The following is a 72,089-nucleotide window of genomic DNA, read 5'->3' as shown; positions in this document are numbered from 1 at the left end:
GATTACTATTGAGTAGTAAGATCATAGTGCTTAAGTCAACAGGCGGAAGTAAAGTGGATTTTCAAGAATAATTAATTGTAGCCATACGCACACCACCAACATCTGACACTAAATTTGTTTATTGTAACCATACGCATAACACCAACGTCTGGCACTAAATTTGTTTACTGAAGCCATAAGTACACCACCAACGTCTGACGCTAAATTTGTTTCTTTGTTTAAAGTGATTTAAAATATATTCTTAAAAATAGTAGAGAAACCTGAACTTTCAGTTTGGACGGAAAGTATGAGCGTAAACACGTTTGAAAGACAGACATCTTATGAACGCACCACCATTTCATTTCTAAATGCCCCATACGTGCATAACGTGCCACGAGCTTGAGGTCGATAAATCACTGTAGGCTGTTAGTTTTGACAGTTATCTTGCAGCACACACTGTTTGTTTCTATTTGGGTATTTTGGTTTGAAGATCAAAATTGTAAACATGAAATTTTCAAGAGCGATTATTGTACAAACAGCTATGGTCATAAGGTTACATGGAGGTTAACGTCGTACTTTTATAAAAATATTTCGCTCATATGACCACGTGCTTGCGTGTGTATGTGTGGTAGCCTGTTTTAGTTCAGGCGTAAGCTTGTTTTATAGTGCTTGCACATCGTGACACCATGCGTCGGTTAAACATAAATACCCTACTCAGACACACTATACTCCGCGCCCACCCGTCATTGTTGTATCCATTAATGACGAGCGCCAGACAAGGGCAAAAGGTACCATATTCTTAACGTCTTTTGGCCAAATGATGAGGTCTGGGATTGAATGTGCGACTTTCCGCTCTCTGAGCGGCCGCTGTAACCACTACACCACGGACACAGTCAGACACATTATACTCCGAACCCACCCGTTGCTGTATCCATTAATACCGAGCGCCAGACAAGGGCAAAAGGTACCATATTCTTAACGTCTTTTGGCTAAGCGATGAGGTTTGAGATTGAATGTGCGATTTTCCGCCCTATCCTCTACAGTCACTTTGGCAAGAAGAAGTACCGTTGGTGATGCACTCTCAAAATATTCAACTTTAATGACTTCGATCTCCACAGTTTTTCAATCGTACATTAGCAACGATGTTCCCTACTTTTTAAAGAGTATAGTAATGCTTGTTAAGTGTGGTGTCAATTATGAATATAATCATTGGATTGTGCTGAACACCGCTGTGTAAAGTGGCGCTATGTGCACTACATGCCTACCATGAATGTGAGAAGGATCTGAGCCTCACGCCTCGATGACAAATAAAATTGTTCTTGCGGTCCCCAAACAGACGGGGAAACAGGAATGAAGCATATCGCCGATAAAGGTGCAATTATGATCAAAACCAATGAACCAGTGAACATTGCCAAATTCTTTCACAACCTCTGTGTCCCACATTTTGTTGTTACCGTCACAATCGTTGCAATTGAGGAAATCTGAAACCATTTTTAAGGAAATATGTATGGAATGTATATATATATATATATATATATATCCATAAACAGAAAATATTACATTACTTAGGCTTGTAAAACAAAATAAAAAACAAAACAAAAAAATTGCCTTTCTTCTTTCTAATGTATTCCGTCACAAGTTAACTGGAAATTTATTTTTCAAGATCTTTATTTTTGTTGAATACAAAAGTTTGTTTTAATTTTGCAAAATAACTGGATGCAACTCGCCCGTAGTCCATAGCGCTGCCACTGTGTATTTTCATTTCAGCTGCATCTGGAGTTAAAGGAAGCTTCGTATCCATGGCCTGCAGTCAGTGTAGTCATCAAAATTAATGTGTTCCAAAACTTCAATGGATAATTGAAAGGAATTCATCTGCAAGCAATTAACTGTTCTCGTACTTCTTTGCATTTCGGTTTTCAGTCTTCTTTTTCGAGGTCCCGGGTTCAGTTTTTGTCTCTCGTTCCGCAGGAGGACAATGAAATCAGATCATCTCTCAGGGTGTTTGATTTGCTTCTTTGTTCACGAACTGGACACTTTGATAACGAGTCGGGAAAGGAACTGTTGCTGAATATTTTTCTCGAGTTCGAGTCTGAACCGCAAACAGAACTGATCGTTTTGTTTCAGTGTTTGTTTACTGTAACAATTTTAACGTTCCTCTTTCACAATGTATTTCTCCTGCAAGAGACAAAAATAGTGGAAGCCACTACAAGGTCTGTACATCGCTGACTTCCGTCGGCAGATTTTGGACACCTGGCAATACTTTCAGAATTGGAGCATCAGAATAGACTTTGAAGTAATAAGGTTTTATGGACCTATGTGAAATATAATGGTATCGCTGAGATTAAACAAATATCATCTTGCGGTTTCATTTTTACTGTGGTAATTGCTAATTCTTGTAGTTAGCAGCAATTTCTTTCTCCCTAATGTCTGGGCGACATTATAAAGGTCACTGAGAACGTCTTCGCTGGCGCAGAATGTCCTCCGCACGAAGGTTAGTCTCTGTAAAGATTAACAAACTGGCGTGAAGTCAGCACATGGCAGACTGCGACTGTTCTTCCAAGCAAGTACGACTAATACGAAATTTGTCTGGAAGCACTTCAAACCCGCCGATCAGTTTCAATGTCTTATAGAGACAGAGAGCAGCCCAACTGCATTCTTTCTAAGATAATGGAGCATGTACCGAAATAGCGAACGTATTCTGCTGTTTTTAGATTTTGACTTTGTTAGAATTTCTATAAATTGTTAACTTTATGAGGCATTCAAATATACATTTACCGCAGGTGAAGATAGAATATAATTATATATAATGTGATAGTCTGATTGCCCTTTGCGGGAATGAATCGTGACTTTAAAAATAGAGATGTTTTGGCAAGAACGAGGGAGCTTTGAGATTATCTGTCTGGAGTAATTGGTGTTCTGATAAATCGCTGTATCGAGAAGACTTTAGAACACGTTACAAACCATCTTCCGCCTTCGGGTAATAGAAAGTATTTACATGATAACTTATTGGTCGACTTCGCAATGTGCCTGCAATTGCCGGTGATGAATTGTCGTGGCTGCTTGTAAATCTTATGCTGATAATCTTTTGAATATCTGGTGCTTGCTCATGCAATGGATGTTTTGTTTCACGAATCAGTGACCATGTTGCTTAGGTTACAGGATGGTATTCACGAGATGTACAAAGATAAGAACACTGATTTAGGGTATTGTTTCTAACATTTAAGATATGTGTGAATATACATTATCGTGTTTCTGTTACAGATGTCTATAACGTTTTATTACAAGGCTGAAACTATACGTTAATTGGAAACCAATCCAGTTAAATCTTCTCAAAGTTTACAATTTAATTCTAATCACTACAGATGCTTCTGTGATATTACGACATGGAGTGGCAGTAAAATAGTGGCGATTGACTCGGTATAAACCTGGCGGTAATGTTGTCTGGGCTGATAAACAGTCTCATTTAGGAACCCGTCTCCCCCTTTCCCAAGACAACGATTAAGTCCATCTGGGCCTCCAAATGGTTGAACTTCCTGGATCAGAATAGATTTTGGTGCTAATCGTCTACCTTGATGTCTGTACACACGCTTCGGACCATCATCTCAGGCAGAACATGTTTGTGAGCTTCAATATGCTGACATCAGCTGTTTACACCGGTGTTTGTGCGTTTCGTTCTACGAATGGTGATGTTTTTGCAACATCATCATTTTTTCATTCAGTTTATATTTCCCGAAACACAACCTGTTTCATTAAAGCAAGTTGATTACAATTCTCTGGGATACATATTCCAGTATGCATTATCATTTGTATGAGTTTTTTTCAGCAACCCACGCTTGTCATAAAAGTCTACTATGCTTGTCGTAAGAGGCGACTAATGGGATCGGGTGGTCAGACCTGACTTGGCTGGTACATATCATCGGTTCCCAGTTGCGCAGATCGATGCTCATGCTGTTGATTACTGGATTGTTTGGTCCAGGCTCCATTATTTACAGACCGCCGCCATATAGCTGGAATATTCGTACGTGCAGCGTAAAACTAAACTCACTCACTCACACGCGTAGCTTTATGAAATACTTCAGAGATCTCCAGAAAACCAACCGGGCATCCATGGCTTGATCTTGATCAGTTCCACGTAAATGTCTGACCAACATTCCTTTAACCACCATCAGAGGTACTCCAGTTTCACAACACCCCTTTTTGAAACTCGTCATGTTTTTTTATGAGCCTACTTTAATCAGTGATCTTGGCTGTATCCTTCGTGTGTATTCTCTTGCTTTATGAACATGGAACATGAGACATTTCAATGCTGGTTATTAGGCCTCAGGAATAAACCTTCTTGCAGAGACGTCCTTCACAAGACACACATTATTATCCTCTCATTTCCTGTTTGAGGCATTAATTTCAGAAGCTGTCAAATAAAAAAAAATGTTTCAGGTACAGTATTTTTCCCGTATTGACTTTTAAATGTATGCACGATGTGACATCATTTTAACGATTGGCATGTGTGTGTAGAGATTCAGAAGCAGGCAATTTCTTTGAAATGTTTCAGTTTGGATATATATGTGTGTCTTCTTTTATCCGTATGGAGAAGATTACTTGACATACAGACCACAACATGGCAAAGCAACATTTGCAAACCTTGCACTTATTTTGCAAACCTAAATACTTCTAAGAGTCCAAATCTTAGAAACGTGACCACGATGAATCTCGGGTGTTTATAGAAACGGGGAACCGGCAAGTGTCATTTAAGTTTTCTGCATGGACTACTAACAGTGACCCGGTGATGAAATTTGGCAAAAGATTAAACATTGATGCATCACCTGCACCATACATGGGGTCGTGAATCAGGGAGGATCCTCAGAAAGGATCCCGTCAGTCAAGAACCTCTCCATGCTACACGAGCACACACAACGACGTCGTTTACTGGGGTCGACATCAGTCGCACATCCTTGCAGAATTGGCTTTCTTGAGATTGTCCGTGGCAGCCACCCAAGCATAGTAAATATGTAAGCTATGGTGCAAAGTGAATTACAACAGAAGTTACAATCTTCCGGCTACATGACGGCGGTCAGTAAGTCTGACCACCAGATCCACCAGAACAGTCACCACGGTTCTGATATCCATTTAAGATATTTTCAGGTCAGGAGCTGGAGAATGGACGGGTGGGTAAGGGGTGCTGGACATAATGGGGGAAATGATGATCTGGGAATCAACCCCCAACCCCCTTCACACACACTCTCTCACTCACTCACTCACACACGCACGCACGCATACACACAGATGACGTGTCCCCACCCCTCCCCGCCCCCCTTTCTCAAAAAGGTGTAACCGCCCCCGGTCATTACGTTACTCGCCTCTCAAGACGTGCATAGGTCGTTAAATACCCATTCTAACCCGAGTCGTGAAGGGTCGATAAAGGTGGGAGTGCGCGAGTCTGTCGCCTTACCTTCACTCACATCTCTGAATACACATTCACATTGCCTGTGATGGACCACTCATTTACAAGCTGTTCACCTGATGATGTGTGACTGCTCGAAGCAGCTATCAGCACAGGTGCACCACACTATATGCCTACAACTGTCCTCGATAATATTACCTGCTTATTAATTTCATGAATTACAGCAATATACATCTAATATTTAATGTGATTTAATATTACGTAGTCTAAACAGGATGAGACTTTTATCTGTATCATATTGTGGAAACATTAAGACGAAGGGCTGTTGCAAATAAATGAGGAATCCGACGTATGGACCCCTTTGAGTGAGTGAGTGAGTGAGTGAGTTTAGTTTTACGCGGCACTCAGCAATATTCCAGCTGTATGGCAGCGGTCGGTAAATAATCGAGTCTGGACCAGACAATCCAGTGATCAACAACATGAGCATCGATCTGCGCAATTGGGAACCAATGACATGTGTCAACCAAGTCAGCGAGCCTGACCACCCGATCCCGTCAGTCGCCTCTTACGACAAGCTGAGTCGTCTTTTATAGCAAGGACCCCTTTGAATCCGTACGCTTGTCGACAAAGCCTCTCCACCTGCTGGTATTAGTCGGTTAGTGTCGAACCACTGAACATACATATAAATCAATATTCGGTCACAAAATTGACGCATTTAACCTTCTGCTTTCAAGACAGAGTGTAGATTAGCAAACACAGCCACCTTTAGTTGTGTCAAAGCGCACCCGATGTCTTGACCAGCGCGTCCCATCCACATAAAGGGCCATCCTAACTCATGTACGTTTATGTTATGTGAGCACACCCACCCATATACTCATGGCATTTAATATTTGCAACTTATTTAGAATATTTAGAATTGTTTCTTTTGGTGTATCCAGGTGAGTGAGTGAGTAAGTTTAGTTTTATGCCGCACTCAACAATATTCAAGCTATATGGCGGCGGTCTGTAAATATTCGAGTCTGGACCAAACAATCCAGTAATCAACAGCATGAGCATCGATCTGCGTAAATGCGCAACAATCCAGTGATCAATAACATGAGGGGGGTAATCGGGCGATTATAAAGGTTTGACAGTACCTTATGAGACTACAACAAGACGTTTGTTGCCAGCTCTGCCAAACCTCCTCGATAATCTGCACGAACAGACCGAATGAACCCGGATGTGACCCTGCAAAGAGAAAGAGAGCGGGCAAAGAAACTATCTCACTCGCCCTAACAAGCTCTTCTATCCTGGAATGAAGATCAGGTGATGGAACACATACGTGAATTTTACTTCATGTTTTGGAACTTATACATCATTGGCAGGAGGTATTTAAGCAAATCGTGGCCAAATCTGTACACACCTACAATTTCAGTGAGAGGCCCCTAATCACTATTGCATTGCAGTCAGCGATCTCACCCACTCAGCCACCCCGGCTTCCACAAGTGTTAAGTGGAGCAACGCCCAATCCAGGATATCACTCAATTAAAGCTTTGTAAGAATATGTAGTTTACTGAGTGTCAAACCACATTTTACACACTATGCATTCACCACTTTCTAAATGGCAGTGTGTATTCATGATAGCTATCGCCCGTATGAGACCTGCCATTTGTCAGAGGGTACAGAGACTACATCATGGAGACCGGAAGTTGTTACCCTTCCATCTCTGTGGAAGTAAATGGCTGTTGGGTCGCTGACTTTGTATGCCGGTAGTGATGTGTTGTCCTTTGATAGTGCGAGAGTCGGTAAGAAATCTCAAATATTCCCAAATGTGTTGTCATGTCATCCGACTAGAAACATAGCCATATACGTTTCTGTCCATCTGCTAGATTAAAGGAGCGGTGGGGCAGCATTGTGGTTAAATCGTTCGCGCGTCACAAAGGAAATCCGGGTTCGATTCCCATATTGGTACAATATGTGAAGCCATTTTCTGGTGAACCCGCCGTGATATTATTGGAATATTGCTAAAAGCATTACTGATAGATATGGGGATAAAACAAAGAACGAGTTACAGCAAATACTCATAGTCAGGGAAACATGAGTCTATCACAACTTCGACAAGGACCCTTTGTTAATGATATGACCGAATAAGTGTTATGGGGTCAACTCTCAGAAGTCGGTTTCGGATATGATCGCCATTAGCAGCCCCACAATCCAGAGGGGATGTCACCTAGGAGGACGTTGCGACTGATAACTCAGCCACGGTGCTGTACACCGGCCAAATGGTCATCGATTGTCCTGTGATTTCTCCTCAAGCCAATATGCTCCTGCCCACGAAGGCAGCACTTTGACAAGCAAGCTCGTAAGCGTAACGGTCAGTCCGACTTCTGCGAACACGCAAACATTCACCTCTGTTGTCAAGATGAAAACTACACTGAGTGTGTAGAGCCTCCTCTGGTACTATCACCTGAACCTCTGATGTTTGGAACATGTCGAACTGCACATTCCATGGCATCGCTGGAATGTTTTACGTACAGGTGAACGACCTAAGCGGATGACTTTGTTATGTTCTCTCATGTCTTCTATAATCCCATTGCCAACCTTGTAATAGTGGGATATGCCAGGGTTCTGCGAACTGCCATCTGGAAACGATTTGGCATGTGAAGCATACGAACATGATTATTCACGTTACGTAAGTCCTAGACGTGGTGTGGTTAGTCTCTTTGTCCCCAGTCTATTGATGCCGATCCTAGAGTGGGTCAGAGGTTCTGACATGATGTCCCAAGTCCCACCATCAATGTTTGTTCAAATATAGTTTCCAGGATTCTCTTCGTACGCAACAGCTCATTTCCAGATATACATGGTATAACGTTTACGAGGTTTTTGTCGTTAACACGGTTGGGCCCTGGAGTTAAACGATTAAGCTTTTTACTGATTTTGTTCCTTGGTTAGTGTGAATGTGTGAAGAATGGTTAATTTGTGAGTTCTTCGGATCTCCGGATCGATGAACACGTGCAAGGATTATCTTAGGAAGTCATGACAAAGTATTTCCGCATTGGATTATCAGGACTGATTCTGAAATATCCGTGGCAATTATATTCTAGGGTGATATTTTATGGTGCATGTGATCCTTTCCTCAGGATAAATGCAATCATGGCCATTACAAATAGAATTAGCATTGTTTATTTTGAAGAAGTTATCGTTCTCTCTTCGTGGCATAATACTCTTAACAGATTTTAGGCTTACCAATCAGCGCTCACATTGCCTCTAAGTCTATTACTAACCTCATTACAGACGGCAGCCCAGTCTGTCGTCACAATCACTTGTGGCAGTGACGAAATTAATGAACTGTCCGTGAATGCATTGTGTAGAAACCGAATACTGGTGCTCTTTTAATGAGTGGTATTGACTGGGTGCATCTTTTTCATATGTTACATATGGATTAATGATGCGACCTGTGAAGACCCGAGTTAAAACAGAACTTCGGCAAACCATGCTTCTTGTTAGAGTCGACTAATGGGACTGGACCGTCAAGTAAATTGATTACATTGACACATTGCATAGATCGATGCTCATGCTGTTGATCACTGGATTTGTAGGTCCAGACTTTGGTTATTCATAGACTGGCACCACATAACTGAAATGGTACCAAGTGCATCGTCAAACTATTAATAATCCTGTATTTCAGCGAGTTACGGATCAAAGTAAACATCTACTATGAAATTAAACTCTGGAATGGAAAAGTACGCTTGATTAGCAAACCTTCTTTGTGTGTTAGGCCTCTTACTATTTAGTATTGAGGTGTTGTGTCAGCACAGTGGCAAGAAAGTCTTTTTTATCACTGATGACACAGATGGGTATATACGCACAAAACACTGCCAGGGTTCATCAGATGTACTCCGTGTACACTTTCAAGAACATTTCCGGTACTCTGTCTTTTGTATTGTAGCTGTTAGTTCAGTTGCCAGAACCATTGAACAAGAGTACATAAACAAAGGAGGCAAGGGCATGGGTAGGTTGCGTAGACTAAACACTGGGTCTCGATTATCTATGTCTCCCTAATGTCGAATTAGGGAATACCATATTTAAATCAGTAGGATACACGGAAATGATTACCCTGCATCCACCAGCATCTGTTGTTCCTAGTTAAAAGGCATTATCTTACCTGACACGTAAATGTCGTTTTCTGATTGGCTAAGCGCTCTCTTATTATTTTCAATGTACCAGTCTTACAAGCAAGTTACATTTAGTTGTATCCCACTGCCAGTGGCAACTCATTCGGTACTTCGTGGCAGCATTTCTTTGTCTCGAATAACATTGAATCGCACATGATGCACGGAAATTACCGATGTTTTTCGAATGCAAATCGATCGAAAGGAGATAACTCCAAATCTGTTTTTCTTGCGTCGTCTGCTAATTCTAGCGATGTCTACGAAAAGATTTGCCTCACATTCCAATAAATAATTTTTGACAAAACTTTCAAATGTAGTTCCTGTGAATATTAAGGAGGGGTAGTACATCGCGGCGACTTTACTAAGACAATACCTGCGAGAAAAATGCAAGCTGCAAGATTCTAATCCTTTTGATTCACACATGTTGGCTGAAATGTTCGATCCGATACCCATGCTTCAAACAGTTCAAAATTTAATTTGAGGTGTTCGGTAATATAAACACGTTGCTCACTGGTCCCTCGGGACCTATGGGTTGATGCACCCGCGATGTTTGTTTATGCTCCATAAACAGATAAACATAAACAGACACGGAGGGTACATCAACTCATGCTTCCCTCATGACCAGTGAACAACGTCTATAAATTGTCATGCGTCTGCGTTTTAGAAAGGAGTCAGTTGAAGCAATGTATTTGACATTTTCTAGGCACACTGTGCGCATTCTAGTACATTGAGTCCCAATGAGAATTGGAACCTTCACGGCCCAAATGAAGCACCTAATCGCCAGCTCACAAAGTCAACGATCTAATAAACCAAGGTTTCCACAATCATTAAAGTCAGATAGCGAGAAATGTACTTAATATATCCATCCATACCAGACTACTGCCAAAGGCATGCTAACATAGTTATTAGACAAAGTACACAAAGTACGGAATCTGAACTACCAGTTGTGCTACTTCTATTTTTACATAAAACTTGAGATGGCTGACTTTGTGGGTTGGCGACCAGGTGCCCCACGGCAAACAACTTCTTTTGTAGTAAAAATATTCATCCTACGCTACACAGAACATGTACACTGATGTTTTTAATACTACGGACGTGATCATTCATACCATATATGAAAATGAAACTAATAATGGGTGTTGTTCTGTTTCAACGTGGCAGGCACATCGTAGTGAAATAATCAATTCACTTTCTTTTAGGAGATACTTTTTGAACGGTTTAAATGTAAACTAAACGTTTTCCAGGCTATATATACACCATGCCATGTTTTCTACACACTTGAGCTTTGAACAGTATTACAGTAGAGTCTCTGCGTCATCTTCATGTAGCAGTAATATGTCAAGTGATGAAAGCATCACATTGTCACTGGTGTACTGGTGTTCCCTGACAGAGGAGGACCTCGTGTGTCTTTTACATAAGTTGAAGGATTCTTTTGGTATACATATAAGGTTGCAAATGTCTGTACACTTGCGAGTATAGGAAAAACGTCACTTCCTACTTGCATTAGAGGAATGTGGCAATATAAATACATGCTATGTTTGAAATTACACTTTCTCTGAAAAGTACCTATTCTAGTGCTTTTTGTTTTGAGTACCATTGGGAGTTAGAACCCAGACTCTCTGAGTCAGGCACCTTTTTGCCATCACTCAGTCAGCTGCCTAACCCACTCAGCCACCGCAACTTCCACAAAAGTGGAAGTGTGACAGCTGGTGTTCTAGACTGCGGACTTTGTGTACCTATCTGGTAAGTGTGGGAATAGCTATGGAATATTGACACACTTGAATGTTAACTTAGTGAAGTTTAGGTGGCGGCTTTTACTGTGGACAATACACTGAACGAGTGGGTGAGTTTAGTTTTACTCCGCACTCAGTATTATTCCAGCTATATGACGGCGGTCTGTAATAATCGAGTCCGGACCAGACAATACAGTGATCAACAACATGAGTATCGATCTGCACAATTGGGAGCCGATGACATGTGTCAACCAAGCCAGCAATCCTGGCCACACGATCCCGTCAGCCGCCTCTTTCGACAGACATAGTCACCTTTCATGGCAAGTATGGATTGCTGAAGACCTATTCTACCCCGGACCTTCCCGGGTCAGAATACACTGAGGGTTGTTGGCACAAACCTGGTATAGATGATGATGTATACTTGTGTGTGCGTCTTATGATAAATTATTTGAATGTTAAATTATAACCGAAGATTTATCACAGACTTGAGGAGGCATGCATTGTAAATAACATTTATATCAAACCAGCGTTTATCTAACACCATGCGGGAAATCTATATAGCATATATGGACACTAGCGTATGACAATGGTATGAAGAGAATTAGTTTGACTGTGACATGTGTCTTAGTGGATGATTAGTGTTAGTAATCTAAGTGTTTTAGATGTTTGTTTAGTCGAACACATCCACTGCACTGAAAGCAAATGTCGTCTCCTCCGTTCATATTGAAGCTAGTTTCAGCTGTTAATTACTTCAGTAAACCATGTAGGATGTGGACTTTCTCTAACTGGCAACAGACAAACAAAAATTATTTGGTATTTCTCATTCAAACGCCACGAATTCACTTCAGTGCAATACAAAACGCACCAGCTGCACTTGATGGTGACGAGACATATGGAAATGGATAGTCGACTCCTTGTTATCTGTCCGTAGCATCATTGACAAGGCGTGTGGTCAGTCCCGGTGAGCAATGTGTCAGACAATACTCACACCTTTATGAAAAGCGAGTGGTCGACATGTCCACTTGGCAAGGAAATGGTTTTGACAGCTGTGGCATTCGAAAAAATAAAAAACAGATTTGTTCACATGTTTAATGATAAACGGTACTCGTGTTTTCTCATTCATTTGGTTTTAGCTGCCTGCAAAAATATTAAGCTGAACAACCGAAATGTGTGTTGGAGTGTGGAGGGCGAAGCTCCATACCTTCAGCTAAGTATCCATTACCACTCACAACCTCGGTTACCTTCAGCTACTCATCCCTTTTGCTGTTATTCTTGTATGTATCCCCGTTAGCCTATCCTCCAAATACTATTGTCGTTACACTTCGCTTTCATTTTACAACCCCCTTTCTGCGATTACTTCACTCATTTTGTCCCAATAGATGTGTAAAGGTGATTGGAACACGTAATGGTGAGTGAGCTGTGGGTTGAGGTTAGAGATATTGATGTGTGAAGGTGATTGGAACACGTAATGGTGAGTGAGCAGTACTAGTGGGTTGAGGTTAGAGATATTGGTGTGTGAAGGAGATGGGAGCATGCAATGGTGAGTGAGCAGTGGTTTGATGTTAGAGATATTGATGTGTGAAGGTGATGGGAAATATTGCCCATGTGACGATTAATATTAATCTCACTCACTCACTCACTCACTAACTCTATAGTTCCACACCCCTGAGTATCCTCCACATTTCTCTATATTCCCACACATCCACCACCTCCACATCGAGACCCCTCATCACCTCTCCCTATATATCCACACTACAAAACATCCACCATCCACACCTCCACACCCGATCCCCTCATCATCTCTCCCTATATATCCACACTACAAAACATCCACCATCCACACCTCCACATCCGATCTACTCATCACCTCTCTCTATATATCCACACTACAGAACATCCACCATCCACACCTCCACACCCGACCCCCTCATCACCTCTCTCTATATATCCACACTACACAACATCCACCACCCACACCTCCACATCCGAACCCCTCATCACCTCTCTCTATATATCCTCACTACAAAACATCCACCATCCACACCTCCACATCCGATCTACTCATCACCTCTCCCTATATATCCACACTACAAAACATCCACCATCCACACCTCCACATCCGACCCCCTCATCACCTCTCTCTATATATCCACACTACAAAACATCCACCATCAACACCTCCACATCCGACCCCCTCATCACCTCTCTCTATATATCCACACTACACAACATCCACCATCCACACCTCCACATCCGATCCCCTCATCACCTCTCTCTATATATCCACACTACAGAACATCCACCATCCACACCTCCACATCTGACCCCCTCATCACCTCTCCCTATATATCCACACTACAGAACATCCACCATCCACACCTCCACATCCGATCCCCTCATCACCTCTCCCTATATATCCACACTACAGAACATCCGCCATCCACATCCGATCCCCTCATCACCTCTCCCTATATATCCTCACTACAGAACATCCGCGACACCTACATCCACATCCGATCCCCTCATCACCTCTCTGCATGTATCTACACATCTCAACATCCGCCACACCCACGTCCACATGGAAACCCCTCTTCACCAGTCCCTACGTTTTCCAGTTTTCACGCCATTGTTTCTATGACCACGTTGCCATAGAAACATCGTCTACATTGACCACGTTACCATACAAACATCGTCTACATTGACCACGTTACCATACAAACATCGTCTACATTGCTCCGCAGCCCGCCTCACCCAACTACATCGTCTCACCAATCGCCACACGTTCCAAGACCGCTCATATTTTTCTCGCTAAATCGTGTTGCTGGTTAGAAATGATACTCAGTAACCTAATGCTTTTCACAAGAGGTGACTAACGGGATCGGTTGATCGGACTCGCTGACTTGGTTGACACGCGTCATAGGTTCCCAGTTGCGCAGATCGATGCTCATGCTTTTGATCGCTGCATGATTTGTCTGGACTAGAATATTTACGGACCGTTACCATTTAGCTGGGACTATTGCTGAGTGCAGCGTATAACAACAGCTAGTGGAATTCAGTCCTAGTTTCAATGCACTTCGAAATCCACCAGATCTAATTTCAGTTTTGGTCGGGGCGGTAGGGGTAGCCAAGTGGTTAAAGTGTTCACTTGTCAGGCCGAAAGCCCGGGGTCGATTCCCCATATGGGTACAACGTATAAAGCTCATTTCCGGTCTTCCCGTGATCTTGCTGGAATATGGCTACAAGCGATATATAGCCATGCTCACTTTCTCACTATCCCATCATCCATCACGCCTGTATCTAATCCCCTTATCAACACTCTACACGTTTCCACTCCCTTGATCACCCACAACACCCACATCCATATCGGATACCTTCATTAACTCACCATTAAAATTAGTCACCTCGGTCTTTTAACTCATTTTTTATCAAACCTAAGATAATATCAAATTTTAAAGGCACACATGGTTTAACTAATGCCAGTAAATGTTTCCTTTTCTGTTTAACGCTTCAGTCAGTTACATTATAACAAGTTATACAACGGTGATTTGTAAATAATTGAGTCTTCTTCAGACAAACCGGTCACTGATCATCGATTTACTTACGATCGGGATGACATCATTTGCCAGTCATGTCAGCGAGCCAGACCACCAGATCCCCTTAGTTGTTCTAGCAGAACGACGGCATTATTTGCCAGTCATGTCAGCGAGCCAGACCACCAGATCCCCTTAGTTGTTCTAGCAGAACGACGGCATTATTTGCCAGTCATGTCAGCGAGCCAGACCACCAGATCCCCTTAGTTGTTCTAGCAGATCGACGGCATTATTTGCCAGTCATGTCAGCGAGCCAGACCACCAGATCCCTTTAGTTGTTCTAGCAGAACGACGGCATTATTTGCCAGTCATGTCAGCGAGCCAGACCACCAGATCCCCTTAGTTGTTCTAGCAGAACGACGGCATTATTTGCCAGTCATGTCAGCGAGCCAGACCACCAGATCCCCTTAGTTGTTCTAGCAGAACGACGGCATTATTTGCCAGTCATGTCAGCGAGCCAGACCACCAGATCCCCTTAGTTGCTCTATCAGGGCCCCGTTCCTCAAAACGATCGTAGCGCTACGACATTCGTAACTCCCATACTTTAACATTGACTTACGACTATCGTAATACTAGAATCGCCTTGAGGAACGGGGCCCAGTACGACGTGTCAGTGAAGCAGAGAAAGAACACGCGTATAATTGAAAATAAAATATTCAAGAAAATCGCATTTTATTCTGCTGTCACGCATAAGAAGTAACAAAACACCAACATACTGTATTTTCGCATTAGTAGAAGGTCTCACTTAAGTTTCGTGGTTTGTATGAAGCTCGTATAGGTAATGATGGCTGCACTCAATAAATGGGTACATCGGTTCCTAGTCCCATATGTTTGTCGTCAGGACTATTTTATGAATATTACAAATACATCCCAAGTAAAATATATAGTATATTATTTCAAAACAAAAACAAGTATCACAGTCACTGTACAATGTATTGCAGAAAACACTCCTGTGATAACCTCACTGCCACGTGGCCAGAAGGAGCCTCTCTCATAGACGTCCTTGTTCTATGAGGCAAAGAGACCGAACTTCATATTGCATGCTATTATGTGATGATAGGCTTTTTGCATGTGTTTGATTTGGCTTTTCATCGTCACAGTTATTTTCAATATAGGGCATCAAGTAATGTATTGCATTAGTGTTATTCATTCCTCGTGTTCGTCTTTCTCTTTCTTGTCTGCGCTCCTCTTGAATCCATGTACATTGAAGCCTCCCAGTGTGTCCAGTCCTCTTTTAAAACTGTGCACATTGAAGCCACCAAGAGTATCAAAGCCTCTCTTGAACCCATCGTGGATTTGGGCACCTCCAAGTGTGTCGAAGCCTCTTTTGAATCCGTCGTGGATTTGGGCACCTCCAAGTGTGTCAAATCCACGCTTGAATCCGTCGTGGATTTGGGCACCTCCAAGTGTGTCAAAGCCTCGTTTGAATCCATCATGGATTTGGGCACCTCCAAGTGTGTCAAAGCCTCTTTTGAATCCATCGTGGATTTGGGCACCTCCAAGTGTGTCGAAGCCTCTTTTGAATCCGTCGTGGATTTGGGCACCTCCTAGTGTGTCAAATCCACGCTTGAATCCGTCGTGGATTTGGGCACCTCCAAGTGTGTCAAAACCTCTTTTGAATCCATCGTGGATTTGGGCACCTCCAAGTGTGTCGAATCCTCTTTTGAATCCGTCATGGATTTGGGCTCCTCCTAGTGTGTCAAAGCCTCTTTTGAATCCATCGTGGATTTGGGCACCTCCAAGTGTGTCAAAGCCTCGTTTGAATCCGTCATGGATTTGGGCACCTCCAAGTGTGTCGAAGCCTCTTTTGAATCCGTCGTGGATTTGGGCACCTCCAAGTGTGTCAAAACCTCGTTTGAATCCATCGTGGATTTGGGCACCTCCTAGTGTGTCAAAGCCTCTTTTGAATCCGTCGTGGATTTGGGCACCTCCAAGTGTGTCGAAGCCTCTTTTGAATCCATCGTGGATTTGGGCACCTCCTAGTGTGTCAAAGCCTCTTTTAAATCCATCATGGATTTGGGCACCTCCTAGGGTGTCGAAGCCTCTTTTGAATCCGTCGTGGATTTGGGCACCTCCAAGTGTGTCAAAGCCTCTTTTGAATCCATCGTGGATTTGGGCACCTCCTAGTGTGTCGAAGCCTCTTTTAAATCCATCATGGATTTGGGCACCTCCAAGTGTGTCAAAGCCTCGTTTGAATCCGTCGTGGATTTGGGCACCTCCTAGTGTGTCGAAGCCTCTTTTAAATCCATCATGTATTTGGGCACCTCCTAGTGTATCAAAGCCCCTCTTGAACCCGTCATGAATTTGGGCACCTCCAAGAGTATCAAAGCCTCTTTTAAATCCATCATGAATTTGTGCACCTCCAAGTGTGTCGAAACCTCTTTTTAATTCCCCATGCGTTTTACCGGCATTAACTTTGTTGAGGAGTCTCTTTAATCCGTCGTGGGTTTTGGAGTCATCGTGGGCATCCAAGTCTCTTTTTGTGCGGCTATGGGTTGTCCTCCCAGCAGCCCTCAAGGATCGCTTCTTATATCCATGCACCTCAAATCCACCAATGGGGTCCAGATACCGTTTTGTTTGCACATCTACGTCAGCAAGTGGGTCAAAAAAGCGCTTGTAGCCATGGATCTGAGCTCCACCAAGAGAGTCAAGGTATCGCTTTCCCATTTCCGTCAAGTCATCGACAAGTTCAATCTCATGTCCCCCGCTACTCCGTTTGGCCATAGCGTGTCCATTTTCTTCGTGTTTCGTCAAATCCTGAAAAAGATACAATGGTACACATTAGACGACATGTGTAACAACAAATTACTTTGTTCGATTTAAGTCGGGGGCAGTCTTCTCTCTAGCGCTAAATTCAAGTCTTCTTGGTATTGAAAAACACACCCGCAAAGAACATCAGAGAGGAAACAAAAATCCATTGATGAACAAAATACTTGAATTCTTTAACAGTCAGTACGGTTCTGATATCCATTTAAGGTATTTACAGGTCACGGGCTGAACCAGGATTTTTGAGAATGGATGGGTGGGTAAGGGATGCTGGATATAATGGTTAGGGGGAAATGATGGTCTGGGAATCAGCACCCCACCACCCGCCACACACACACACACACACACACACACACACACACACACACACACACACACACACACACACACACACACACACACACACACACACACACACACACACACACACACACACACACATACACACACACACACACACACTTGCCACCACCCTCTGGGTCCGTCCCTGGAGGTGTTACGATCTCTTTTCTGTACAAGTTGAGCCAATAGTAATTGTGTAACTGTATGCTTATTGTTCTGACTGTCTCACTAACCTCCATGCTCAAAAAGTGTTCAACACATGCAAAACCCTGTGCTATATGCGAGGAGGACGCAGCCACATTGTCAAGCGGATGACGTCAAAATCTCCACGCCTTTAAGTATGACACACACATGCATGTCCCCCCAGTAATACTAATACCCAGTTTTAGGCCCAGTAGAACCAAGTTTGAGACAGGACTGCTAATTCAATCAATAGCGTCTGAGGCCAGGGCATTATGTCTAAATTAATGCTCAAGCGGGAATTGAAATATACCTCATAGACGCATTCTGAGAAGGCATGGAAGTGTTCCAGCTGCAGCGTGCCATCGTATAAATGCTAACGACGTTAGAGTCATTAAATAGTCGTTACTACACTACACAGTCTCCATGGATGCATTGGATGAATCGGTGGATGTTTGGTGAAGTTAGCCTTTGCCACAATCCCAGAAACGTGTTGATGGTTGATGAGCATATAGATGAATACAGTGTTTGAACAGCTTTCACTCCAAATCAATGAACAAATCATTGTAATACTATATGATATTGTGCGTGGATGACCTTTCCACGAATGGTTCGTGACTGAAAGAGTGGGTGAATGAGCTGAGTTTAAGCCGCTTTTAGCAATATTCCAGCAATACCACGGCGGGGACCACATATTAATGGACTTCACGCATCGTACCCCAGTAAGGAATCGAACCCGGACCTTCATCTGACGAACAAACGCTTTAACCAGTAGGCCCCAGTGATTGAAAGATACATAGAACACACATTGATCAGAATTCTTTCAGATATGATTCTCGAGCTCATCAAAGATAATGCATCCCGCAAGCATATTCTGATGACAATTCATTTCTCCATTCACAAGACATATTTCTATTAAAGACATATTAATTTGAGTCGGGGGACAGTCTTTTGCTAGCGCTAAATCTAAGCCCTTTTGGTGCAGAAAAAAATCACCCGCAAAGAACATCAGACAGGAAACAAAAGTCCATTGATGAACAAAAAACTTCTTTGATTTTAACATTTGTCCTGAAGGGCATAAACTTCAATCTTCTGGTTGGTCCATATGTTCTCTGGGTGTACTAACTCGACGGGAAATTTCAGTGCATGTTTAACAGAATGTACAAATCCCCACTTGCTACTACAGACAACGTTAAGTGCGGCACCGTGTTCGCGGACCACCCGCGCGTCAGAACAGACACTACCAGAGACAAATCGACTTCTCACGGCAAACCATTCCCACAATATATTCATTTGATTTATCGGGTAAACCAGAGATAACTATAAAAGCAGCACCCAATAATCCAGAAAATGGACCTTTATTGACACACTCGCGACAATGATGTATGTACTTATTATTTATGTCTGCAGAGCGGCTGTGACGAGAACTGGGGCTTAGAAACGGCTCTCTTTGTTTGAATGAAATTGCAGAAAACTTCTTCATTCCTCTCAGCTTGGGGATGGGCAGGTGGAATTACTAAATAAAAGAATCCCATCGGAAAAGGCCTATTTTAACTATTAGCTTTAGTGAAGGTCTGCCAGTAGCGACGCGGGCTAATGAGTGGGCCGCAATCTATCACGCGGTTGTATGGCTATATGTGCTAAATTTGATTGCGCCCTTTTGGAAATACGGCCATGGAGCGCAATATCAGCTGTGGAAAACCACTAATAGTCAAGACATTCAGGAGAGCCATTAAAGCAAACATAAACTCTGGTGTTGCCATCAAATAACGTTTTTATCTCATACGTTTTGTCATGATCCTTTGCTAACGCGACCCAGTGCCAGTGAAAGCAATAAGATGGTGTCGTGGACATTCGGTTTACGTAACCTGGGTTTCGTTTTACCATGTTTGAATAGGCGTTACACAGGACGTGTCAAGTGATATAATTTAGAAAGAAGTGATGCCCACTTCCTTTTGTATTGGGGAATTCCTATTAGGAGTGAGTGAGTTTAGGTATAAGCCGCAGTTAGCAATATTCCAGATATATGGTGACGGACTGTGGACCAGACAATCTAGTGATCAACAGCATGAGCATCGATTTGCGCAATTGGGAACCGATGACATGTGTCAACCAAGTCAGCGAGACTGACCACCCGATCCCGTTAGCCGCCTCTTACGACAAGCATAGCCGCCTTTCATGGCAAGCATGGGCTGCTGAAGGCCTATACTAGCCAGGACCTTCACGGATCTCCTGTGGGGGAGACAAAAGTCGAAAGATACAACAAACCGTGGAAGTTAGATTTCTGGGGAATCTCGTATGCAACATAAAACATATTTGGAAACGTTTGCATACAAGAACTGTAGCGTTCTACTTAAACAGACACGTCGCATTTGATGAGGCCTCTCTGTTCATTCCCAATCCGTATGTCTATCCGTGGCGCTTACTCAATGCAAGTCTTTGGAGGTGATGCATCTAGTACAGGCGTGAATGTCCGGCACTGAAGGTATCTGATGCAATGCACATCTTTGTGAGTGAGACTTGGTATCTCTTCGACAAAGCGTGTCGACTTTGACGAATCCCATTAGAGAAGAATGCATGACAATTTTACAGGCGTCACCACGATAAGTGTGCATAGAATCACAAAATTATTGAAACCATGACACAAGTAACTAAAAGAGAGAGAGATGATGTCAACATACACAGCTGAGTTGACGCCAAAGAAATGTTTGCGGTCTTACACCTTGACAGAACATAGCCTGACACTGTGTGGAAAATAAACACGCTGCTCCTGTTGTAAGGCAGGTGAGTTCATGATCATGAACAGAGGTTCAAGTAGAATACCGCAGTAGCCGGCGGGCACACAACACATGCACGTGAATACCAGTTCACCTACAGCTTCTGTTGTGTCATGTGACTCACGGTTGTCTAGTCAAAATCATTGAACTATTTAGTGCAAATAACAAAAATAAACTAATGTATACAAGACTTCAAGACTGCCAACGTTCTTTCGATGCTGTCCTCCGTCCTAGCTCTCAGCGCTTTAGCAGTTGGTCCGCAGACAGGTACATATTTTACGACTCTTCACTCACTATTGTCTCCTACACCGGCGTACTGCAGCAGGAGATGAACGATCACATTGGTTGGTGTTATTCATAAAATCGGGCAAAACGTTGATAAAATATGAATAGCTGCTGAAAACAATTGACCAGACAATAGACGACAGTTAGGAATGACGACGGACCGTCGACTCACCTGGCATGAAATGCATGGGCTTCCCACTGGCACAGGGAGGTCATCTCAAACATATTTTGTGTTTTTTCATGTGTGTTGAACATGTCAATGTTCATTATCTCATCTATTGATTTACATCTTGCGTGTCTTTCTTTCATGAAGTTTATGTTGACATATGTAAAGGAGTATGATACCTGATACCCGACCCCAGCCATCGTCTGCTACACCTGTACTGGCTTAGAGACGTTTATAATGAAGTCAGGTCTAATTTAAAATTGGGCATAAAAAAAGTCTTTTGTAATACAATATCACCGCACACTATCCGAGGTCTGTTCCAAATAAGTCGCCTTGGACATTGAAAAAATCCTCTTATTTCTTCACTGATCTTTCCTGAATAAAGCCTTTTCTCACGTTTCATATCTCCCTACCACTGGAACTGTAGTTAGGCCGAACTTAATTCAAGACATATTTCACACTTTAGCACATACATAAATTGTAAAAATAGATGTGAGAAAAATCCATTTTTTTCTGTTTCCTACAATACTGAACCGACGCTTCACTGAGTATGGACACAGAGAGACCCCACCAGAGAGACCACACCCATCTTGTGTCAAGGGCTAGCTGACATACTACGTCTGATTCACGGAGATTTGAAATGTGTTACACGTACAAACAATGTTGGAATATAGGAGACTGGTAAAATTGCTCTTACAAGTAACCATTAATGGTAACGTTCAGTGGACCATCCTCACCCTGAAGACAGGTGACAACATTGTTTGGAGAAATCAGGGATTTCCAATGATCTGTCGCCATGGTTCATTATACACTTCTTCATTACAACACGGGGTGCTGGGATCCAGGAATAAATTCAACCTACAAACCTAAAACTCGGTATGGATGATGGTATACCAGGATCTCCCTTTCCGAGCTGCGTTTGTATTCACTATGCTCTTCTCGTGAGACATGTCATCAATATCTACAGATATTAAGGTGCAGGATTTGGAGCCACGCAATGACATTAGTTTGATGAAAGTTATGTCGTGATACGAAGAAACATTTTGAAAATATATTTTGCAGGAAACACATTCATTCTGGCTTCTTATAGTTTTTGTCATGCTTTACCTTTAAGCTGGTGACAGTTGCTGATGATTGGTTACAAAAAGTTGAATAAATAATGTTTCTATGTTTAAAATCAGTTAATTCCTTCGTGAATTTGGCACACCTTCACCCACGGATGGTCATGTAAAAGCTAACACAACGAGGACATAACTAGTGATAACTGAGTCCTCGTGTATTCCTAACTGCTCCTTGTATGCAGGCTTAAGTTCAATTACATTAAGTTACTATAAGCATACTATAGGCAGTTGTACATACCACCGGCATCAGTGCTAGGAGAGTATTGATGCAAACTGATAATAATGCTGCTCCTGCTGCTGCTGGTGATGATGATGATGATGATGATGATGATGATGATGATGATGATGATGGTTAGTGGTGGTGGTGGTGATGATGATGATGATGGTTAGTGGTGGTGGTGGTGTTGATGATATGCGATGAAATCGACAAAGAGCAAACAGGCTCTGAAGCGCCGTAAAATTAGTTAAATACTATTCAAGGACGGTAACTCATACTGCCTTATGTCATTTCACCTGCACGTCCTCCTCATCACTCGCCGTGCAGGTCTACAGCGTTACATAATACGTCCCTTTGTCAGCGGCAGAATCTACGCAACCTGCCACGTGCACTACGTCTGTGTAATCGTTGCCTTGTTTCACCACGACCAAATCCCACGTGAAACGTAATTAATCTATTCATGAAAGAACAATGAATTACACAGGATAAGAGCAGCTCAATCCATTATTCGGTCAACTGTACAGACTGGTGGTTCGGTCAGGAAAAAATCCGTTTTGTTTTTTTAATATTTGTCTTAGGACTCCCAAGCCATGCAGACAAAGGGAGTTTGGATAGCTATAATTAAACATCGACATTGGCGATTAGCTCTGGGTTACACCCGGGAGCATGGCACATACATTATGCAAGATCTGTAGCTCAAAACGGCAGTTCGTATCAGAGATTACTTGTTTATTAGGAGTGAGAAATTACAGTTTGCCGATGAAGGCGTGAATGGAGAATTCGAAAATAACGTTGCATAAGTAATGATTGTCAATTTGAGCTAAACTGTAAGAATGTCGGCACCACTTATCACATATTTGTCAAGTCTTTAATGCTACGGCTCCTGATTGAATAGAAATTAGATTATTGTAATAAATGGGGAACCAAATAATGAATACAGAGTACAAGGGTTTCCATAACAAGTTGGGCAGTGACGAAATATCAAATATCTTCTTTTCCCATAGGGTCGTCATAACGAACACCATTTCAGCATTTGATGGCTGACCATCTCTACAATATGCTGGCGTGGGCTCGTTTAAAGTGTGAAGTGGACTTTTGTTTCCATGAAGTTCAAATAGGCTGGGCACGTGCTATGGGATGCTGTAGTAATCTAACACGTTTTGCAAACTCAGTCGGAATAACACAAATAATGACGGGCATTTCCAATAATATTTTCATTCAAGGTGTAAGATTTAAAAGGCAAATGTCGGTGTATGTTGCAAAGTCTGTAAGAAAGTCACAACTAGATCAATGAACAGAAGACCGAAATAAGAACATGTATTTTCAAACAATAATAAACAAGTCTACACAAAGATTACACAGAGGCCTAATTTCGAAAGCCTTGTTCTGCCGGCAGTATGTACCTCCGTGGTTTAGACTAGAGGTGACTAATTTGCACCTCGAATCCCATACATAAACATATTCTCTAAACACTGTCGTTTCCGTCGTCGTTGTTGTGACAGTTGTGTGTAACACGTCGTCCTTCAACAAAGCCATGGCATGTGCGCTGTGGAAATACATAGGATGCACCCCCCATCCCATGAGTTGAGTCTCATCCGGGATTCGAACCTACATCCTAGTTGTGACAAAACCATGAGTATATATTTGTTTCTGTAGAGTCTCTGGGGCGTGGTGGACGAGCAGTCTTATGCGCCAGACGTGATTCAGCGAGCTTAAGGTGCCGGGATCGAGCACACAATGTGACCCGGTTCTATCCGGACTATCCGTGTTGTCACAGCTCCGAGTGGACAGTACACAACCCTCTGCCAGATAGTGGCCTAATAAATGCGTGCGGGTACAGCAACGTGCAGCAAACTTGGACAAAGTACTGCATCTGTGAATCCCCCTTCACCCCTCTGTGAAGGGGTAACCCTTAAGGATGGGAAAGCCATACTGGTGTGCCTAATGGATGCAAGCAGGGTCAGAAATAACAACTTGCCCGACGTCCCTGTGCAGTGTTTTTTTTCTGCCGGACATGCACATTTCTATATCACGCTATACCGGTGTCCAGCTCACTTTCTATTGTTAAGTATTTGCATTGTATTATCACCAAGAAAATATCAAAGTTTTCTTTCGTTTATCTGTCGTTTCGCACTCATTTTGGTAAGAAAATAATTCGGAGTTACCTTTCCTGGTTCCTAGATACTGAATTCAACAAGTAGTGTATTATTGTTCTTTAACCTCATAGACTGTTTATCACACAATGTCAATACAAGTAATGGTTATCACAATGTTTTATCAATATATGTTGCAAGTGAAATGAAAAAAAAAATATCAGAGCAGGCGGCGATTATTACTGTGCCACTGTACCATAGTACAGTAGCAATTTCATACTATTAGTTATTTCACCCCACCCCACTCCCACCCCTGGCAAGAGGTGTATGTATGACAAAGAATGGGGATTGAAAACACGATTCGTCGATGACATTGACATCCAGTGATTGAAGCACAAATAAAGTGCCTCTGAGCAGCTGAACTGAATATTAGCGCCATACAGTAATTAGTATGTATGTATTACAGCTGTACGATGTTGTTGGTAAACAAACCGCGTCTGGACAATCCAGTGATTGTCATCAAACGATACGATGACAGAGCATGTGTTTATGAATCACTATGATAGTTCCATGTGTTAGCAAAAATGGTAAGCTTATTCTGTCCCACCGGTGGCACCCCTCATAAACATGTACGTGATGAATATGAATTTACAATGGGTACAGTCGGAATTCTGTGGCTGACCTTTGAAGTAGGCTTGTCTGTGGATGCGGGCGGCATGTGGAGAGTAGGGGTGAACTGTCGTCCTGGCTTGTATCATGTTAGAATATCTTCACTTGAAGTGTTCAGATCTGTCCTCGTGTTGATACTGCTGCGGCAGCCGCAGTCAAGATGTATACGAAATAAGCACAAAGTATACTTCGTTTGAAAAGTATATGCTCACTTAATGTTACGGTAACACTGATGATATATTTCTCCAACTTGGGGGAACCACCTGCAATTCATATGCAATGGGATCATACATCAATTTGCAGAGAAGCAGTGCAAATATCGAACATGTGAACAGCGGGTTCTGGTGTAAAGTTTTGACATTATTACGAAATCTCCAGATTTCACTGATTTTAATCATTTCTTGAACTCATGAGAATAACTTTTTAAAAGTTACGAATATTTGCTTTACAATACGTCAGTTCATGTGTAAACTGCACCGATAAACAGTATGGAATATTTCGTAAGAACAATCGCCTGAAGTAAGTGACTATATTTATAACAGTGGGCGCAAACCTTTGAAACGAAGTCTTGTTTGAAACTGTTAATGTAACGACTTTGCAAACCCGAATTATCGACAGAATTGAAGAGTTGACTGAAACTCGTATGCAAAGCAACGATAATGACGATACACTGGCGACCCATTCTTACTCGACTCGTGCCTTTCAGGAAAAGGACAAATGTAGATCTAGAGAGTCAACGATGGCTAATAAACACGTGTACTGTGTAATAACTAGAAAGACAACCTCTATCCCACTCGTGTCCCCAAAGAATATGTGGGAGATGCAGCAATGGTTGCCTGTCTGGGTTAGAAACGTAGTTTACCTCTTTGACATACAATATACACCTATACAGCTGAATATCCGCTACATCATACCAAGCTGGTACCTGTTAATACCCTGAATGGCGATCGGACTGATCGTCTCGACTAGTAAATGCAGGCAATTAAGTTTTAACATAAGATTGAATTAGAACTCATTAATTCTTTTTTTTTATTCTTGTAAATTAAAACGTTTTCTAAAAATAGTTTTTTTGGTTTAAAAATGATTTCGTATGACATTCCTAGAATTATTTAGTTAAACATCTCCAATATTAGACAGAACGATTACTAATCCGTCAGGGACATCAGGTCTTTATCTGACCGGATGTGGTAGTTTGAGTTTCGTAACTGAGTTGGTCCTGCCGTGGAATCAGTGAAGATCTGGCTTAGAAGATCATCAGTAACCCATGTTTGTGGTAAGAGGCGACAAACGGGATCGGGTGGTCGGGCTCCCCGACAAGGATGACATGTGTCATCGCATCTCAGTTACGCAGATCATGCTGTTGATCAGTGGACTGTCTGGTCCAGACTCTATGCTCATAGAATACCACCACACTGCGAAATATTGCTGAGTATTACAAAATGTGCCATTTAAGCGCCACAGATTGACTACGCACTTGACTATGTGCTGTGTTAGTTGTGTGACAGCTATATACCACAGACTGACGACGGACTTGACTATGTGCTGTTTTAGTTGTGTGACAGTTATATACCACAGACTGACGACGCTCTTGACTATGTGCTGTTTTAGTTGTGTGACAGTTATATACCACAGATTGACGACGCATTTGACTATGTGCTGTTTTAGTTGTGTGACAGTTATATACCACAGACTGACTACGCACTTGACTATGTGCTGTGTTAGTTGTGTGACAGCTATATACCACAGACTGACGACGGACTTGACTATGTGCTGTGTTAGTTGTGTGACAGCTATATACCACAGATTGACTACGCACTTGACTATGTGCTGTGTTAGTTGTGTGACAGCTATATACCACAGACTGACGACGGACTTGACTATGTGCTGTTTTAGTTGTGTGACAGTTATATACCACAGACTGACGACGCTCTTGACTATGTGCTGTTTTAGTTGTGTGACAGCTATATACCACAGACTGACGACGGACTTGACTATGTGCTGTTTTAGTTGTGTGACAGTTATATACCACAGATTGACTACGCACTTGACTATGTGCTGTGTTAGTTGTGTGACAGCTATATACCACAGACTGACGACGGACTTGACTATGTGCTGTGTTAGTTGTGTGACAGTTATATACCACAGACTGACGACGGACTTGACTATGTGCTGTGTTAGTTGTGTGACAGCTATATACCACAGACTGACGACGGACTTGACTATGTGCTGTGTTAGTTGTGTGACAGTTATATACCACAGACTGACGACGGACTTGACTATGTGCTGTTTTAGTTGTGTGACAGCTATATACCACAGACTGACGACGGACTTGACTATGTGCTGTTTTAGTTGTGTGACAGCTATATACCACAGACTGACGACGGACTTGACTATGTGCTGTTTTAGTTGTGTGACAGTTATATACCACAGACTGACGACGCTCTTGACTATGTGCTGTTTTAGTTGTGTGACAGCTATATACCACAGACTGACGACGGACTTGACTATGTGCTGTGTTAGTTGTGTGACAGCTATATACCACAGACTGACGACGGACTTGACTATGTGCTGTTTTAGTTGTGTGACAGTTATATACCACAGACTGACGACGGACTTGACTATGTGCTGTTTTAGTTGTGTGACAGTTATATACCACAGACTGACGACGGACTTGTCTATGTGATCGTTGAATTTGAAAGATATCATGCAGTTTGTGTAGTTGGAGGACGTCCAAATAGAGTGTGAACGTTGGAGTTAGAGTTGGATGTTGGTGTTGAGTGACATCAATCAGTGTGTGATGTTGGTGTTGAGGGACATCAATGAGTGTGTGATGTTGGTGTTGAGGGACATCAATCAGTGTGTGATGTTGGTGTTGAGGGACATCAATGAGTGTGTGATGTTGGTGTTGAGGGACATCAAATATAGTGGGGTGATGGAGTTGGAGAACATAAAAAACAGAGTCTAAATGTTGAAACAGAGGGTGAATGTTGGACGACATCAAAAAGAGTTTGGATGGTGGTTTAACATTGGAAGTCAAATGGCATTTGGTTCATTTGCCTCCGACACGCAGACCAATGGAAAACGTGAAGGTGATGATACACTGCAACACTAAGTATCTATCTTACTGGCAGACAGAGCACGAATACGTGGTGGGTATCACATACACTGACAGCACGTGTGTACGGCCTGTCCTTATCTTTGTCGGAAAGAAATGTGTACCAGGTGTAAACTCTACATCATTATGCATGATTTTTTTCGTGATTATATTCCTGATACTTATAATGATCACATAATGACAATGATTAACAGGGGAGCATAATAACAACATACAGTATTCATAGTTTTTTGTACGAATCATCGGATGCACCTCTTCGGATGCACCAGCACGTCGGGTGCTATACTCGAACTGAAACAGGATCTTTCACGGAATAAATTTAATAGCAATCCAATAACATTAACTGGGTAAACACTTTTCCGGGTGAATGAGTCATCTGTAGTCATAGGATACTCGTCCAGGAGACGACAGGACACGGGATTTCCGCACTCAGGGAGTTCGAATAAACATTGTTTACTTGGAAAATGTTTATAAACATTATGTATTTGACAGATCTGCACGGTACAAGCACCGTTGTCCATCCCCAGGGGTATACAGTTGGAAACTCTAACTGGAAGCGGCTGTATCAGTTACCAAAGCCAATGGCCACTGTCAGCAGCAAGTGACTGATTGATTCACCCAGGATAAAGACTTCCAGAATGGACAGAACGTTAAATGGCACGTGTTTGCTTAAAGGCACATAGGTCAATTAAGTTGTCTTTACAAGACGCGCAGCGCCTTGTCAAAAATGTGACTCTCTAAGTAAATTATTCAGCTGAGGTCAACAAACAAAAAATCTGATTGACTGATAATCCATCGTTTTTGCGCAGTATCGTTTGTTGGTGTTAGGAGTACACAAATTTTTGGATACCTAAACACACCAAAAGTTTTAAATAATCGAACATACTGTTCGTATTTGCAAGGCATAATGGCAAATCTTTTGAATGTAAAACACGTACAATCGCCATAACACTGGCTATGCTCCTTTCTCTATAGTCTTCATGACATCCATGAACCTAGCCGACAGTTTTCCAGCCACATAGTGTAAGTATAGACTTGATTCACTGACGAACTCCCAGTGAAACTATCATTGTAATTATTTTCATAAAGTTTACAGCTGTGTCTAATTTTCTTTCTTCTCTGAAATATCAAGAGGAGACCGAAAGCGGTACAGCCAGAGTGCGTCAGATGATTGGTAGACCAGGTTCTGCTCAAAGCCAACTTCCGATCTACATCTAATATTGCCATCTAAGGCAGCCCATGAAAGACCATCACTCCTCGTGATGTGGACCCTTGTGAAATCTTAGTGGGAGATTATTCTGCCATAATGGTTAATTACACATTGTCTTTTATCCCCCAAGTCGTTAATTACACTTCAATCATCTGACGCAGGGTCCTAACAGCTCAGATCTCTACCAGGAACATTTCATGGCGAATACGACTGCCTCCGATATTAATTTAGACATACCAGCAAGCTTTCAATTTGCCGGATCGCTCATAAATGACCACTATTAATTGACAACGGAACATAAACGATCACGCAATCTAAAAGAGTGAATCTGTTCTTCACCTCGTTAGTTTCTTGATATGAAAATAACCAAGAAATAACATGTTATTTATTGTTACACATTATCCTATAGAAGCGTGTAATATCTCATCAGAGCAAGACGGCAGCTGGCAACCCTTGTATGATGAACGAGCAGACTCGGCTGCTGATGGAGAGACGCGGGGGTGAATAGTGCCATCGAAGGAAGTGTAGTCGGTGTAATGTTGTCAAGATGGAGTAACATAATGAGTCTATGATTTACACAAGGTCGTTTAGATAGTTTGGACACACAGAATACGACATACCACTGAATATTTCGATAGGCATAATTTACGTTTCATAAAAAAATTCTTTCTAAACCTGGCAGCGTAATCAGCAGTTGTGTGGCACAAGTTGCTCAGCATCAATTTGCGACTAATCTCCAAGCCTGGATCAGATCCATATAACATATCCCATACTGGGTGGGTGAGGGCGAGGGTGAGGTGTGTGTTACAGTGTTAGAATTCGGCGCTTTGTCTCTCGGGAACATGCAGCTGGTTTAAGATACAGAAACCGGTTTCTGGAATCAGCTAATGCTTTTCTTTTGGCCTCTGGTTGTAGACTGTGTATTGGGTATCTGCACCCATTGGATAGTGTTGTCTGATTTTACACAACATACTGTGATTCCTAAAGGGTAATGACATGGCTAATACATATATCCATAATTGCAGGTTTTGTGTTTACAAATGGAGACAGAGGCAGGGTAATTTGAAGTGATTATCTCAGCAAATTTATAACAAGGTATTTTCGCTCCGTAATTAATGTGGATTACGGATTGCATGTCGTGTACCCCGCTGTGTTGTAATGTTATCAAGGGGTATGATGAATCAGTGTTGAGTAGCTTAATGCAAATGTAAACGGCAGCATGATTTTCTTATTTGTGAACAGTATTTATTGCCCTGCCAACCGCATGAGTTGAGGTTGTGTAAACACTTCTTGGTGTAGCTGACGTACTCGTCGATTAAGGACACAAAATCAGTTTTGGACAGTAATTGGTATTTCGTATTTTTCCTGCAAACCAAACACAAGTATTTTCACATGGCTCTTACTACAGGGATGGGGCTTATATTTCAAGATGTATGTACACACACCGTGCAGTGTGAAATGTGTTTGAACATATCTGAAGCTGCACCAGGTCGCTCTGGGGACAAAGCCACTCACAGACTGTACTTTTACAAAGTTTGATAATCTTAGTTATTATAAACATTAGTGAAGGGAGAACGACATTGAAGTGTTGATACTAAAGCAATGCACGTGTAGTATACGTGTACATGTGTTCATTTGTAAATTTACACAAGGTACTCTGCATTTCAGAAATTATTTAATCATTCGTCTATCACGCGACAACGATATATGTATGTGTTTCCAACTAAACTGTACACAACCCTGTTTGTGTACAGATGTAAAACACAAGCACAATTCTTTGCATTTCGGCTGAAGCACATATTCCTAACTAAAACTATGATTGCATTCTCGAGTACCTCATGCTAGCTGTCTCCGTTCTGGTGATTTTTATATAGCAACCAAAGATTCGCTACTGACGCCACTTTCACTTTCACTTTTATATAGCAACCAAAGATTCGCTACTGACGCCAATTTCACAGTGTTTCATACAATGTAAGCTAAGTCTAAAGAAGTTGCGAATAGGTCCAGAGGGTTCATTTCATCTGAAGAGGATCTATTACACGGTTTCAGAGAAGATTCGCTCACACAACATGTAGATAAAACATACAGACAGATACGGTGAATCATTTATGCATAGGAAATTACCAAATTGCGGTTACGTTCGTTCTCATACGCTCAAACATGACCATTATTTGTGTGAATGTATACCTTGCAACAAAGATGTAGAAGACGGTAGGACATCAATATTTAAGCAGTTGAAACTGTGGTGGTGTTGATAGTACGAGACACGAACACGCATTTCCTTGATAAGTAACGCTTCATTGGAAATTAAGTGACACCACGCTACACGTTTATAAAACCAAAGTGACATCACAAACTGTGTGCACTCATAGTATAAATGATTCATTTTCTTAGAGTTCTAGTAGATTCTACACAAGCACCGAACAACACATACAAAACAACCCAACTGGTCAATGCAACACCAGAACTGTACAAATGCTTTTAGCTTCCTAGCTAGGAAGGTAAATACTTTGACATACTCCGTGGGCCGCGGGTTTACGGCCATTGACAGTGATACATTTCCCGTCGATTACACCAACACTTCACATTGTTTCCCTATTTGTCGACAACAACAATCAGTCGGAATATTCGCAGCAGTAAAAGACTTTGTGGGGTGAACATTTCACAATGGATTCTGTGTCAGTCTGATGTTAGTTACCAAGTCGCAGCATTATACGTATGTGAATGATACAACGCAGCCCATACCGAGTGTTTATTTAGTGACATAAAATTCGTTGACGTTGTCTCTAACCGTTTTACTCCATGGATGCAAACAGTGCAAATAATTTACCCGTAAAATAAAGTAGGATTGATTACAATATACATTTTAACATGTGAACTGTCTCAAATCCCATCACAACACACATTGTAAGTACATGAATGACTCTCTGAAAACTACTCTCGTTTTCAGACGTATTAGTTGGTAGATGCTGTTTGTCAACTAACGTGTTTGCTTCGATCGCTCTCTGTACGCCATAAAAAATATCAACGGTTAATGACAAAAATGTAGGCGCAAGCACTAAGTCAATAGTGCAAACATGGAAAGACAGGAAAAAAGAGTTAGTTTTCAAGCTAACAATAAAGGCTCCGTTATTCTTTGTTCCTACAGCCATAGTTTGCACGTCAATACAATGTACTCCCAATAATTTGTTTTCTGAATAGGATGAACAGGCTTCATGAAGGTAGCAATAGGAAATTACCAGTTGGTAATGTCTTGCTGTAAGAGCATGACATGGGGTCGTGCCCGGGTAATGAGCGGGCATTCAGACTCACGGTAAACCCTTCTGTAAACCCGTCACCAGCCTGTTTACTCCAGCAACGATTATGTACCGACTGTCGAAACAATCGATTCGGTTTCATTCAAATACGATCATATTTATTTGGAAATTGTAATGCACATTGTGAGGATTAGAAGATATTCGTTTTACTTTAAGCATATTTTCCTAATATCGCAAAGAATTCATGTTTCAAAACACGGCGTTGTGAACCGTCCAATTACGTACATTGGTCGTCCTGTGTGCACGTTTGTAAACCATGTTTCAACATGCAACATCTGAACTGTACACTTACAACATAGGTTATGTTAACATTTCCGAATAAAAGCATTTATGGGTTATAATCTTTGCTTTCTTTCTGTTTTCGAACATATGAAGAAATACGTTCCCCGGCGTATGCAGTCATGTTCTGCATACATGCAGCCATGCGCTCCCAATCTATTACAAACTGTCGCAAGGTACGCGAGTTAGAATTTAACTCGTGAAGACTATGATTGTCTTAAGAGGCGACTAACGGGATCGGATGGTCACGCTCGCTGGCTTGGCTGACACATCATCGGTTCCCAATTGTGCAGATCGATGGTCATGTTGTTGCTCACTGCTTACAGACCGCCACCATATAGCTGGAATATTGCTGACTGCGGCGTAAAACTCAGCTCACTCACTCAGTTAGAATTTGATAATTTTATAAAGAGATTCACCTGAATACATTTGTAGAGATAGTTGATTAAATGAATCTGATTTAAATAGATGTGTGTTCACTGCGAGCATAGAGGTAGAGATGTCCGACGTCTAAAGTCACATCACGCGTAATAAGGTTGAAAACCGTGAGAGTGTTCTTGCTGTTTTAGACTGAGTTTTGTGTGGATTAGTTTCGTGTTATAATTGACAATGTCGGAAGAGAAGACACTTTTATCTATGTAAGTTTAAGAAACTGTATCTGTCACGTTTCCGATTTTCTTTAAAGTGTTTACCATTGACCTTTTGTTGAAGGGTAATGGATGGTACTTCTGACTTTGTTAATTCAGTGTCGACATAATTAATCTAATTGAGGAGCATCTGGCTTCATGTCAAGAACCACTCTGGGAATATTTACATCAGTTGTCAATAATAATCACCATGGCAACCTCATTGTGAAACAATATCTCGAGCACGCAATTCAAATCATTGAGAATTTGAACCATGACTTAACCATTAGTGGTGACATTAGTGGTGACATAGAGTAATTCCTTGTTTATTACCATTTGTCAATTATCCCATATGAAAATTTAGTGGCCCATAGACCAAATATATTTTCCTTTCTTTTATTGAATTATAAGTTCGAAAAAAACGATTCATGCTCGCTTTGCACAGCTGCTAACCTTTGCTTCAGAAGTTCATTCGGCACAGAAACATGTATCAACGCCTTGCTCTTGGAAACGAATACAACGATGTTCATAACATATTCTTTATACGTACCATAACCGAGTTGTAGTTCCTTAAAGGTATAAGGAAGACAGCTGCCGCGTGTTCTGCTTTTTTATGCCGCGAGTATGCCGTATGAACCTTTACGGTAGACCCAAAGTATTGGTCGAAATAACCCTTATATTGCCTACGGACATGCGCGCTCAACGGTGTCACGTGTAAAGTCCTTGTGGCATCATTTCAACCACACCGGACTGTTCTGTATTTAATTGCTTAGCTTAAGGGGACAGTCCGCAAAACCCTTCAGACAATATTGCCAGGCAATCTCTACTTGAGTGCAAAACTTTGACGTAGCAAAATTGTCAAGGATTCAAACATCCGTTAAGCGTTGGTCTCGATGATGCTCAGTGCTCTGTAAACTGGAAGATAGGTTTGGAAGTGTTTTATGAAAACGCGTGTTTATGGGTCAGTATACACACATCATATAAATATATGCTACAGGAAGAAACTTAACGGATTCTACAGAGATTGCGAAAGGTATATCCTCACCACAACATCGACCTGAAACGTGCTAATAGATATTTCAAGATAACCAACAGAAATAATGGTGGTAAAATACACATTCTATGCAGTACGTATAAAGATAATTGGCAACATAAGTGCGAAGACTGTGTTTGCATTATTTAGGCAGTACTTTTAACTAAACAACCTAATGCAAAGAAGTTATATATTTAACAACACAATTCCAACAAAACGTTACTGTAGAGTTCTCAGTATCTAAGATGGCTATCAGATTGCTTCTTCACTCTCTGGCGTTGCACTGAAAACTTATCATTTGTACATAGTAGCAACCACTACAGTGGAGGGCTATTGCAGCCCTCTTCTCGCGGACCATGACACCAACGCTGACTGTACATAATCCTGTAGGACTGGAAGATAGGCAAGGAAGGACACATTAAGAAATACAACAAGACTCAATACAACATTACTCTACAATGGTATCAATAATGAACGTGCTTTTACAGCCATAAGCAGGGTGTGAGACAAAGATGAGGCATCACAAAGTATGCTATATCAACGACATTCCTATTCTTATTCAGTATATAAGACATTACGGAAGACGTCAGCACAGGGATGTCAGCATCACCCATGTAATGGAAAAGTTATGTATAACCTAAACGCTTTATATTTTTGCACTGTTTTAACTGACATCCCGCCCAGCCTGGTAATGTCTAAGTTATGTAACCACAACAAATAAATTAGATGTCATTAAATACAGACCAGACGATGACATATGGAACACTATGTGATTCATTTAGCTATAGTGATCGAGCGAAATACTGGACAAGAATCCGTGGGCAAAATTCGTATTCCATTTTAGTAATTATGGGATGGCCATACTCCGTATTTTTGTATTACCATTTACACCAGTACACACAAGGTATGTTTAGCAGGATTGCCAACCAACACTTTACCTGGTGCCAATCAATACAGTAATGTGGGTAGCTACGTCCAACTGGTCCCTGGGCTCCGCCTGGATCAGGTCAATTTTAATCTCAACCCCACGGGAGCTATGCATATTCCACCACTTTGAAGAAAATGGCTCACATGTTTATACGGTAACAAACAATTACCAAAACCATTTCAGAAAATCTACTTAAATTTTTATCCTGTCTGAACACTTCGGGGATTTTGAATTTTTTATGTCGTAGATCAGGCGTGAGACGCGGTTGTCTTTTCTTCTCTTTATTCTCTCGCGATGAGACTATGAATGGTTCTTCTTTATTGCCTGCCCTGTGTAGCGACACAAGGCAGCGAGGGCCTCAGCCGTAAAGTGGCGTGATCAAAGCATCAGAAATAAACAGCTTCTTCCAGACAAAGGATTCCGTCCAGTAGATGTCATTCACAACACTGTGTAACTGTCCCACATCGGCAATACACCATAGACATACGTCAATGAAGTTAGATGGCAATGAATTAATTATGAAAGAATCATGTGTGAAGTACCCATGTAACTCGAGGAACCCGCTACGTTTATTGTCTTTATTGTGAAGATATTCATTTTCAGCAAGGAAACATTAACGGTTGTATAAGGAAATGTGGTGTAGTTTTCAATGCTCTCACGATCTCTGGAACACTTTAACCTTATGCCTATTGCTTTATATATCATAATCACGAAAATATACCCAGTGTCTGTATCCATAACGCATGCAATGGGAAAATGAAATGTGGATATTATCTGGGGTTTGAATGCTGGTAAACAAACAGGGTCTGTGGAATTGCTGCTGTCAGCATTATAATAAAATAATGCTAGTATGGAGCACCAAACGACCTTCTGACACTGACAATAATATACAGTTTCCTTCATATCGTTCAAAAGTATTAACTCGCTCTACTCTTAAATTGGCATTAGTGAGTGTTATTTAGCAGGAGCCAAGCTTAAATTCACTAACACGATGGTGTCTGGGTCTGTGATGTGGCTATGACTCGGCTTCAGGACGATATTGGAACACAAAGCGGGACAAGGTGGATTAGCCTGCTGTTAGCACCTTCACGGACGCACAATTCGGAACTGACAGGACGCATTGCTTTATTCCATTACTGTAAAGATACTAACAAGATTTGCGAGGAGACATTTTCAATGAACGATACACGCCCATAGGTCCGGCAATGGAAATGTCATATGATACTGCCTATCAATCGTAAATCGGCCAGAACGAAGTGAACTGAGATTACTTCCCATGAAAACTATGAATCCGGAAACTAGTCTCCATTTAGAGACTAGATGGATACCTTTTATATAAGAAATTTACGAATATTTCATGCAATTATGGGCTTCTAGAAACCACTGCAGTCAACACTTTTTCTCTACCTCTTCCTTTTTCCCAGCTACTTCTAGTTCTGATCAGTATTGATTTGATATGCGCACATCTTCAGCACAAACCACCTTCAGCCGATACCGAAATGATTTCTAATACATATAGTTGTGTTTGAACGCCCACAAGTGAGAAAGTGGGATTACTGTATTAATCTCTTATGATACATCAGCATCTGTGAACTCTGATCGATGAAACTCTATCGGTGTCCATAAAGAAAACTCAGTAGTTTCTGTTTCAGTAGTCGCCAGTAATGCAAAATGAGCAGAGAACAATGTTACAGCGCAGATCAGAATATCACCCATACTATCTTGTGATCATATATGTGGAAGTGTGGATACAAATGTGAAGTCACTGAGACCAGCTGTTCTAACTTTGTATGTAACATCCTATAGCAATATCTACGCATGCGTGATACAGGTATCTTCTACCTGTTGTAAACGAGATCATGGGAATACCGACCTCAAGTAAAATAGTAAATATGTTATGAGGCATGGGGACAATGTACTTGAGTGAGTGAGTTGAGTTTTACGCGGAAGTCAGCACAATTCCAGCTATATTGTGGCGGTCTGTAAATAATCGAGTCTGGGCCAGACAACCCAGTGATCAACAGCATGAGCATCGATCTGCACAATTGGGAAACGATGACATGTGTAAACCAAGTCAGCGAGCCTGACCACCCGATCCAATTAATCGCATCTTACGACAAGCATAGTCACCTCTCATGAGAAGCATGGGTTGCTAAAGGCCTTTTCTACCCCGGACCGTCACGGGTCCAATGTGTTTTAGCTGATATACCTGAATGTTAAATTATGGACAATGGCATATTTAGGCATACTTGTCTGAGACAGAATACATAAGGACCTTAATGGAGAATTGTTGCTTTAGGCAAATATGTGACGGGAATTACATTCTCTCTCATCTGATCTTATATTTACACTTATTTATTTTGTATTGTACGTAGGTCTAAGGCCTTGCTTCGAAATAAACTTGATTGATTGATTGATATTACATGTTAATACACAAGCCGACCAACATTGTGTGTAAAAGTTCCTACTGAGCCCTTTCTTCCATAATGGGCTACTGTTGTGAGCTGAATGTTACCCTCACGATTGTCCTAAGTGTTTTTGGCACTGTTCTTATATTACTGTCCCCTTGTGCTACACCGGAAGCTTGTCCTGGCGTCGTAACAAATTTGTATTGATATATACTGATTTGTAACTTAGTTTATTAAATACTACATTTGCTTGTTTCAGCATATTTCTTTGTTAATACTGAACACGATTGTCAACGGTACACGAATCTGTATCGAAACGTCGCACTCACGAAATAAATGAAGTTGTGTTCTGTGAAGTCTGCTCAACAATGCAGTCCTAACTTCTAAAAAGGTATTTCCTTGTTGTTAAATATGTTAACACTCACTTGCTTTACGAACTGACTTTCGGTAAATTCTGTACTTTTAACTTGGGAGTAGACTCGAAACGAAGTGCTGCCCGAGGTCCTCAAACTGCAAGAACATGGAACCAATCCCACAGCGACAAATACGAGTTTTGAATTTTCAGTTTCGAAAGGTCCGTCACTAATTATGCCGCTTATCCTCCACATCAATGCTCTTATGTGCATCAAGTTTCACATAATGGCCTACCTTTTAACCAAGTTAAATATGTAAGGGCCAGTGTCCGGTCACGGTACACCATCACGTGGTACCCTGACGTCCAACGTCGCTGATAAGCCAGAGAGTCACAAACACCTACTGTTTAGTTTAGCTTGTAAGCACATGTTCTGAACATAGTCATCTGAGCGACGCAACATTGATTAAATGCTGGCTAAAACACCCGTCTATTACGTTGGGTAAACCTTGTACCGTGGTAGCATGATCTAATTTATTTTCGAATTTGCAGAACAAATCGTCCGTTTTATTACGTGAAAGATGATACAAATGTGAATAGACAAAACAAGTCACGTGTTGTGCCGATAGAACATTTCTGTAAGCAGTAAGAATTAGCTAATCTTAAATATGAAATGCGGATACACATTACGAGATACAGATGTTTGATGACGTAATATAACTGATGTTTTGTCACCAATCTGTTAATCAGATAAAAACGACAAAAAACATTCCAGTAATATCACAGATATACGATCCCGACAAGTGTGTAGTGACCTCACTCATTTCAAACACAAGGAAAGACAAATCAGATGTTCACAAGAAGGAACAAGGTGTTATGTGGCATAAGTAGCAGGGTGAAGGGTGGAGATACTTTGATATTGCTCAACATCAGTGGGAAGTGAACCATTGGATAGTTTGAGTCTTCCCTGTTTGTGTCTGTGGAGACTGTCTCTTTGTATGTGACCCGTGAAGGTCCCGGGGTAGAACAGGCCTTCAACAACCCATGCTTGCCACAAAAGACGACGATGCTTGTCGTAAGAGGCGACTAATGGTCGCGCTCGCTGACTTGGTTGACACATGTCATCTGTTCCCAATTGTGCAGATCGATACTGTTTGATCACTGGAGTGTCTGGTCCAGACCGTCGCCATATAGCTAAAATATTGCTGAGTGCGGCATAAAACTAAAGTCACTCACTCATTCTTTGTATCTGTTCCGGAGCACTAAATATGAAACAGCAGAAGCACCTTCATTTGCGTCTGTTACTCGCGGCTTAGGAGGATAATTCATTGGAAGGAAATTGGCTATTTGACCAGTATGAAACATAATCAGATCATCGATACAAACCCTAGTTGCTTGACCACATTGTTGTAATATAATTTTGCCAATTCCAGAATGAAATCTGACATGTATAAAGAAGCACACCAGCACGGAAGAGACACACTTGGTGCCCAAAGGCATGTCTTCAACTCACCGGACGTTAATTCTCATTCTGTCCCAGAGCTACCATGGTGAGGCACGTGTAGTATTCCAAGGCGATATCAATATCATCTTCCTCTTGCTTGTAAACATGCAGAGCTATCTTGTGTTCCACAAGACGTGTAACAAGAAGCGATCGAACAGAAAACAGTCACGACATGCAACTTATTATCTATCTATCTATCTATCTATCTATCTATCTATCTATATATCTATATATCTATCTATCTATCTATCTATCTATCTATATATATATATATATATATATATATATATATATATATATATATATATATATATATATATATATGTATGTATGTATGTATGTATGTATGTATGTATGTATGTATGTATGTATGTATGTATGTATGTATGTATGTATATATATATATATATATATATATATATATATATATATATATATATATATATATATATATATATCCTATGCATGACTGCGTCTTCTGCTTTGTGAATGATATATTAACCTTGAATTGTTTTATGGAAAATAATGACTTTACATGTATGGTATTACAATTCTTGTGATGTGCGAGTGTGCGTAGAACATAATTCCACGAAACACTTTGTTCTGTGAACAGTGGAAACCGATAGGTTACCATACCTTACTACTGTGAAATGTGTTAAATTCAATCAAACTGATGCTTTAGCAGATTTCTTCCGTGCACACGGTCACACCATAAAGCATGGCACACGTCAGCCCGCACCTTACAAAAGCAGACATTTCGTTGTGCCTCCGTATCTCCCACTATGACTGAAGCATATTTTATTCAATTTCGAAACGGATTGGGCACAGGTTATCCAGTTTAAATATGCTCTCCCACTATTGCATCTCATGTTTTGCATTACTTTGCGCTTATTCTCTACGGCAATCAACACGTGCATGGTGGACGTGGTTTTAGCGATTCAGTCGGTATGATACTGGTCTTCATTGCATTATATACTTTCCACTGAAAGAGAAGTGGATACTCGAAAAGGATTGCCAGAAATTCAAAGATGTATCCAGTTATGACGATGAACTGATTGGGAAAATGAAACAGTAGACGGAATATGGTGGCTGTATATTGTCTGGGTATACAAACCAATAGAAATGCATGCACAGTACAGGGCATGAACAGTACAGGGCATGCACAGTACAGGGCATGAACAGTACAGGGCATGAACAGTACAGGGCATGCACAGTACAGGGCATGAACGCTTGATATGTTTAGCAATGGTCATAATTCAACGGTTAGTGGCAGGTTCGATTACATGGCGAGAGATGGTCTCCTAATCATTCTCCCAATGGACGATGACCATTTTAGACAATTCCATATTCTAAAACGGAAAACTCAGTGTTCGTCGCGAAAGGTGTATATAGTCTGCATCAATAAATAATTAATATTGTCCTTTCGCAATCAGCTGCTACACCAGAGCTTCTTGGTCACATGTTATAGGTGACAAAAATGATATTGAAAAGTAAGAAGAAACGACACACGGCCATGTGTAGTGATTATTGTTGTAACCTGTAGTAGCTGGTCACTCCTAGACACGTATTTACATCACCATGTCATGGAATAAGTACCATGAACAATGAACAATGAACAATGAACTTCAATCGCATTATGTTGTCATGGCAAGATGTACAAAATAATATCTCTTGATCCTAACCTCCTCTTCACAATCCGCAGCTCTGTATGACTCAACACCGACGACTTTATTTTAATGCCTTCATGTTTCATTTACGGTGTACTCTACTCTTCCAGACATTTTTGGTAGTGATTCACGGCTTTTGTATTGAGATTAATCGTCTACTCTTCACAGCAGTTCCTTTGGGGTGATCGCCAACTTTTCTTTGCATTATATTTGCATTGAACGATAACTCTTCTACATTGAATTTTCATTTTGAGGATTAATAAACTTTATCTTTGTATTTCATTTGCTTCACGGAATATCATTTCAAGTGAACGTCAGCCTATGGCAATAATTCATTTGCACAACTCTTCTTGCATTTATGCTCTACCCAATTTTAAATTTTGGTAACAGTTATCATCAGCAGCTACTATCTCTCTCTCTCTCTCTCTCTCTCTCACTCTCTTGTGTGTGTGTGTGCGTGCGTGTGCGTCCTTGCCCGTGTGTGTGTGTGTGTGTAATACAACATACTTCAGTCATTTCGTGAAGTTTCATTTCGTCTATGTGTGGTGGATAGGGGTTTGTGGGTGCGGCTGCTCTGGACACGGCAAGTGCGAAACAAACAGTCGCCGCCACAATAATTTTGACTGTTACTGACAATAAGTGATGTTGAAATTGTGATTCACTTCTGTAGATTAAGCTATTATGTGAAATTTCATGAAATTACTGAACAATATTGGTTGTTGTTGCACAAAATGACGCGAAATGGCTAACCATCTTAGTCACTTCAAGAAATGGCTGATTTCACAATCTGATTGTAACATATATACTGAAAGTAAAAAAAAGATCACCTGAACGCACACGTGTTCCCTTAGTTTTTCCATGTTACATTGCCATCTTTATATCGCATGGCTTGTAACCTCGAACAAAACACTTGTCCTTTTACGTGACCCTTTAATTGTTTCCCTCAGTATCTCTCTCTCTCTCTCTCTCTCTCTCTCTCTCTCTCTCCGTGTGTGTGTGTGTTTGTGTGGGGAGAGGGGGATCAAGTATTGTAAAATTATTTTTAATATTCGAAGTCAGTTTGATTTAATTTGATGTATGGCTGAGGTCCAGGTAGCAAAAGTACCGTAAGTCCCCACGGTCTCTATTATGGTAATCTATCTTCAGTTGTTGCCAATATAATCCCGTTTTAAAACACACACAAAGGCACAGACACAGAGACAATCTGTAAATTCATATGGACTTTTCATGTACACCATAGTCAACTATCACGTCGCCTTCTTTTGGAGCTACCCGTGAAAATCCCGGGGTAGAATAGGCCTTCAACGAACCATGATAGCTATAAAAGACGACTATGCTTGTCGTAAGAGGCGACTAACACAATCGCGTGGTCACGCTCGCTGACTTGGTTTACACATGTCATCGGTTCCCAATTGTGCAGATCGATGGTCATGTTGTTGATCACTGGATTGTCTGGCCCAGACTCGATTATTTACAGACCACCACCATATATCTGGAATATTGCAGAATGCGGCGTAAAACTAAACTCACTCACCCACTCACTCTTTTGGAGCATAGTTCCTGTTTCTTCATCAAGCCAGAGTGATTAGTTTGATACATGCGCAGAGACAAACGTCTGTCATTATTTATTATTTACTAGCATTTGGAAATGAAATGTTTTCTAGACTTTGGCTATTGAATATTTTCAGTTGATTGGGGTTAATTATGTTCATGCTTTACCGGTAGAGCACATGTTGCTACCATTCCATTATTGGATTAAAATATAATACATATCGCTTCCTCAACCTATGGCATCGGGTTGGCGCCTCAATTTTGTATCTTAGTGTAAGGGAAAATTGCAATTGCTTAATTGTAATATGGTCTTCCATCATCAGAGTTTGACCAGAGAAACCTTGCTCACGAGCTGATGCTGTTATGAACCAGACACAACTGTTCGCGCAATGAATGATTCGTTTAATAATGCCAGCACGGCCGATTAAACACAACTAGCTTTCAAATAATTGCCAGCTGACGTTTGATGACTTTTGATTTAAGGTTTGCGTTCATTGTCAGCAATTAATGAAGCACATAACATGTTTCGCAGAAAGCAATTTCAGAAGAACCCTGAAACATCCGATTTTCTGTAAGTAAGAGATGTCTGTTGTCGTGATTAATAGCGCACCGAACTGACCTGAATGTTATAACGCATCATTCAATACTGTTGCTTTTCCCGATGATTCTTGTATCACATAATCGCTAAGTATTTACTCCATCTATCACGTGTATGCATATAATATGCATATCACATGTATACATGTCAAACGATGAGTGAGTGAGTTAATATTTAACGTCTCATATTTCAACCATATCGTGACGAGAATATATTTGACACTGAAATGGAGCATCTGTATATTATAAAAACCTGTCGATGAAGACAGTAAAACAACGAGAATACCACAATTTTAATTAAAACTAGCATGAAATGTTAACATATTATAAAACAGGCTATAGATGGCCAACAACTTAAAGTAGATCACCATACCAATGTCATGGGGACTTACTGTGCTTACTGTGCTACCTGCATGGACCCTGGCTGGATTTATACCATCCCAAGAGCTCCTGACGATTGCGCTGAGTTCAAGCCAATATTAATATAAGAAATATACTACAGTTACAAGTATGGTAGAGCTAAATCGACCTTGAACTGTAGGGATATACGTACTCTCCCAGTAGGATAATACTGAGGGTTCAGTCACTAACAATCTAAGTAACTAATATAAACTACCAATCATTAAAGTACAAATATCTACAGAACATATTAAAACAAATCTCAATAATTAAACGAGAAGTAACAGTGGTAAAAAGATCCTTAACAGTTTTGACATTGAAATATTTATCCGTTGTGATGGAACAATAATAATTTGAAAATGATTTTATTCAACCGTTAAGGACCCAACTCACAGGCGTAATAACGATGGAGGATCTTGATTGAAGAACTGATTCATTCATTCGTTTCCATAAATCAAGTTAGTGAGGTTTTATATGCCCCCAAGCTAAAGCATTCGGGCTATCGTAACTCTGACCAATTCATGGTTTCAGAAATGTACATGAGAACTGTCCTTGCGTCAACTACTTTATTCAGTCGTTATATACATACATACTAATATTCATATTGCGCCATTATCCCGGATATCCAGTCTCAAAGAAGCTTTTGGAGCGGTTCCGCAACCAAATGTTAACCAATCTGATATATCCATGACGGGAAAACACGGCACTATTTTTGAAGAACACATGGTGTTAAACAGAAACAAGGAACCCTAATAAGACGGTTTACAGATTTGTAGCGAATGATTTGAGTTGTGTCGCATCGGCCTTCTTTCAGTCATCGAGCTACTTGTGAGTTGTAGCTGTGTTAAAAATGTACAGTTACACAATTGAAAGCGTGGAAGTGTTAAGAAATAATTACCCTTTTTTTGTTTGGCAGCAATTAAGTATTGGACATTGTAAGTATTACTTATTTGAGAGAGGCAAAGTTCCATAATGTGATGGATTAAATACCTGGTGATTTGGCTGTGTATGTACAGTACAGTTGTAATTTGTGGTGTATACTTCTAGGGAAACGGAAAGGAAGGGGAACACTTTCTCGAAGTTATATATTGTATTGTTAACGGCTTCAAGAGGAGACAAAAGTAGGCATTGCTTGATACAGATATACTGTGGTACATATGCATCAATAAATCAATGCATTATGTTTTGTCACGGTGGTCAGTGGAGGCTTACTATGGTGTAACAGGAGCAATCTGACAGACAAGTGGTTGGGTGAGTCCACGAATCTATGTATGTACTACGGTCAGATTGTGGAATCAGTCATTTTGTGAAATGGCTAGAAATTTCACTCAATTCTTGAAATGACTAAGTGGGTCAGCCATTTCGCGTCATATATTGACTGTTTTACACAAAATGACCCGAAATAACTGACCGTCATAGTCGTTTCACGAAATGATTCATTTCACAATCTGACTGCAACATATATACATGTTAAGTTTGCGTCCGTTCGACACGCCACATCAATGTGTGCCTAGGTGGAATCCGATCGCCCTGTTAATGGAACTAGGTTGGAAAGCACCATGACAGTACACGTGTGTGTGACATATGTGATAAACATCGACCAACTGCAGAGTCTCGGGATTCCCTCCCTCATGAAGCAGACACGCCGTGATAGCACTGACATGCTGCTCAAAGGAGCGTTAAACTCACTCCCAGGATGAGCTACTTTACTTGTGATGAAGATGACGTGTTATTTGGGGTAAGGGTGGAGGAAGGGGGGGGGGGGTCGCTATGGGATGTTAGTCAAAGACGTTCGTGTGGCTACAGATCACACACTTCATTGCTTCAGTAGTGTGAACAACATTTGTGCAGTTTTAACTATCTCCATGAATTCAGTGCCCGTTACAAATTGTGATTAATATGCTTTTCACATAGTTTTGCATTCACAAATTACGAGGACACAGAGAGAGCCAAGATAAAATGACAGTTCACTGCTAATGATACAGATAGTTCTTAGTTTTCTTTTAACTTCGTTATTTTTTGGTCCGGTGCGCAACACCATAAACAACTTTTCCACAGTAGATCTATGTGACTAGCCATTAATGAAGCATCACCTTCAGGTTCTGTCGTGGGTAATTAACTCTTTAATCGTCCTAGTTATACAATGGACAACACGTCTCGTGTGATACTAAAGTACTGAAGCAAGAAACAGTGAGAGTAAGAATGCAGTCAGTGTAAGCGAAGCGGCTATATTGATTTAGATCCAATTAACTCACCTTGTCGGAACTCTTGTCAACAGGAGCACAGGAGACAATGGCCCAGGAAAGCAGCAAAAGGGAACAGACCCGAAAATATCGCTCGCACTCCATGATGACTGCGTTGAGAGATGTTCTCCTTTACCCGTGTACGTCAGTTTCTGTATTTATGTAGTCTTGCCAATGATATATGTTAATGAGTTACACCCTCGTTACAAATGAACCGACCGGGCTTGTTTGTGAGACCACGCAAAGTCCAATGTGCCTTTTTATGTACTTCCTTAGCATTTGAATGCCAGTCGCATCGGAAAATGGGAGGGGCTGAAAGTCATAGCATTATGGGTTGGGTATACCAGGAGATTTGAGTGATTTGTTCCCGGACAGGGTCTATCAATATTAGATTGTCCGGGTATCGAGCTGACGACGGCGGATTGTTTCGGTTCGAGTATACGCGCAGCCTCTGGATAAACAGTTCTCAGATTGGCCGAGCAGGACAAATAGTTCTATAGCGATGCTAGTTTCGTGTGTTTTTGTCCAGACAAATGCTTGCTAGATGACCAGGTACTCTAATTTACTTTCGCTTGTTTATTGAGGCGATTACGTTATTAGAGTTGTGAATGAATAATGCTGCTGTTGTTAAGTCAACACACTCGGAACGGTCTTAGAACAGCTCGGGAATGAGAGAAATAGTGCCCGCTGGCACATCAATGAACTTAACCCTATATGTTTCAAGTTCACATTAAGCAGCCTTTCAAAAAGACATGGGATAACAATCAAATTACCATTCGTCATTTCAATGAGTTGATGTATTCAAGAAAAGTAACATGTGACAGCATCCATTACTCAATTTGTGTCCTGAATATATGTTATCTGTGCACAATCCTGTTAATATGCGTTTAATGTTTCTTGTGTCTGTGCGAATAATGCTCAACATATCCTATTTTAAAACAGAAGTCAACTTTGGTTTCTTAAAGAGTTAAACCTCAATGTAAGTCAATTGGAATATTTTGGCCATGTCTCTGTCCTCTCCCAGCCCCAACAACGGCTAATTCTAATAGTCAAGTTTGCCCTTGGCTATTCTAGCGCGGTGCTAATCTCGAACATCCGCTTTAATAAACGCTCGTGACTTGAGTTACAGATTTCTAAAATGGGAAATTACAGAACTGTGTGCTGTTAAGCTAAGACATATTTTCTAAACAAAGACACAGAAAGAAACTCCGCAGCTAAATCTGTGTGTATGCTGAGCTTAACATTTTCACGAAAAATATGTGAAATAGAGACTTATGATGTGTTCGGATGCCGTTTAGAAATTTACCTGAAGCAGTGATCACAGCCCAGCGGACCACACACTGCAAATGTTCACTGACGTAATGCTGATGGAGTAATAGAAATAGCGTCGTTACATGGCGAGATGGGAACCAAGTTATTCATAGTAGTTGCAGTGGGTGTTCCCATGCGTCTTCTCTATTGAATAGAACCTCCGAATCTTGCAGTCCCTGATTCCACTGAGCACTAATAAACTGTATTGATTTTAGTTGTTTCCTTTACACTCACTTTCCGGAATGAAGTAGCATCCATTCCTGAGCAGATTTGATAAAGATAGATAACGCCGATGTCCGTATGTTTCTCTGTAGTCAAATTGTGGACTCAGTCTTTCGTGAAATGACTAAAATGTTCAGCCATGTCGCATCATTTTGTGTAAAAACAATCAATATTCTACAATCATTTCATGAAATTCCACTCAATTTACAAAGGTGGATCACATTTTCACCAACATTTATTGTCAGTAACAGTTAAACTATCGTGATAGCGACTGCTGCACTTCAGCATATCTTTGAAGCGTTTACACCTGTGCCCAAAGCAGCCAGGCTTTACAAAACTCCTGTCTGCCTCACATAGATGAAAATGAACTATGGTGTGTGTGTGAAATATAGCCCTTCAGATACCCACACAATATCCTCGAGAACGTTACTGTGTGTTAAATAGCTCTGCAGATACCCACACAGTCTCTTCGAGAACGATGTTGTGTGTTAAGCAATTCTGCAGATACCCACACGCCTCCTCGAGAACGATATTGTGTGTTAAACTCCGCAGATACCTATGCCGTCTCCTCGAAAACGATGCTGTGTGTTAAATATGTCTGCAGATACCTACGCCGTCTCCTCGAAAAAGATGCAGTGTGTTAAATATGTCTGCAGATACCTACGCCGTCTCCTCGAAAACGATGCTGTGTGTTAAATATGTCTGCAGATACCTACGCCGCCTCCTCGAAAACGATGCTGTGTTAAATATGTCTGCAGATACCTACGCCGTCTCCTCGAAAACGATGCTGTGTGTTAAATATGTCTGCAGATACCTACGCCGTCTCCCCGAAAACGATGCTGTGTGTTAAATATCACTGCACATACTCACACCGTCTCCTCGAGAACGATGCTTTGAATTGAATGGGATTGTATCTGTACACGCATTCCGCTAGTCATTTCGCATACGTTCCTTGTATATGTTCATGTATTACTTCCCTGGATATCTATGTTTATTTGTATCTCGTTTTCAATAGAAACTTTATGCTATATGAGTACTTTTTGATTTATAACATAATATTATTCAGTCTAACAGTCAACAGTTTACCTGGTCAAGAAATGGCAGGTTAAGCAGGTATTTCTAACCACGCTGTCCCTTGCTTTAAAATACAGATGTCGTTTACTTCTATTTACGATGGATAGGCATTAAATGAAAATTATTAATTAATTAAATATTTCATTTAATTTAAATCCGATTTGCTAGAGCTGCCGACATGCAACTATCTATTTAAAGAGACGAGCTGCTAGTCGCAATGAAAAGATTCTGAATATGTTGATTCCATCTTTCTGAACGATCCTAGGTAGTAGAATGTGTAAAATGGAACTGCAGGATGCAGAATGGACGCTCCCGGTTTATCGGACATTTCAGTAGCATCTCAACATATCACGTTTCTCGTTTCCCAAATTCGAGAAATTTGTACCTAAAAATTAAGCAATACACAAACATTATCAGTCTTCGGAAATGATCGGAGAAACGCTACTGACGAAGGTGCGGCTTTCTGTCAATTGCGACGTGATTATCCGCTGTTAATAAACTAAAACTAGTTATCTTGCAATAGGCGCGTTGTAACTGGTAAGACTAAACAATGAGCAGCTGATCAGATCAACTTGTAAATGCCACTCTTGGTCGAAATCTTTGTATGAACTCCAAGACGATAACAGGAGCGCAAGCAGTAACGAACTTTGCCAAATTAATGGAGGATTTAGAAACAATTTCATGGTAAAGTCTTTATCGATTGGTGAAATCGTCCGATTAAGCCTGGCTAGTTTGTGACTAGTTTACGTCACCGAGCCACGATAAAGTCGATTATGTAGGAAAGTCAGAGTCTTGTGGCTCGACTGCCATATATGGCATCCGCTAAACGCCCCCAGTGGTCGATATGTCAAAGGGAAGGTAAAACTGATTACTTGCGTGAAGCCGCGTCTGTGGTCTGATCGTACTGAAGTATACTAAAGTATTCATCTGTACGTGTATGCAGTGTAGAAGTGTAACGCACACACACGCTGCTGTATGGAATGTGAACATGCTTATCTTGCTGTATATGTACAGTTTGACAAGATCTTTGTCTTTGTTACTATGTTCCATGGTACAATTTGCACGCCAGTATCACCCTACCGAGCCGTGTCAAAGCAACAGTAAATTAGATCTGTGTTCCCAAAACATGCCTACTGATTGTTATCACCTCTTCACATCAAACTTTTCATGTCACTGGCCCTCCTTCAGTAATATCACATTCTCAGAATGTTGATACTCTTGGCAGCAGAACGTTTGTCGGGCGTGAAATGTCCACACAGGTACAACGTGCACGGCATGGACACTGTCAAACAACAGTACGACAACTATAAATAGTGACTGAGTGAGTTTAGATGTTAAGTATCGTCGGAATATTTCAGGCATATCGTGACTAAAAGTAAGTTACAATGTCATAATAAATAAAGGCACATTGTAAAAAAATTGTCAACGAAGGACAGTAAAACAACTAGTTTATCTCAGGTTTCAAATGAAAGCTTGTAATTAACTCTAGAACATTTAATTATAAGAGAACAATATAATATAAAACAGGCTATATATTGGCAAGAACTGGAGGTAGATTACCATACTAGGGACCATGGGGACTGACAGTACTTTTGCTGCATGCATGGACCTCCGCTGAATTTACGCCATCTCAACAGCTGTTTGTAATTTAGACAAATCGAACCAAACATCAGATTAAATTAAATTGACTTTGAATATTTTTTTTTTTGATTTACGTAAAATCTAGAAGGACAATAATTATACAATACTTGTCCCCATCCTACCCCACCCTCATATACACGCAAACACATACACACCCACGCACACATACATTATAAGCCTTAAGATACATAAGAAGTTGGTTAACTCTCTCCTCAATGCCACACATACACTACTAGTTCTTTATCAGGCAGTGTTCAAAACAGGGGCACTCGCTATATCCCTACTCTTTGAATATGTATGCCGCAAATAATACACTGGGCAATGCGTAGGTAATCACGATATTTTGAAAAGCTTAAAATACGCATGATAACAAAAAAATAGATTATTGATCGTCACCATGATTAATTCCGACCATGTTAATCACATGGTATCGGGATTGTCTTCCTCTACATGCGACACCACTATACATTAATTTAATAATAGTCTGATGCAGTGATGTGATTTCCCAGCAAGGTAGAAAAGGAATAACTATTGTCTTAGATGGCAGGTCATTTGATTATGCTACCTGCCACTGAATACGTCATATCAAGACAACAGCTAACAAGAGAAGAATTCTCGCTCGGGAAATATGGATTTTTCAGACATGAGTTTCGTAAAAACAAAACACTCGCGATTGTGTTAATTTCTTTTTTATCCATTTGTATCTAACTTTTTATTTTTAAACAACTCCACGTAAAACGAAATCAGCTGTTGTCGCTTGACGTAAAGGGCAACGTCGCGTAAGAATGCAATGATACGGCGCTAAGGACGTTAACTCCCTGTGTAATGCTACTAAGAAAAGAGCGCGACATATTGACTAGCTACTCTTGCACAAAGACAAAAAATACAAACACATTTTGAATTGAAATTTAGTCTTTATCAACTTAAGTAACTGTAAGAATTGTATAACTGGAAACATTGTTGATGGGAAGTGTTTCGTCGTCAGAAGAGTCGTTGAGAGGAGAGCGAGCAACACGAAGACGGTTTGCAACGGCTCGGTCTCACTCACTGCCATAAAAGACTTGTCACTTTTGATGTGTAATGTCCCCCCGCATATTGGACCTTCGAAGACAGTGTGAACAACATCACTAGACAAGGCTTTGCTTGTGTTTGTGAACGACGTGCATTGGGATGTTAGATTTATTTCGGACAAACTGCCGGTGGCGGAACGATTGAAGACGCACATATCAGGCTGATTTCCGGTCGAAGACAAAAGTGTTGTGCATCAGAAAGGCGTGAATAATTGTTCACACTCTGTTCATTTTTATATCCAGACACTTGCATGATTTGCGTTGAAGCTACGAAATTGTCTTGCAACTTCTGAATCAAATGTTTGCAGGCATTGTAATTAGTAACCCTTTGTCGCCAGTGACGTGTGCTCCACTTGTCTTTATCGAGCCGAGTTTATGTTTACCTTTTCTTGAAATCTCATATCAATAAACACGGTGTGTGAATAATTGTTTGTAACATTTTGTATCGCATTTCATAGGTGTGTTCTCGTAGTAGCGAGACTGAACATGTTTGTTAAATGTACAAAGAATCATGTTTCGATTCATCCCAACTAGTTTGCGAAAATATTATTTTTGTTAGTCATATGCTTGTCATTTGAGTGACCTGAGTCATTCGCTTAGTTAAGAAACACACACGCAACGTTGTGTCAACGGAAAAAAACCAGGTGGAAACGAATATATCCAGCTGGAGTGAGTAACTGAGTTTAGGTTTACGCCGCATTCAGCAATATTTCAGCAATTTGGCGACGATCTGTAAATAACTGAGTTTGGACCAGACAATCTAGTGATCAACAGCGTGAGTATCAATCTGCGCAATTGGGAACCAATGACATGTGTCAACCGAGTCTGACCACCCGATCCCGTTAGTCGCCTTTTACAACAAGCATAGTCGACTTTTATGGCAAACATGGGTTGCTGAAGACCTATTCTACCCCGGGACCTTCACTTGTCATATGCAGTTGGAATAAAAACAAGAACTGAAGAACGCACGCACCGAATAATTTTTTTTCACCAACAATATTTTTCTTGCCCGATAACTTTAATGGGACAACAACAAATTCTTTTTTATGGCAATACTATGTTTTCTGGTCAAAGTTGGGATATAGTTTATAGACCAGTATTTTTTATTTGTGTGTTTCTCATCGTCTGACTGACTGCTGATTCAGTTCCTTCCTGTGTTAGTGCTGGGATCAATGCTGTAGGAAGTACCGGACAGGATAACATTCAAAAGGATCAGAGCAATCAGTTTGAACATTGGTCTTTCTTTATATTTTTCTTATTCATATATGGTATATTACCGAGTTTAGAAATTTTTCAATAGCCGAGTTGTCTAACGTTGTGACAGAAACATGTGGTTCGATCCATGTTAATGCTCTTAGTTGCCTTTGTTTGCTGTGTGGTCCGTGCTATAGAATAAGAAACTTACAATTTGACAACAAATTTATTTTGCTCTCTATATTTGTTTGTACGTAGTGTGCATCACGTTTTCAATACAGGTCGATCTTCCAGATGCAGATTTCGAATAGCTGCTACTAAATAGGCCATAAATCAGAATCCAAGTTACAGATATTTTTACGTCTTCTTTCACTATGTTGATGAGAGTATTTTTTTTAAATTTTTGATCTTACGGTCGCGGTGTCTGAGGGTAAAACATGGATACTATACCGCCAATTCTTGTATGTCATCTGTGTATGAAAATTAGAAGTGACATATGTTGGGAAATTCACGGATGTCAACATAGGTCCATTACACGACCTTCAGGGCAATGTTCTTTCTCCTTTGTCACTGACATTGTTCTGATTATTATACAGCTGTACGTCTCGAGCAATGCATGCTTTGAAAAGTCACTGTGGAACTGTTTTCTTGTACCAGCTGCCATTTGCAAATTCTCGTCTCGGTACCTCACATCCTTCATGTTCCCGTCAGGTACAAACGCGTACAGTAGCTGCATATATCTTGAAATGAAAATGACATCTCTTTGGATATCAAAATGTTTCTCTTACTTATGATCCGTCACAAACAAATTCGATTCTACAACAAGTTCAACAGACTGAAATAAATGGATCTATCATATTCATAAACATGAGGCCCTGGTTACAAGAATACGAGCTGTAACAGGTATATGGTTTAACCAGTCTCCAGTTACTGGCAAAAAATCATTATGGTGAGTCGTCACCGTGCAGTTGAGAAACAACGTGCTAATGGAAAGTGTCGTTGCGGTCGGTGTATCGTTTACAATTCAAAGCTCAACATCGGGCGTGTTTTCGCATTTAGCATTTCAGCTTTTCTTTTATTTAACTAGTTGTTCTAAATTTATTAATTTTCATTTAGTGTCCGCGTCTGTTATGCAAATACAAATATAAAATTGGTACACTTCAATTTTTAACATATGTAATGACTATATTTTTGTATGTTTCGAAGTAATAGGCGGTAATGAGATAGAATTGACACTAGGACCTTACTACAGGTGTGCTGGTGTTTTTTTCTGAACCGGTCTGATGTCTGCTTTCCGAATCATTCAGTGATGAAATGAGCTTTCGCTTCCTGTCACATATCAACACAAGGGGACATCTCCCGTGTGGCCATCAACTGCCAATTTGAGATGGTGACATGTGTATTCTTACATCGCATTACAACGTCCCTTGCACAATTAATACATTTAGCGACATCAAATTAGCAACGCCGCCAGTTTTTGGGTAGATGTTCCTTTTGCGTTCTTGTGGCTTGTGAAAGAAGTGACGCAGCCTTGACAAATAGTCGAGACACACAATGTCCTAGGGCCAGAAGCTGTCGTCATGTACATAATGTCACATCTATCTGTTGGCAAACTGCCATGTACAGTATATGAATTAGGTGTTTCATAGTGGGTACGTTTGATATGTGTGAAAAGGTAACTACACAGATGAGAGCAACATAATATGACCTCATTGTGAAGTTGCCAGTTGATGTTCAAGTCATCCATCTTTCCCTTGTTTGGGAAAATATCTCAGCTATATAATAGCGATCTCTAAAATGAATTTCACAGCACACAGTTCAGAGACTGACACCATGACCATAGATCTGTGAACGTAGAAGGCGGTGCCACAAGGTCGGTGGTGGTCCCTTCCGACATGCAATCCGTACCTGCAATCCGTATTCCCCTTGTTCTATGGGTCTTTCTCATTATTTTGTGGGTCAGATTCAGACCGTTATCTATGCGTATCATCGTCAGTAGTCACACAAGTATTTCGACTGACATCAAGGCCACGAGTTTCTTTACCAGAGAGGTCCTCTAGATTACTTTATCCATAATATGTTCCTGCAAGCTATCGTTGTTTCGTTGGGTCATCAAATGAGTGTGCGCAGTCTCAATACTGATGCTCATTCGGTCATCGCTCTTAGTAGTGGCAGCAGTTCTGCAGAAGGGCATTGGATGCGGATGATCTGTCATCAAAGACGATGCCCCAGTTCTTGTCGTCTTGTGTATAACAATCACGCATTTGCCTGTTTTGAAGTCAACGCACTGATTTTCATTCGGCCAGTGTTGTGCAGTCGCTGCTGTACGATATATCCGTTCGTTAATTTTGTGCAATCAATCTCCTTTTCCGTTCTGTTTATGATTCTGCACGATCGTAAATTAAGACTCTTTAGATATCTGTAATAAATGTCTCATTTTAACGCGAGGTCGATTGTCCGAATGTTGTTATAGTTCGCACAGGCATTCTGGTGCAGATTCATGAACTCACATATAGGCCAGGCACACCGGTTTGAAATATTTTTTGCGCATGAGCAGGTAGCCAAAGTAATGATCTTACCACCTGGTGTATATCAGTGGACTGTGGAGTCTCCGTAAACTCCAAGACATCTTTGTCATGGATTCTCTACAGTCGTTCGATGATCGCCTGATTTCTCTACAGGTGTTCGAGGTTCGCCTGAATTTTCTACTAGCGTTCAATGTTCGCCTGGATTCTTTACAGATGTTCGATGTTCGCCTGGATTCTCTACAGATGTCCGATGTTCTCCTGGATTCTCTACAGGCGTTTGATGTTCGGTTGTATTCTTTGAGCCCGGGGTGGGGGTAGGGGAACAGGGTTGGAACTTCTTTGTTAATATGGTCATGGATTTTCCTTTATGTCAAGCATGTTATCTACTGCTGAATCACACGATCACGTGATTGGATGTCTTGTCATCTATCTCCCTGTTTACTTCATACCTCAAGTTTGGATCATCATGCACGTTCTCAGTGAAAGTAGGGCTTGAGCAGGTATTATGTGTTGCAACGAGGTAATTGACGAGTACGGTGGCGCAAGGGCATATACGTTTAGCCTTGACTAGATTAATTCACTAATATTGCTAGTGGTGTAGAGAACTTACACAAACCGTTAAGGAGTGTCTGTTAACACAGCGATGAGTTCATGTGAATGATGTCACTGAGTAGAGGTGTGATAAAAATCGTTAATATGGATGTTAATAATCTATTCACATGCCGTTACTCCTTATCTTTTGTGCTTGCTGTGACGTTAACAGCCTTGGTTTACTTCATGCCTACTTGAGAGCGCCATTGAAAGTTCACTGTTGTGCCTTCTGATAATTACGAAGTTTTCTTCTCGATGGATGAGTCGTTGAATACAATATTTTTAAGATTGTTTAACATAATTGCATGCTGGTGTCTGAACATATAGCATTCCACGGGATAATGATAATGTATGCATTTTCACATTATATATTTTATCACATAATCAGTTGAGTGCTTTTTCATCTGAAATATTATATTCCAGATTACCATGCAACTGAATGTACCTTTTTCTCAGTCTAGTACATAATGTATATTTCTTTTTGTTCCCGAGAGAAATACAAATGCGATAAAAGGTGGGGTTTTATAAAGGCTTTTTAAACAAGAAATCACAGTAATGAAATCGATTTCAACTGTCGGGAGAGCGAGAGGATTCACTCGAATGTACATGCTGTGGGATTGTACACATTTTCCAGATGGAATGATGACGCGTTTCCACAGGTTGAAATGTGTTCATCTGATATCGCACGACGCTTGACTAGCTATTCAATGGTGCCGAAAATGCATGGCCAAGAACATTTTTTCGTTTTATATGCATGTGGTGGGCGATTTTGGTGCTATTTATTTGAAAATAAGATTACACCCAATACCATTTTCCCCTCTTAACAACCAGTCCTTCGCAGAAAACAGAATATATACCGAGTCAAAAAAGTAACTTTACAAAATGAAATTTAAAGATAATAACGAATACGTTTTCTCTGATGATACATCTATGTATCCGAAATGGGTTCCCTATCTTTAAAAACGTTAGCAAAACCTACTAACCTATGACGTTAGTGCCAAATCAGGTTTTGCACGTGCAGTCGATCACGTGATCTTCGCATCGAAGTTTTCTTCATTTGCACGTGTTTGCATTGGCCTCGAGAATTAAAAAAAAATGCCACGATTGTCAAATGTGCAACGTGAACGTGCCGTTGGCATGTTGTAAGCGGGAAGATCAGTTATTGACGTCGCAAGAACAATGGGATGCAGCCGTCGTACGTTGTATGACTTGCGGGGTCGTCTACAACAAACTGGCACCACTTCTGATCGTCCAAGTTCGGGTCGTCCACGTGTGACGTCACGAGGAGAAGACCGTTAAATCGTCCTACGTCACCTACGTTACAGATTTCTGCCGGCTACACGAACCAGGCTGAGATGCTTAGAGACCATTCGAAATCGGTGGCGGGCTGCCAATCTCCATTCTCGACGTCCATATCACGGGTCAATATTGACACCGTTTCATCACAGTCAACGTCTGCTGTGGGCCCAACGTCACCTCCGATGGACCCAGACAGATTGAAATCGAGTCGTCTTTAGCGATGAATCCAGTGTTACACTCAGATTCGCGGACAGCAGGCATAGAGTCTGGAGGCGACGTCGTGAACGGTATGCCTGGTATGTTGTGAACAGGAAGTCGACAGATTCGGGGGCGGAAGTTGCATGGTGTGGGGTGGGAACAACCGTTCCCGACTTCCGGTCATCCGTAGATACCTCACAACTGCTGTTTCCCGAGACCAGGTGCTCACCTGTGAACTCGTTCCTTTCATGGCGGCTCATGGCTGAGGTCTACAGTTCCAGCATGATAATGCTCGGCCGCATACCGCGATGTTGACACAAAACGCTGGAATCAACGTCATGGACTGGTCATCGAGGTCCCCTAACCTTAATCCAATAGAGCACGTTTGGGATGCACTTGGGAGAAGGCTTTGTGGTCTTAGGAACCAACCGCAGAATTTGCAGGAACTTGCTGCCTTGCAAGAGCAATGGCGCAGAATCCCCAACCACCTGTTCAGAAACACCAGGCAGTCGATGAGGAGACGGTGTTTGGCAGTGGTGAATGTGCGGGGCGGCCATACATAATATTGAACAGAAATTTCGATTTTTTTATTCTTGTGACATTCTGTATACCCATGTTTTGGAACGGTGGTGTAACCTAATGGAACTGATTGTGGCACTGTCAGTGTATCGTGTACATCACACAGATCTCAGCAATGAAGTAATGACAGTTTAACCATCTTACCATCTCTTGGTCTTTTTAGTGCCCCGAAGAAAGAATGTGAAGGTTTTATGGACTCAGTATATTTGTTTAAGTATATATAAACACCACAATGTTCATCTGTAATGGTACTGCTACTGACGTTGGTGCCACACGACTGTGCATACAGTAAATACTTTATTGGTTGTGTTCTGGTATTACGTATTTTGTTTCTCGTGTGACTTACTGAAGAACAGATATTCATTGCCACATTTTTACTGCACCAGAGTGACATCATCAGTGACACCCCTGAGGTATATCACACCTCTCATCCCTTACACCCACTTTGTTCTCACAGCAGCTTGACGCCACAGTCACTGTTTGATTCTAATTCATGACATTTGTCAATTGCGTCTTCATCGTGTCTGGATACTTTAAGTAGATGCTCTTTGTTGTGTTAAACACGCACTTTCTGTTTTTACAACTTAATGGAAACGTGTCTTGCTCTGGAGGTTTAATACAAACATTGTCTTTGTCAGCAACTAGTGACGCTATGTTAATGCGTCAAGAAAAACAAAACAAACTATTCCACGCAGCGTGGCACCTAAATACGGTATTGGACGACACACAAAACGGTAAAGAGTAGCCATTCTTTACGGTGTCGTTACACCACATAATATATAGTACTATTACCCTATAAGTTGTTCACTGGTCACGAAGAGGGGTGGGTTGATGTACTCTCAATGCTTGTTTATGTTGCCTGATGTACTCTCGGACTTTTTATGTTCCCTGGGAACATAAACAAACATCGAGTCTACATCAACTCATGGACCCGGAGGGACCAGTGGACAGTATTTATCTTACCTAACACCCCATTGTTAATTTTGAACGGTTTGATGCATAGGTATTGAATGGGTATCGAATGGGTATCGTACACTTCAGCCAACCTGAGATAATCAAGCGATCATCTTTCTGTTTTCCCCGCAGGTATTGTCTTAGTAATGTCGCCGCGGTGCAATTCCCCTTCTTAATTTTCATAGCGGCTAAATTTGAACTTCTCGTCAAAGTTAATTTATTGGAATACAGGGTAAATCACTTTTGAGCCATCGTTAGATTTTGCAGACGAGACAAGAAAAACAGATTTAGAGTTTTCTCCCTTCCACCGTTTTGCATTCGCAAAACAGTAATTTCTGTGCATCATACGTGATTCACTGTTATACGAGGTAAAGAAATCGAAGTGCCACCACGAAGTACCGAAAGAGTTGCGACTGACAACGGGGTAATTAAGTCCCCCGCTTATAAGTAGTAGAAGAACGCTTAGCCAATCAGAAAACGACATGTATGTGTGAGGTAATGTATACTAAATGCTCTCCTTTAAGAACGGGATGATATGAACGGTATGTGTGTCGTGTTTGATGGCATCCATACACACTGTTGACATTGCATGTCTCTGGCAGTCAGTCTATATACGATTTACCCACCCGCTTCAACTCTTACAGTACATCATATTGAATTACTGCCTTAGGATCATTAGAAAGCAATAAACAAACTTCACGTAATGGTAACGACAAGCTTTCCCAGACTGACCTCAGCTATATTATGACATGCAATGCCATTACCGATATGTAATGTAAGATCCATCGCTTTAGAGTTGGTGCTGTCGCAGTGCAATCGACACGATATATATAGGTACTTACTTCGTTACGACTGTCTCCGTTTTCCGGCTATTAGAAACTACTAGACTAAAACATTGGAACTGGCGGAATAATTACACTAGCCAAGCATTCATTAATGGCGTTCTCAATTTGTCTAGCGATCATTTTCACAAACTGGTGTAGGAAAGTTTGTTTTGCTAGTTTCCTGGCATTAACGATCAAAGTAGCTTCAAACGACCACACTCTTAGATCATGGAAGTTAATTTATACGTAACGCTTGGCCAAAACGACCTTGTATATACAGATACCCCCAGTTCCTCAGACACGGATTGGAACTTGGAATGAATGAGTGAATGAGTGAGTGAGTGAGTGAGTATGTTTTTTTCGACGCATTTAGCAATATTAAGATAATTCTGAGCTTTCTTCAGTTACCATCCTTGTCTCAAACAAACACCTCTTTTGATGTTAGACTGGGGTTGAACGAGTGAGTGTGGTTTTACGCCGCAACAATATCACAGTGGTATAGGCCAGAAATGGGCTAAACACATTGTACCCATGTGAGGAATCGAACACGGATAACCTGGAGTGTATAATACATATATGGTTGGCATAGCCATGTGGTGATGACGACTAGTTGTGAAGGGCTAAGCATGATGTACCTGATATATGATGATTTTCAGCAATAACAATTGCTAAAGAACTTGATAGATATGATATGATATGATATGATATGATATGATATGATATATGATATGTTATGATATGTTATGATATGTTATGATATATGATATGATATGTGACATGACGTGATGTGTGACGTGCGACATGTGACGTGACATGACGTGATGTGTGAGGTGGCATGATGTGATATGACGCGATGTGATGTGATGTGATGTGATGTGATGTAATGTGTGATGTGACGTGACTTTATGCAATTTGATGTGCGATGTGCGATGTAACGTGACGTGAAATGACATGATATGATATTGTGGGTCATTATTGTCGGTATTGTCAGTTGGAGTATTAACTGCTCACTTGTGCATCTTCTTTCACTTCACTTCACGTTGTTTGCTCACTTGTTCTCATACTTCCCACGCATGTTTTGAAGCAATGAAAACAGCTCAAGTTTTACTTGAGTATATGCTACTCTTGTTGCAATATTAAAACATTGGTACTCCTCAGGGAAGTGTTGATACACGGGGATGTCGCTGTTGTCATGTTTGCGGATAAGCTTCATAGACACAACACAAGAACAGTCTCCCAAAGGGACTATCCCTATCTTCGTCGTATGGCCGCTAATATTTGATCACGTATCACACATAATTTGTCATTAAGGCATTTGTGGCCATGGCGTGGGTACTCCTTTTCTTTTGTTCTGAATAGGGTTACGCATGAGAAAGATAGGGCCACGATGGACTGTCATGTCAACAGCAACCCGCTTAGATAGCCTGGGACGTGTTAATAGCATTTGAGCTGAGATCGTTATTGGCAAGTCATCATTATTTAAAAGAACCCAGGCACCATCCTATAAGAAATCTATTTAAGGATTATTGGTAATGGGGGTCCGTTAAAAGATTTCTATCTCTAATACTCGAGAGGCTACCACTTTGCGCAAACACATTTACAAATACCAGTAAACACGTAATACAGATGACTGAACAATGAAGATTCACTGTGAATAATTAATTATGCCGCATTCACATGCTAATTACTCAGACTACTCACGAAGCCACGTTTAACTCTCAGCAAACAACAGTCGAGAGATCGTTTGTCCAAAGGGCAAGGCAAATAAACTTTCGTGTTAAAAGAATGGTGCACTGTTTTGAGTTGGATGAGTACGTTCATGCAAATATATACACACGGCATCCATGGAAGGATCACCTGTATAACATGTGAATGAATAATTAGAACTCCATTTATTGTGAATCAGGTAAGGACAAAGGAAACACTCCCGAGAGATTGGTACAGCTCTGAGGGTACTCTGTAGACTCATATCGACACAAAGGGTTGTCAAGCTGAGTACGTACACAAAGAGACATTAGTTTGATGTATGGTGTTCTGCTCCTGTAGGAAGAATACTTGTAGGACCATGCCAACACAACCCCCAGCGACTCGTTGAGATTTTCACGAAGGCCAAAATCCAGTAGTAGCGACACCGACCTGGCCTTTCCTTGAGATTCTTCAAATGTATTTAGAAGGCAGATGTTATGGATAACAACTTAAGATTCTTGATTTTTTTTCACAACGTTTCTGGGTTAGGTGTTGCCACTTGGGCAGGTGGATAACTGATTTATGTTGTGAAAAAATACGTCAAGAAGTTGATATCCATAAAATTTGTCTTGTATTACCTTTTCCTCGTTTTGTAGATAAGACCAATTTCTGTTATGTGAACGGGGATAACAATCATGTGGTTATATGTAGCCACATTCTTCTTGACTGGTACAAGATCAAGGCCAGCATGTCTTATCCCGATGACATCAGCCTATTGTACCGTGGACTATTGTTATAATGAACTCAGAGGTACCAAAAACAGACAGACAGACAAATAACTGAAGAATAACTGAACATAACTGAAGAATTCAATCTCCCCAGATGGTTCCCCCATCCCCTATTCCCAATATGGGTGCAATATGTGAAACCCATCCTGATGTCCCCTGCCGTGACATTGCTAGAATAACGCTAAAAACGACGTAAAACTAAACTCACTCATTTCAATACAAATACATACATGCGCAAAATGTAAGCACCACTCTTTCCATAGTGTCTTGATTTCACCACTGAAGATCAGAAATACAAACTATAAATGTGCATTTCTGAATTAGCCTTCCATAGATTCTTGAAGCTAAGATTGTCAAGATATGGCAAGGAAAACGTTCTGCACGTGCAACTCCATTTCCCTGCCATATGAATCTAGAAAATCAAGTTTCACTGACTTGGTTTCACCGGTCTGTTGTGATTCTCCTTTCACTTTAGAGTTAGAAAATTAATCGTGGTGAGGAGAAAGTTACCGACCGCTGAGAGATGGCAGGTGATAAGCATGAAAAATGCTGATAAATTTGCATCACGTTTAGATTGTTTTTGAACACAAGATAAACATGCTTGGAGACAACATTTTATGACTCAAAGGTCACAAAATCGGTTTAAAACAGTCATAGATCTCGTAATGATAGTTACCATTGAGTATCCAAAGCAGCAGATCACAAAAATAGTGGGTGGCGGGTGCTTAACTTTTGTGCATGTGTATACACATTTTGGTGTCATAATGCGCAACAACATATGATGAAACAATACCACAACGGGGAAGAATGACCTCAGGTTCTCACATTCACCTAATGCTGAGAGTGTACGTTAACGAATTTTGTTCCTTTCATCTTTTATGAAAATATTATCATTGTCGTCAAATGTAACCCAACATCATCGCCTTTATTCTCGAAACGTTCGTAGCCCTAAGAATTCTTAACTTGGATCGTAGCCAATGTGTTAAGAACGGACTTAAGACGTTCGTAGGGCTACGAACGTTTCAAGAATAGCTAGCCATGTCTCTTGTTTGTCTCTTTGGCGGCGTAAGAGAACGACAACGGTATATTCCTTGGTATTTAACCTTCCTAAATTCTGCTCAAAGTATAAAAATATCCTTTTGCAAAACTTAACTTGACGCTATTTTAGATTAAACATAAAATCACTGTTTCATGATATGGAAGACATTTACAATATATTATTTGGAATCTGTTTCACTTGAGTCAAAAGTAATATTTCAAATGAACGATATTTGGCGAAGTTTCCGTGTAGTGGTTTCATTAGTAATGAAAGGATACCCGTCTTCACAAGTATAAAATCTTTTAATTCCCGCTTTAAATATCCGAGATTTGGAAACGCTAATATATTGCTCTAGTGAATGGTAATATTGGAGATTTCGTAATGTATCGAGACTGGTGGGATTTAAGATGCGTTCGTTGTTAAGTGTTCGTACGCTATCTGTGCCTAATGATAATACGATACACTGAAATTTCCATGAGAAATCGATTTGACTTCGCAAACAGTGTACATGGGATCGTAACGGATTTTGCAGTTTATTCCTTCACGTGGGTGTACAAGAGGTACGTATGTCACCCAAGAGGTTCAGCGTTGCACATCTCACTCTATACACCTCACAAAAAGTTAAGCAAAACAAATTATTAGTGTCACTACATTTTCATTTACTGAAATTGCAAATCATTGGATCATGCAATAGACAGGTGAAACATGTACACAGGATTAATAAAATAAAATGGTATTGTGCAATAATACACTTACAAATCATCCACAGCATAGAAGGAAGAACTTGACTGCGACAAAACACAATGATACAAGCCGTGACATACCATTACTGTCACTCTGGCACCTTCTCGAGGGTAAGGCTAACCACTTGTCTACCTCTTGCATGGACAAGTAATAGATAAAGTTTTGACTATATTTGTTGTACCAACTATTATACATGTATATTTGTATCTGTGTCCTGACTGCAGAAACATTTGTTGAAAAGATGTGTACTCTTATCTGAACATATAATGTTGTCGTCTCTGAAAGACCGAGTGAAATCTCAGGTGGAACATTCCGCCAAAGACACAAAAAGCAACATTACGTTACATACAGATAGTGTCATATATTAACGATGTGTGATGTCGTGGGCTCCCGACACCATCATCAGATCGAGCTGTTGTAGGGAGATCGCTTTTCAGTCTTCATTCACAGCCTGGATATATTGTGAGCAGTGTTGGCGAAAGGTGAATCAGTTGTCTTTATTCCTTCTGTGCTTACCGTTGTATTTGTAATGCCATTTTCCGCACTGGCCTGCAGTTCTTTTGTCGTAATTATTTACATTCACTACTAAAAGTATTACGCAATGGACATTCCAATATCCGGTGACTCGGGGGTTGTTTGTGGGTACCAAGTTGTAAGATTGTATTTGTATTGGGACATATGTATTCCCTTCACAACGGCTTACGCTGTCCATCATAAGTACGTGATAATGTGCATTGGTGTACTTTAAGTGATATAAAACATACTGAAAGTTGTTATGATACTGTTTACATCTCATTTAAGCTGTTTTTATTCATCTGGATGACATCAAAGACGCTGGACACATCACGGTTTCACTAGCTCTGAAAGTTTAAGAGTCTTCAGTTAACTAAGTTATGATCACGATAACGACAACTAGCGTGCAAGACAGTTTCAACAGAACGGCTGCTTTCGAAACAGTGGTCAAAGTACCTCTCACATAGAAGTGGAGCTTCAAAGAGCTACAGGTGTTAGAGCGAGTGGCCAGATAGAGCCTGCATGCCAGACCTCCACGTGTTAACCCTGACCGACAGTCCCATGACAGCTAGACGTGGTTGGTGTCAAGAGCAACAGCGACTGATCAATCGCCCTGTTTTGGATGAAGCAAACTTTACTGTGGACTTTCTTGACAGTTGCTGGAAAGTGTGGCGCAGACAGAATCAACGTTTCCATGCCAATAACGCTTGACATAATGATCCTTCTGGAGAGGTTGAGTTGGCTGATATCACTGTTACTGGAAGAACACATTTCTATGTTATGTTACAGACGTGTTACTGAACAGAAGTACCTAGGCATCCTGGCGGTGCCATTTGTACACCGACACGGACTCACCCAGGGCTCGCATTGATACTGATTACCTCCAACAGCAGAAATAGGAACCTACCATGACCTGCATTCAGTCCAGACCACCACCTTTTTCATGATATTCTAATATGGCCCGCACGTCACCGTCAACAGCCTACGGCCACTGTTAACAAACTTGGCAATGCCCTGCAGGAAGAACGGGATAACATGAACAATGGAGTCAGATAATGAGTTTGCTGCATCGAATACAGAATTGTCATGGTAAACCAGCTTGCCTGACGGAAAGCTGATTGCGCTGACAAATAATCTAACAAATCAATGGTCACGTGACGATGAAATACAAAAGTAAATTTAAATGTGAGTCAGTTACCTATTACACTGTTAAATTATTTATCTCATAAACGATGTCAAATATAAATACCTGTGACACCTGTTTGTTGAATAACACTACATATTGTAATAGTATGTTTGTGATACTGGTATATTAGAATAGAGTTCTTAACATTGCATCTTATTAATTAACAGTCATTGATAGATATGGTGGTATGCTATCAAACGTTACCATGAGATAACAAATAAATTACTTCAATCCGTGATTTACATCTGCATGATTTTCTTTGTGGAACACGCGCAGTGTATAGTCCAAAACTATAGCAACAAACTACCTTACATATTCTTTGTTCTTGCTATGGATATGTAGCACTTGAAATGTACATAAGATACTTCTATCGTTTGTGTAAAGACTTTATGAAAATTTAGCGTTCACGGCTAGCATGAAAATTCACTCAAACCAATTTCATTCCGTTCCGATTCAGGTGTCGAATGGGTCCTGTGATTGCCTGAAGTCCCGTGCCATATACTGCACTCGGAGAGGGCCGCAGTTCTCAATATCTTTATGAGAACATCCTTTACACACTTCCATAAAGAAATGAAAATATGGGTGATGTGTTTGGCAGTTTGACTCCTGTCCTTTTCTAGGTCTATATTCCTGCTCCACAACGAACCACAAGTGATACATGTGATCTCACCTTAGGCAAGTGGGTTTATTCGAAACTGTTGTTCACTCAGCAGAAAATGGGTACCGGGTGGGATAATATGATTATTAACCCTCAATCGCTTCACAGGAAGCGTGGGTTATCCGGGACAGTAATAATCAATCAGATTATATGTGTGCGCTTTGAGCAAGATATGGGGCCTGTGAGGGCGCGTTATGAATATTCTATATTCTATATTCTATATTCTATATTGAATATGTTTTGTCGCTACATCAGGTATATATCATATCGTGAAATATTTCAATGCTGAAGTTCCCATCCCCACTGACGTGGTGTTCAAATGGCGTGCTCAAGTTGTGGACTGACGTGTAAGCTTCAGTAGCTTTACTTCAAACGAAACACCACCTGTTATTTCTTGCATGGTATAAAACTCGAAGATAGGAATTCATTTTTTATCATGACATGTCGTGAGCTAATTCCCAGTAAAATGGAATTGTAAATTGGAGATTTTTGTGAAAGATAATGAATAATGAAGTTTCAATTGTATCCTCTTGTGGCTATTAAATCTTTGATTAATGCTATCAGGGCCACTGGATTTATCACGTGACAAGAGCTTGATAACATCTCCACTTTTATGTTCATGCATCCTAACTGAAAACTGTAACCGAGCCTCATAGTGAGTATAGGAAAATAACATTATATGAAGCTTGTTTGCAAAGCCATCTCCTTGCCTGCGAGGTTGTGAATCACAGTTTGTACACTCATCTCATAAACTGCAGACCATTATATTGTATGTTTATGATGAATATGGTCGTGATTCCAAACCAGGAGATTTTTTTTCTGTGTGAACAGCTTGTTTGGTATCAGGTAGTCACCGCACTTTTGCTGAATCATTAATTACAGTGCTTGATAAACATCAGTATCTACTCACCTTGTGTATTTTGCAATCAGGAAGGGCGCAAAACGAAGGAGCATCTGAGGAATAGACCCCAATTTCCATGATAACTATTCCTTAGTTGAGATCAAGTAGTATCGGGACCGTACATTACCAGCTGGGGAGCATATGATATCAATACGCCAAATGCTGGTCCTACGTCATCGCCAGACACCTCTGACGTAGTGTTGACAGCAACAACACCCTGTAATAGTATGAACTTCTGAACAACTGAACTACCTCGTATTTTTTTAAATGATAGCTAATTGCTACAGGACTGGTGTTTGTGAAACGCCACTTGACCATTTGTGCGTAGCAGACATACCTGGTTTAGCGCATTTTAAAAATAACTATCTTTCAAAGCTGCATCTGGTGGTATATCTCTGTGCCAAGATGTGACATGGTGAGGGGATATCAAAAGAATGTACTTTATGAAAACTGATACTAATTTAAATCCCGAAAAACGCATCAAGTCTTCTGACTACGGAAGCCTATTAGGGCCACGCTTCGCTATTATTCGGCATCTTGTATCTTGAAAATTCAACATAGTATGATGAAAATTCAACTTGCTCTCTTGAAAATTCAACCTAGCATCTTGAAAATTCAACATCCTATCTTGAAAATTCAACTTAACTTTGTTGAATATTCAAGTAAATATCTTGAATATTCAACTCAGTATCTTAAAGATTCAACTTAGTATCTTGAAAATTCAACACCTAATCTTGAACATTCACCTTACTATCTTGAAAATGCAACCTACCTTTGTTGAATATTCAAGTAAAAATCCACCCAACTTAGTACCTTGAAAATAAATTCAACATACTATCTTGAAAGTTCAAGATAATTAGTATTTAAGTGAAATGTTCATCGCATGCATTTCAGTCTTTCCTTTACATGAACTGTGCCGAACTTGCCGATGACAATGGAGCAAAGCAGAGATAGGATCATCTCCATGTATTTTTCCTTGGGATTATCTAACGCCGAGATTCTATTCTTTCTTGCACAGCATGATTATAATAATAATAAGAACATGGTGCTCACAGCTAAATGGTCGAAACAAGTTCAAAGCCACTAATACTTTTGCTGTGCCGACCCTTTCCTATTCCTTTGGAGTAGTTGATTGGACAAAACAAGACATCCGGAGTCTTGACCGCCTGACAAGAAGGATCATGTCTGATAACAGAGCGCACCACCCTCGTTCCTCTCTTAATCGTTTATGTATGTCAGTCAATTCTGGAGGTCGGAGTTTGATTAATGTTGAAGCCCTTCATGACAGAATTTATTGTGTGACTTTTGCACATATTTATTTATCGGATGATCCGCTGGTGATGCATGTGAAGACTCACGATGAAAGCAGGGAATCCCACAGTTATTTTAAACGTGCCAAGGTTGTTGGACACAATCTGAAATTTGAGGTTGATTTTGTTGATGGCGATGTACTGCTGGACGGTACAGCGATGGGAGTAAATCAGGTGAAGAGCTTCACCAAGGACCTTTAAAAAAATTGTGGAGCAACTTTCTGAGAAGCCCTTTCATCGTGTGTACATGCAGTGTGTGGAACATAACAGCAATCCAACTGACTCCTTCGCCTGGATGAAGTCGGCTGGTCTCAAATCTGAAACTGAGGGCCTCCTTTTTGCTGCTGAGGATCAGTAACGTCCCACTCGCAATCGCCAGAATGTGAGTCTTAACGAAAATGTGAACATGAAATGTCGACTATGCAAAGAATTCACAGAGACTGTCAAACACCTTATCAGTGGATGCCTTTCCTTGGCACAAACAGCATATCTTAAAAAACATGATGCCATGGATCGCTGTTTTACTATCGTCTCCGCTGTGCCTGTGGCTTTGACCCCGAGGTCCATCAATGGTACGACCCTGAACGTGTCCAGGGCTTCCTGGAAAATGATGCTTTTAAATTTCTCTGGAATAGGCCTATATACAGCCTAAAAGAGTTCCTGCAAGCAAACCTGATCTTGTCCTTTTTGTTCAAACCACTGAAAATATTTATATCAATGAATTTTCTGTCCCTTTTAACAGCAACATGATTGGCAAGATTCAGGAAAAGCATGATAAAAATGTGGACCTCGCCTTTGAAATGTTTCACTTGCGTCCCAAGTACACTGTCGTCAGGCTCTCCGTTGTTCTCGGCGCCCTTGGTTCGGTACCTCCGGATCTCTTGGTGCAGATCTGGAGAGTGCCCGGGTGCTCCACCGGGAGCACAGCCCTTCTGACAATCTGGGTAATGCAGAAGGCTGCGGCGTTGGGGAGCCTTCATATTCTCCGGAAAGTTCTTGGTGGGTTCGACTAGGCAGCGTTTCCTGGGAAAAGTCCCATTCGCTGTCTGGGCTGCGTGTAGAGGGGGCGAAGGCCCTGAACTGAGATGAGCTTTACCAGCCTGACTGTGCCAGGATCACCCGAACCCTCTGTGATGCATTTCTATCTTAATCTGTAAATATTAATAATAGTAATGGATAGCATTTACATAGCGCTAATCTCCGAAAGGACTCTTTTCGCATTTCTCTCACAAAATTTGGATGGAAAAGTACACATTAAGGGAAAGTCTGTTTAAATAAGAATGTTTTTTAAACCAGTCTAGAATGAACTCACAGAAGGGGATTTGCGGAGTTCATTTGGAAGAGCATTCCAAACTGAGGGCGCACTGTATTTGAAAGAGCGCTGTCGTTTTAACTCTGGAAGAACGGAGAGTTCGTGGAGCTTTGTTTGTAGAATATTTTCTGGACAGATGTGGCGGTAGTGAACCATCAAAATGGTGAAACACAAGCGTTGCAATGTTGTATTTGCTTCGAAATGCGATAGGCAGCCAATGCAGATGCTGTAGCATGGGAGTTACATGATTATGCTTTCGTCTCTTCATCACAAGACGAGCTGCACTGTGCTGTATACGCTTGAGTCGAACGATCTCATCAAGAGGGAGACCAAAGAAAACTGAATTGCAGTAGTCCAACCTTGAAGTGATAAAGCAACTTACAAGACTGGCTGCTGCGTCTTCCGTGAGATATGGTCTAATGAAACCAAGTCGGCGCATCTCAAGGAAGCAAGCACGTGATACACTGATGATGTGGTTATGGAGAGTTAGTGATTGATCGCGGTGCACCCCTAGGTGCTTCACACAAGGTTGGAAGGGTATATCACTCTCTCCTACCACAGCGGACTCATCTTTTATGAGTTTTAGACGATTAGGTACAGCAGCTGCCATAAGTCTTGTGTTCAGTTGAAGGTTATTACTGAGCATCCATTCCAAAACGTCATCAATGCATGATTGGATGCCATGTTTGACCACATCGGATATGTCCATCGGAACTGTGCCGAACTTGTCCGATGACAATTGACATATCCGACATGTGCCAAGGTGGATTTGGGCCAGTTGAAATGTAACGGCGGCGTTTCTTGCGATTCAATACCCCTTCAGGGTCAGTTAAGTTGATAAGTATCCTTTGAAGCTATGAGTCCGTTCTCATGACATTTACGACGCATCAACCTGTAACCATTACACTGTTACAAATTGAACACAGCCACTTCCTTGATATCAGAATGGCCTTTTCTACTGTGAAGTTTGCATCAAAATGGACAAAATCCTTTTCAATGTCCTTATGCTTATAATCATGCCATGATACTGTGCAAGAAAGAATCTCGGCGTTAGATCATCCCAAGGAAAAATACATGGAGATGATACTATCTCTGCTTTGCTCCACTGTCATCGGCAAGTTCGGCACAGTTCATGTAAAGGAAAGATTGAAATGCATACGGTGAACATGGAACATTTCACTTAGATACTAATTATCTTTCAAGAAACTATGTTGAATTTTCAAGATACTAAGTTGAATTTTTAAGATACTGAGTTGAATATTCAAGATATTTACTTGAATATTCAACAAAGTTAAGTTGAATTTCCAAGATGGGATGTTCAATTTTCAAAATACTAAGTTGACTTTTCCAGATAGTAAGTTAAATTTTGAAGATACTAAGTTGGATTTTCAAGATAGGATGTTTAATTTTCAACCTACTAACTTGAATTTTCAAGATAGCAAGTTGAATTTTCAACATACAAGATGCCAATAATAGCAACGCGTGGCCCTAATAGGCTTCCGTATCTGACAGCACTTCTGATGCCATATACTAATCACGAACCGCTAATTAGATGGTCTCTCCTTTCTTCATCTGGCTATACATACATACACACGCGCGCACGCACGCACTCACGCACGCACGCATGCACGCCCATACATACATATATTTATCCCATGTGGAACAGTTTGGAGAAAACAGCGGGCATCATTCAGCGTTCAACGCTTGGGTACCTTATTTCGTCGAGCTCCAATCTCGTCAATCTCTCATGGCCGGGCCATCCCTGAAAGTG

At 40.9% G+C, this 72,089-nt stretch overlaps 1 protein-coding gene and 1 pseudogene across 3 annotated transcripts; both read right to left on the bottom strand.

The window, feature by feature from the left end:
* LOC137268795 (uncharacterized) overlaps window positions 1–7,871 on the bottom strand; it is a 13,672-nt pseudogene extending 5,801 nt beyond the window's left edge.
* A 7,635-nt stretch (window positions 7,872–15,506) lies between these two features.
* Window positions 15,507–46,918, bottom strand: LOC137268685 (feeding circuit activating peptides-like). Of its 3 annotated transcripts, none has more exons than XM_067803288.1 (3): window positions 46,709–46,912; window positions 16,348–17,608; window positions 15,507–16,299 (listed from the first exon to the last, which is right to left on the bottom strand). In XM_067803288.1, the coding sequence occupies exons 1-3, from the start codon at window positions 46,799–46,801 to the stop codon at window positions 15,998–16,000; spliced, it is 1,656 nt and encodes a 551-aa protein (XP_067659389.1). In that variant the 5' UTR covers window positions 46,802–46,912; the 3' UTR covers window positions 15,507–15,997. The 3 variants fall into 3 exon arrangements, with proteins under 3 accessions (XP_067659389.1, XP_067659388.1, XP_067659387.1); XM_067803287.1 differs by having other exon boundaries at window positions 15,507–16,827; window positions 16,876–17,608; window positions 46,709–46,911; XM_067803286.1 differs by having other exon boundaries at window positions 15,507–17,608; window positions 46,709–46,918.
* Between the last annotated feature and the right edge of the window lie 25,171 nt (window positions 46,919–72,089).

Source organism: Haliotis asinina, chromosome 16 (genome assembly GCF_037392515.1).
Source record: "Haliotis asinina isolate JCU_RB_2024 chromosome 16, JCU_Hal_asi_v2, whole genome shotgun sequence".
In the NCBI taxonomy this organism is placed as follows: Eukaryota; Metazoa; Mollusca; class Gastropoda; order Lepetellida; family Haliotidae; genus Haliotis; species Haliotis asinina.
Note: the sequence above shows the minus strand (reverse complement) of the source record. Positions and strands in the feature narration are given on the sequence as shown.

Excerpts from the sequence above, each read along its gene's own strand:
- LOC137268685 (XM_067803286.1), bottom strand. The coding sequence starts at position 46,801 with ATGGAGTGCGAGCGATATTTTCGGGTCTGTTCCCTTTTGCTGCTTTCC. Across the intron at positions 17,609-46,708 it reads TTGACAAGAGTTCCGACAAG|GATTTGACGAAACACGAAGA; the intron begins GTGAGTTAATTG and ends TATCTTTTTCAG.